The sequence below is a fragment of the Chenopodium quinoa genome, unplaced genomic scaffold, assembly GCF_001683475.1.
Source record: "Chenopodium quinoa cultivar QQ74 unplaced genomic scaffold, ASM168347v1, whole genome shotgun sequence".
In the NCBI taxonomy this organism is placed as follows: domain Eukaryota; kingdom Viridiplantae; phylum Streptophyta; class Magnoliopsida; order Caryophyllales; family Amaranthaceae; genus Chenopodium; species Chenopodium quinoa.
In genome coordinates, this window is record NW_018745410.1 from 7,574,520 (window position 1) to 7,646,608 (window position 72,089).

At 36.4% G+C, this 72,089-nt stretch overlaps 1 protein-coding gene across 3 annotated transcripts; it reads left to right on the top strand.

The window, feature by feature from the left end:
- The first annotated feature begins 18,733 nt into the window (after positions 1-18,733).
- LOC110713220 (origin of replication complex subunit 3-like) lies at positions 18,734-46,373 on the top strand. Of its 3 annotated transcripts, none has more exons than XM_021891678.1 (18): positions 18,734-18,884; positions 19,016-19,261; positions 19,707-19,881; positions 20,353-20,522; positions 20,609-20,736; positions 24,053-24,326; positions 24,413-24,490; positions 27,735-27,808; positions 27,929-27,995; positions 28,298-28,488; positions 34,182-34,251; positions 37,929-38,011; positions 43,151-43,228; positions 43,485-43,560; positions 44,436-44,563; positions 45,266-45,433; positions 45,734-45,907; positions 46,116-46,373. In XM_021891678.1, exons 2-17 carry the CDS (start codon positions 19,025-19,027, stop codon positions 45,837-45,839), a joined length of 2,103 nt encoding a protein of 700 aa, XP_021747370.1. In that variant the 5' UTR covers positions 18,734-18,884; positions 19,016-19,024; the 3' UTR covers positions 45,840-45,907; positions 46,116-46,373. The 3 variants fall into 3 exon arrangements, with proteins under 3 accessions (XP_021747370.1, XP_021747371.1, XP_021747372.1); XM_021891679.1 differs by having other exon boundaries at positions 45,734-45,903; XM_021891680.1 differs by having other exon boundaries at positions 37,929-37,999.
- The last annotated feature ends 25,716 nt before the right edge of the window (positions 46,374-72,089 follow it).

Here is a 72,089-nt window from a genome sequence, read left to right on the forward strand (position 1 = left end):
GACATGGATTTTTTTTTTTTGCAATATAATGAAATGATCATATATAAGGAAATAAATTCTCATTTTATTAAAAGAAAATATATAAGGATCCTACAAAATAAATCTAAGGAGAATAAAAAGATGCCTATGCTAAACTTATTGAGGAAAGGGTAAATAAAAAAGAAATAGAAAAAAGAGGTCACGAAATCTTGTCGTTGAAGCTCGCCTCTTGTCTTGTGTTGTTTGCTTTATCATCACTCGCTCTTCTTTTTAACTGGAGGCATGGGAAGCTTGTTATTATCAATCAAATTTTGGATAGCCTCCTTTAGCTTCCAACATCTCTTAGTAGTATGAACCCTACCTTGATGGTACTTGCAGTGTTCGTCTGGATTCCAACTAGGCAATCCTTTTCAGGTGCGGGATCTTGAATAGGTCCAATGGGAGTAATGAGTCCTTTGGCATGGAGTCGATCGAAGGCAGTATCGTAGCTCATCCCAAAGGGGGTGAAGTTTTTCCTTAGTTGCTTCTTAGACCCTTGGTTATCCATGGCTAAAACTTCACTGAGATCAAATGTACTAACATTGTTACTAGAGTGGGCGTTTTCGGAAGAAGAAGGATTGTCGATCTTCTTTCCTTTCCAGCCACCGTGGTTACTATTGTTAGTAGCTTTTTGCTTTGCAAGGTCATCTTCGATTTCAATTCCGATGTCATAAACGGCCTTGAAAGTATTCAGATTGTGTTGATATTTTAAATGATTCGAATACTTCTCTTGGAGATTCTTGATAAACATCCTCAAAGACTCCTTTTCGGTGGGGACCTCAATCATCTTAGCGAAAGTTTCTCTCCACTTATTAAAGAAAGAAGTAAAACCTTCATCCTCTTTTTGTCTTAGCATCTCAAGTTGTCTATGATCGATTTTAACTTGAATATTGCACTTGTACCTGTCAATGAAAGCGTTTACTATCGATTCCTAGGTAGAGGTTTTCTCCTTGTCAAGGGAGAATTACCATTGTTGGCAAACGGTTTCAAGAGATAGTGAGAACAGAGAGGGGAAAACCTTCTTATCGATACCCTTAATACTCATTATGGTTTCGAAAGCTCTTAAATGGAAGTAAGGGTTATCTGTTGCCTTGAATTTAGGGATGTTAGTGGCGTTGAACTTATGCGCAAGAAGTTCCTTGTCCAGCGAGGCCCCTTGTGAACTCATGCCCTGAAATTTGTAGTCACTAGATAGCTTGCTTAGACTCTCTTGCATGAGGTCCATCTGTTGTTGCTTCACGGGATCATTGATCTTGAGTGTGAGGAGCTTTAGTGTCTCAGTCACGGTAACCAGTTGGTTCCTAAGCTCATTGACTTCTTCTTGACTTTCCATTATCTTCTTAGCCTTCCTCTTTTAACGAATCGGTTTATCAAAAAGCGAGACCTGAATAAAGAGGTTGTCCTTGATTAATCGCCCTTCTCTCCTCGACCAAGTACTGTAGAAAAGGAAATTGGGGATATTTATTTTTAATTATTTGACTCAAGCTTTATTCAACATGAAATGGATGGAGGAGGTGAAGAAAGATTGGAATAGAATGTGAAGAAGAATGATGTAGATGGGGGGATATGAAGAATTAGGAATATAATGTACCCCCCAACTCAAATGACAAAAAAGACCGACTCATGCATGGACCTAAGACATGGTCATGGTGACATATACTCACAGTGTGTGCTAGGACTAGTGAGTGTAGGTGACATGTTAAGACTCGTGTCATGATTATGCGGCTAGACTATGTGACTAGACTCAATTAATGACTTAGTTAAGACTTCACGTACATGCATTAAACTGGACAGACCATGGTATTTTAGTCATAACTTTTTATCTATGACAATGATTTGGATGAAACCAACGCCAAATTAAAGATAAAACTCGGGGCTACAGATCCATATGCTGTAAGACTCGTAGTTCTTCCTAGAACTCCGGCTATGACCAAAACAAGTTGACGTTTGTGCAGTATACGGGAATAAAAAACCGGGTTGACTTAAAGGAACTATGACTCGATTTTATGTTTATTTATTAGCTCAAATTAATTAATTAATTAATTAAACAAAGTCCTTTAGTCATTAATCAGTTTATTTAGTCTTAACACAAGTCAAACAAACGATTAGGAAAAAATCACATAGAGTATGCACAACAAATAATGCACAATTAGTCAAGTAGGCACAATATGATGCAATAAGTTTGCAACCTAACCATGGCTCTAGTTCTCTAAAGTTCGGGATATGGTTTAGTTAATAGAGGGTCCATGGTTAATTGTCCGAATGCACCGCGCGGAAGCCTAACCGTGAAGGGTTGGCGCGAGTGGATGGGACACCGCGAGTTTTAGAAAAAACTCGCTTCCAATGCTTGGTGAATTCAACAATCTCGGATGTACCCTTTGTTGCACGGAGCGTTCAATTGGGTAGATGGAGAATGAATTCCTAGAGGGTTATGTCCATGTGTAGAACACATATGGGTTTTAGAAAAGTGAGAAAAAATTCAATCAGGAAGTAGGATCGAGCAAACAATACGAAAAACCGGTCGAAATTAGAGCGCATATTTCTGGCTCGGTGTTGGGGGAAATTGGCGCCAGCAATCAGAGACTGGCGCCAGCTTTTAACTGTAGCGCCTGACGCCAATACTGGCGTCTGGCGCCACGACTAAAATGCTAGCGCCAAGCTCTGGCCTCTCGCGCTACTTCCCACATGCCTCAGCAGCTTTCTGTGCTCGATAAAATTTTCCAGTTTCACGCGGTGTTATTTCGGTCCTAGTTGTGAAAGATATTTCTCAAATTTCCTACGTGTAAAATCCTATGTTTTTTACTCATTACGGATGGTCTTTCCAATGAGATCTTTTTTATGCATATGACAATAATGTTAATCAAATTACGCACATGAAATACTTAGAACGTTTTGAGTCTCATCCACTCATTCTAAATCATTGCCGAAACAAATTCAGGAATTAAAATAGAAATCCTCCCAGTGGAGTCGCCAAAAACTGTAGGGAATAAATTTCAAGCGTTAAACCCCTAGCTTGAACCCCACTGTGATCATACACTAAAGTACGGTGGCGTCCAAAAGGGAAGAAGATAGAGCAAAAGAGTCGCCAACAAGTTTTAGGAACTTGTAAACTGTTCACAGGGTGAAGGTTACACCCCTTAACGATCCAAGAGATTGTCAACTCCATAAGGTCTAGAACCAAATAAGGGTTCGGGGATGACGGTACAAATCCAACCTAAAAGAGATTGAATCTGCCCTAATAATAGGCCTCTACTTTATTCTGATCATATTCATGTGCGCTTTCTGATTAACATACAATCAATAGGATTAACCCTAAACCTGTTTATCTATGTTGGTTGAATATTAATGCACAAATAAACTATTATTGGCGATCACTTGAATTATAATCATATTAACCCTAACAAGATTATTAATTATCTTAATAAGCGTGATTACAAGTAGCAAATTCCCTTTAAACATGCATAAAAGGTGATCAAGCAATAACAAATAAATATATAATCAAGCAACATAATAATAATCAATAACCAATCATTATAATAGTCATAATAATAATCATAAATAAAATAATCATCATCAAAATAATAATAATAATAATATTCATAATCATCATAAATTATAACAATTATAATCATAATCATGTTCATGTTAATATTAAAGCATAATAACAACAAGATCCTAGGCATGATATTAACAAGATTAATAACAAATCCTAGCATGTCACTAAGCAATAAAAATCAAATCTTTAACCCTAACATGATACTAACAATCATAAATATTAGGAAGAACATAGGAAGCATCTCAACAATCATATTAAGCATATTTGATATTATAACCTTTTCCCTAAACATGATACTAGGAATATCATAATAACAATATAAACAAGATTTCTACATCATAATATCAATTAAAACCTTTAAAGTACTTACTTTGATGCCTCGTACCTCTTTCTAATAACAAAATACACACGTTAGTAACTTCAAGGAAAATAATAAAACAACAATTAAATTAAATAATTGAAAGAGAGATTTGGGACCAAACCCTCAGAAATTAAACCTTTCACGTCTAGGGCGAAGGCAACTTCGAATATGGCTAGGTGTTTCTAGATCTTCCTAATGCGGAATTTTGTATATAAAAACTAGTTTAGAAAAGAGAAAGAAAGAAAGATTGTGAATGATTAAAGAAGACAATAAGAGAATTAATTGAATGAAAACTGATTGTAGGTGAATATTAATTAAAACTGATTTTTGATGAGAATTGGTGAATGAAAACGGAGTTTTACGACGTTATTTATAGAGAAAATCAGCCAAAAAGACAAAATTAACAAAACAGAGTATGGGCGCACAAAAAACAGAGCTGGCGCCAACCCTGGCTAACTGGCGCCAGGCCTAAATCCAGGCACCAATGCCTGGAGTCAGGCGCCAAGCTTGTTTTTGACGCGCTTTTCTCAAATCAAATAAGTTTCGCCGTACAGGAGGATAAAATCGTATATTTCCCGCAAAAATGCTATTTGATTTTAATTAAAACTCTGAAAAGTCAACAAAAGTCAATTTATCAATGCTAATTGAATTAGGAATGAAAAGAACCTTCTAGAAGAAACTAGAAGAATAAAACCATTCCTAATTGCATTAGGAATGATAAATCATATTAGGCTCTCCCCTAGATCATTGGGCCGCATATAAGGCTCAAACCGGGCCGAGTTTAGTAAATTGGCCATAACTTCCTCAATATTCATTGGAATTGGGCTTATAATATATCGTTGGAAAGCTCTTGTCAAGCCCCATCCAACTACACTACTATTGGAACCATATCATGTACCAACCAAAGTGGATTGGCTGTTTTCTTAAAATAAGTTTTCAAAAACAGAGAGAAGAGCAAAGAAATTAAAATTATCCGCAACACTAGACTTTCCACACTTTCACTTCATTCGATTATGATTCGACGTGAAAGGTACTCATCACTGGGTTTTGTTTTGGGGAGACACAAATGGGTGTCTACAACTACACAACACGCATATAAAGACCAAGATATTATAAAGTTTACTAGGGGCAAAGATCCACTTTGAACAATTAACAAGTTAATGAGAATCCAATTGATAATAAAATCATGCAAAGAAAGAATTAAAATGGGAATTAATTACACTCAAGAGCAATCTCTCAAATTCCTAGCCTAGATCCCTCATTGACTAGGTGCATAGAAGAAATTTACCCAAAATGCAATCAAATATATAAATTCTAGTTCACGATCCCTTGTCAAACTAGAACTAATATGCAATAAAGTTTGCTATCATGGGAGATCAAACCAATCTAAAACAAATAACATGCCATCATCAATTCAATCAATTTAATCACACAATTATCCCCAAATTTTATCTCAAATAACTCTATTAACCACTACAAAGTTTCACTCAACACCTAGTAGAAGGAAATCTATTCAAACATGATTAAAAAAGCAATTAAATAAAGCATAAAGAGAAAAGAGAGTAAGAATGTTCATTGATATAAGATGAAGATCTTCAAATCATCAAATTCCTTCTTTAATTATCCAAAATCCATGAAAACCATTGTGTTTCTCACTTTCTCTCTCCAAAATTTGAGAGTTTCTCTCTCTACAAACCTAAAACTAACCTAAAAACTACTAAAATATGAAATCCCCCCTCTAAAATGAGCAAAAAGTCTAGTTATAGCCCTTACTAAATTGCCTAGGAAGCTCCGCAACAAGTCGAGCAGCGCGTAGAGGAGCGCGCTCCAATTTTGTGCACGGGCGCTCCTAGCTGCAGCAAAATATGGTAGAATCGTTCCAAAAAGTTTGGAGCGGGCGCTCCTCACAGGTGTGCGCCCGCTCCTCTCGGACTGGGCAAACTACTCAGCTTCAAATGAGCATATCTCCCACGTTTTACATCGAAATTAGCCATATGACTTGTCATTGGAAACTCTCGATATAAGCTTTTGTCTCCAATTGGAATCACCCCAAAATGTTTTGTAGATCAAAAGATATAGGCGTTTGACGTATGATCTTTGCAAATCAAGTGCACATTTCTTCGTTACTTGTTCTTTTATGTTTTATATTTCTTCAATCTTGAGCAATGAACTTACCCAAGTGTTCCTAAACAAAAGAGTAAACCAATAAAGTTTAATCTAATGTCATAAGCCACCAAAATATGCAAGAAAAGCCAAAATTGAGCAATAATGACATTTCACACACAAACATGACAAATGTAGTAAAACGTTATTAAAACCAAGTAAAAAGATAGAAAAACTATGAAAAACTAACTAGAAAACTCCTAAAAATACCGACATAAATGACACTTATCAAATTCCCCCAAGCATAACTTTTGCTCGCCCTCGAGCAAAACAAAAGAAACACAAGGGAATGTGATGCATTTTATACAAACAAAGAAAACTAGAAGGGAAAGAATATACATGACAGGGTAAAGTCGTATCCCCTAATCAAAAATAATTACCTAAATCACTAACTAAGGTAGATAGGGAAGTAGGGTCGATCTCCGCAGGGAAACAAGTCTTTTTACTTCTAATTAATTATTATAATCTAAATTATTTAAGTGACCAATATTTATAATTAAGTATGAAACTAAACTACAAAGAATAAGAGTAGGGAGAGAACGATATATAAAGGGATCTAGGGCGTAGGTTCACCAATAAATAATACTCCAGGGTAAAACATAGTAATCAATCATTAACATTGCATAAATAACATGATTAACAGGCTCTCGTAATTTATTAATCAACATAGATCTAACAGGCTCTCGCAATTTACTAGATCTAAGTCCTTATTGAAAATAGCCTTTAATATCAAATTAACATCTGCTCGATTCATCAATTTAATATTGCTATACTTTTACAAGCCGCAATTGTAAAACATTATAACAATCCAATAAGAAATTATCATGCAATACCAATAATCAATAATAGTCAATCATCAATACATCAATTAACCAGATTGTAAAGGGCTCTCGCTACTTATTACAATCACACAATTAATTTACCGGTATTAAATCTCATCTCTCGAATCTTGACTTAACCATTTATAAATTAACTTGCCTATTGAAACTAGACCTAAACATTAATTCTCATCTCTCGATTCTTGAATCAATATTGTCAAACTCATGCATAAAAGATAGGCCTAATCTAGTCACAGAGCATTAATCCAATCAATAGGAAATTAATCTAGCATTGATAATCAACAACAATAAATTACCCCTTCATATTATTTATTATATCCCCATAAACCCTAGAAATTAAACTACTCACACATATTAAAAATTAAACTAATCAAAGTAATAAAATAAATCATGATGAAAAGAATAAAATAAATAACTAAGATTAAGGGAAGAGAAATCGTTACCAAAATAAATCTGGAATTAATGAAAGAATTAAGAACAAAATTTTAGAGAGAGATTAAGAGAGAGAGAACTAAGTAGAGAGAGAAAGTCTAAGAAAGAAGAGATACTAAAATCGTATTACGTAGGAGTATTTATACTCCTTACAAAAATCCTAACCTAAAACAAATTAAAACGACGCTAATCGTCTCCTAAAAATACACGCGCCCGATCGGGCGAGGCACCGCCCGATCGGGCGCGCCTTTTTTACTCTAACACTAATCTCGCGCCCGGCCGGGCGCGTCACTGGGCGCCAGACCAAGCTTCTCCCGCCCGGCCGGGCGCGCCTCCGGGCGCCAGCCTTTTTGGCCGGGCGGCTCATTTGGGCCAATATTTGGACTTCGATTGGGCTCCAATTCTTCGGGCCAATCTGGGTTTCCTCTTTGGGTCTTGAATACTCGGTCCAAATGCCCCGGTATCACCTATACCGAGCCCTTAATCACCGGTTCGATGGCTCTAACCGGCCTTGGGCTATAAAATCTGGTCGTGTTTCTCCAATGCTCGTGATTGCTGCAAAATATCTCGGGAAAATACTCCAAAAGCATAAATCCCTGTAAAAGTCAACCAAATCTACGAAAACACTGGAAAACACCAATTAGTAATAAAAGTGGCTCTAAAGAGCCAAAAACACTACTAATTATGACCGAGGGACGGGGGTAAAATACTATATAAAATAGACACATCAAACTCCCCCAATCCAAACCTTCGCTTGTCCCTAAGCAAAGATCTCATCAATGAATCAATAAATATGCTTCACCCCAAAAGTACAAATCAAGCACAAACGATCCAGGGAAAATCAAATAAACATGCTTCAAAGTCAACCAATCAAATCCATCCAATTACCTTTCTTCCCTAACAATTGTCAAATATAGCAAACCACGAGAGCATATAGAATTCAAGACTAGTGCTCACACACTCGACTCTCATTTTTGTGGCGAGTAAAAGATGTACTCGATCGCTCTCCATCCAACCCCTTTAATGTGAACAATGTCCTCCCAACTCACACTCTCGTGTGTCTAAAACAATGAACTCTCAATCCTACTAGTCGACTCGAAATATGTCAAATCATAACTTGCATTGATAAACAACAATTTCACAATCATACAATTCTATGCACAAAGGTCGGAAGGTCTTTAAAGCTTGTAATGTAAAGCTAGCGTAAAGGTAGGATAAATTTGGGATTAAGTGAGAGAAAAGCTATGCTTAAAGGAGCCATATCCTAATAACTCCCATGATCAAAAATAAATAATGATCATACATCTCCTACATAACCAACTCTAACATCAACCAAATATACTCCAAACAATATAAACAATCCCAACACTTACAATTTCACTCATAAGATATAACAATGAAGAAGTAGAGTGAATAAACAAATTTTATTTTTCAACTTGAATTTTTCATTGAGGCTCAAAATTATTTTTCTTTTGATCACCCTCCAACTAGAACATTTGAACATTTTTTTTCTTTCGAAGTTCACTTATTTTTTCACATTTTTTTTTCTTTGAACTTCTCTATTTTTTTTTTCATAGTATCATGCTTTATTTTTTTCAAGAAAATATAGCTCTCAAACTCATAAAAAATAAACATGAATAACAACGAAACAACTTCTCAGAAACCCACCCAAACTGTGCAAATAAATAGCACACTGCAAACTCCCTCACCTCACTCACTAATAGCTCCCCCAAGCCAAGCTTGGGACTAGTAACCAATGGGGCAAAATAGGCTTGTAATGTGGCTAATAAACAATAAAAAGTCAAGGCAACAACATGGGTAGCAAGAAGGGAACAAATGTATCTACATTATCTGGAGGCTACCTAAAAGAACAAATGCCTTCGTCCTCCACAATGTGCATAATAATGAATTATATAAACATTACTAATAGTTGCAAACCAATACTCAAATTCATCGACATACCAGGAACTATGGAACTATCACACATTCCTTACCAAATCAACTAGTCAAGCACTATATTCACAAATAATTGGACAAAATTGACGCATGTTAAGGTTTCAAGACAATCAAACATCAAATCATGATCAACTAATCCACAATGCTTATCATCAAATACCAGGAATCAAAACAATTTTCTCAAGTAAGGGGCACATGGAAGCATAATTTATAATTCATTGGAACGTATTTTTGAATTTTTTTATTTTTAAATATAAAGAAAGCAATAAAACTAACCTAGAAAGTGAAAAATCTAACCTAAGAAAACACACCAAAAATAAAAGAAAAGAGAAAAAGAAAAATACCAAACCAAAATCTCCCTCAAGCCAGAATCAGACAATGTCCTCATTGGCTCGGAAACTAGCCCAGCATAGCTAGTCCTCATCATCCTCGTCCATCGAGCCGAAGCCCGCACCTCCACTGCCACCTGCACCACCTGCACCAGAAGAGCTACCACCAAAATAGTCAGCGTGAAAACTCCCCCCCGCCGATCCCCCGAAAGGAATGTCCTGCCCGTACCCGAAAAAGGAAGAATAGTCAGTGTAAATACCACGGGCAGTGGGATCCCTATCGTATCCCTGGGGTGGAGGCTGAAACCAGTCAGGGTGGATAGCGTCGTCGGGAATGTTGCCCCGACGAGCATAATCATCGTACATAGGGTAGAGAGCTCTACCCTGGTTCCTCTCTAGGTACCCTAACCTCTAGTCAATAGAGCCTACCATCCTCCTAAGGCCAGTCTGTGAATGCTCAATACGTCCTAGGGCCTGACCTATGCTCTGAAAATCCCAAACTGGGTCAGAGTCAACGTGGGGGACGGAATGGGACATACGAGGTGGCGAGAAAGCCACCTCGGGCTGAGGCTGGGGTGGTGGAACTGGTGGTGGTGGTGCCTGCCCCCTAGAGTTGGCATCTAAAGAATCATAGGTGTAAGAAAGTTGCCCTGGGGGAAAGGCGGTCAAGTCTGGACTGGGAAGGGGGAAAATGGGCAAAGGTTGCTCGTTCCCAGTCCGAATACACCAAAAGGGTGTCTGCTCGCTATCCGGCCTAACCCACCCCACATCCTCAAAATACCTAGCAGTCATGTAGGTATCTGGTCCGCAGTTGGTCAGCTGGTGGGGTCCGTCTACTACAAAACCGACCTTTTCCACCGCTATTCGAGTGACAAGGCCACCTAAACGGATAGGGGACTTGGAAGTGGTGCTGGTTGTGGCATGCCGACTCAGGTGGTGAACTATAAACCTGCCTATGTTCAATTTCCTGAACCCGTATACATAGTGTCCTATGATGGCTAGTTCGTTGGTTTGAGCGTTATGAGGCTCGGCCCTACCCAAAAAACACAATCCCGCAAATCTTTGCCAGATTTTCGGGACAGGGTGGTGAATGGGTTTGGTACTAGCATGTTGGGGGTCGGGGGCAGGTAAACCAGTCAAAGCATAATATAAATCACCCATTTTATAATCTGCATGCCACTGATGAGATAATTCAGAATTTAATTTAAAAATTTTACAAAATTCAACAAAAGTTAAACTAATATTTCTATTATTTAACCTGAAAAATAAATTAGGCCCATTCCTACTACTTACAACATGAAAAGTGGACAAGAATTCACAGGTGAGTTCTCGGTATGTAGGATAATGCATGTCAACAAATTTTCTCATGCCAATATCATTCAAAAATCGTTTAACATAATCAAACAAACCATATGATTCTAGGGTAGGGCGGTGTAACCACCGAGAAGGGATTACCTCACGACCAACCAAATGCTCCAATCGTTCTTTCTGTTCCCGGCTCACGATCCGGATCGTCGGCCAATACGGGAGCTGCAAGTATGGGTCGTACTCCTCCCTCGAGCTGGAGCTCCTACCAAAAATGGATCTTGCCCTCTTTGTAGCCATGTGGAAGAAATGGGTCGAAAATTTATTGGATTAAAACTGAAAATTTTTTGTATGAGAGTGAAGAGGATGAAGAGAGGATCACAAATATATAAAAAGTTTTGAATTTGGATTGGTAATGGAGGAGAAATCTTAGAGAGAAGTTAGAGAAAATTTGAGTTTTAGAGAGAGAAAGTAATGGAGGAAAGAAGAAATGAATAAAGAAAGAAGAAAGAAAGAAGAAGAAAAGGGACGTTTGTCACTCGCGCCCGGTCAGGCGATGGGTCACCCGATTGGGCGATCTGAAGAAATATGAGGTTGGTTCTCGCGCCTGGTCGGGCGATCTGAATGTACAAATGTCCGTAACCTCTCGCGCCCGGTCGGGCGCCATTCGCCCGGTCGGGCGATCTGACTACCTGATTTCGTCTTGCTCTCGCGCCCAGTCAGGCGCCATTCGCCCGATCGGGCGAATTTTAGGCCAAAATTCTTCCCTTCTCGCGCCCAGTTGGGCGAGGCTTGCCCGATCAGGAGGACAATTAAGTCCGTAAACGTCAAGTTTTGCGCCCGGTCGGGCGCCTCTCGCCCGGTCGGGCGATATTTCTTTATTTTTGAACCATGCTCTCGCGCCCGGTCAGGCGAGATTCGCCCGATCGGGATCGAGACTAAATTGTCCAATCGATATTTTCTTCTTTTCTCCAAAATTTGGCTAACTCTTTTCCTTCAAATTTGTACAAATACTCATAAAACTTATTAAATTCCCTCATCTCTCCTCTCATAAGAAAAAGAAAAAAAGAAAAACTAGACTAAAAAGCAATAAAAATACGGGTTGCCTCCCGCAAAGCGCTGGTTTATCTAGGTCCCGCACGACCTTCTTACCAAGTACAATTTCTAGGATCCTTGGCCTAACGCTTGATCGGGTGGTTTCTCACCCGGTCTAGCGATGTTTAGGCTGCGATGCGGCTTCCTGACATTACCTGTGGGACGCCAAGTCGCCTTATCTGGTGGATCCTCCTTGACTTGGATTGGGGGTTCTTCAATGCTCCGCACTAAAAACCCTTTTTCGATCGAATGTTGCTTCAAATTGTCATTGCGTTCAACACTTGCAACTCGATCTGGCAGAACACTTACTGTAGGCTCGATTCGCACAACTTGCTCGATCGGTTCCACTTGTTCATCCTCGAAACCAAGACCAACATTGTAGAGTGCTCTTTCTATTGCATCGACTTCCTTTTTCCATCTTTCTATCTCATCTGAAAAGGATGCAACACAAGATACCGCCTCCAAGGGATCTTTTTCAAGAGCTTGGGGCTTGTTAGAATAATTTACAACCACATTAACATTGAAACATTTCTCCTCAGTCATGGAGCTTTTGGGGGCATTATTCAGATTAAAAACAACTTTATCGTCCCCTACTGATAGTGTTAACTTATTACTTTTAACATCTATGACTGCTCCTGCAGTGTTAAGGAATGGTCTACCCAAAATAATTGGGGTTTGCATATCCTCAGCCATATCAAGAACAACAAAATCCACAGGTATATAAAATTTAGCTACTCTGACGGGAACATCCTCTAAAACACCTAGGGGGTATTTGAAAGAACGGTCGGCCATTTGCAGAGTTATATTGGTAGTTGTTAATTTACCCATATTCAACTTAGAACACACAGATAATGGCATGACGCTAACACTAGCACCTAAATCACATAATGCATTATCAATCAAGAGATTTCCAATATGACAAGGGATAGAGAAACTACCCGGATCTTTTAATTTAGGTTGAGACTTATTTTGAAGTACGGCACTACACTCTGCAGTGAAAGCTACTGTCTCTACCTCACTAATAGACCTTTTTCTCGTCAAAATTTCTTTCATAAATTTTTCATATGAGGGGATTTGTGTGATCAATTCAGTAAAGGGGACTGTTAACTTTAAATCTTTTACCACCTCCAGGAACTTACCAAACTGCTTATCCAAGTTTGTCTTCAATTGACGATTGGGGAAAGGAAGTTTGATGATTGGCTTTTGAGCATTCTTATTCTTGTCTGGATTAGCCACCTTCTCTGGAGTTGTACCCAGCAATGTAGAATTAGATATGTTAGTATTATCCTCTAGCCTTGCAGGGCTATCAACTACATTGTTTGGTTTAATGGAATCAAGATTAGCATTATTTAATAAAATAAGTTCATCAACTCTGGGCATAGAGGGCCCTTCATAGTTTGAACCACTCCTTAGAGTAATTGCAAATGCTTGATCCGTAGGCCTAGTCGGCTGTGCCGGCAGGGCTCCCTGTTGGCGTGCTTGTAGAGTAGCGGAGAGTTGCGCAATTTGATTATCTACAATTTTATTATGCGCTAGAATTTGATCAATTGTCGCATCCCTGCTCTCCATGTGCTTTTGCATATTGACCAACATTGCTCTAATTTCCCCCAAAGAAGGGTCAGAAGATGAGGGGGGTTGTTGTGGTTGATTCTTCTGGCTAGCATTGGGATGATAATATTTATGTTGTTGTTGCTGTGGCACCTGTGGTTCTTGTGGTGGTGGATTTTGAACATTAGTGCTCCGGTAGGAAAGGTATGGATGATTCCGATACCCAAGATTGTAAGTGTTGGAGTATGGGTTATTCTGCCTATAAGATTGGAAGGCATTAACTTGCTCCACAGAACTCCTGCAATCCTGCTCCCAATGACCTACAATACCACAATTTTCACAGAAAGCCTCATTAGAATTATTAATCGCAGAAACATTGGCTACATTAGTAGTGCTCAGATTATCTAATTTTTGGCAAATAGAGGTCAGTTGAGCTTGCAAAAAGGATACAGAGTCGACATTATGTTTCCCCTTATTAGCATATCCTTTGGGATTCCCATATTGGGAATTGTGTATCGCCATATCTTCAATAACCTGACTTGCATCATCAACATTGAGATTCATGAATCTCCCACTAGCTGCAGAGTCTAAAATTATTCTAGAGGAATTTCCAATGCCGTTATAAAAGGCTTGGATTAACTGCCATTGTGCTAAATTATGGTGGGGGCATTCTCTTTGTAGGTCCTTGAACCTCTCCCAAGCCTCATATAAAGACTCATCGGCTTCTTAGGCAAAGTTCTGAACCGCACTCCGTAGTACTGCTGTTCTCTCTGCAGGATAATACTTGTTATAGAAATTCAAAACAAGAGTTTCCCAGTCAGTTATACCAAGTGTAGTTCTATTTAAGCCATTAAACCACAATTTAGCTTTTCCAGTTAAAGAGAAGGGAAAGAGAATCTCCCTGATTTGGTCTTGAGTGACCCCGGCTTGCCTGATGGTGTTACAATATTGACAATAGTCGGCAATGTGAAGATTTGGGTCTTCACCCTTGGCTCCACTGAATTGCTTCCTCTCTATCATCGTTATAAATTGAGGTTTAATTTCAAATTGAACCCCATCAAGAGCCGGAGTAGGGGTGAGATGTGGAAAATTCGTAAGCTTTGGTTGTGAATAATCACTAAGCTTCTTTGGAGCCGCCATCTCTGATTCTGTGTCTGATGATGTCTCTGAATTGCTAGAATCAGTTGGAGGATCGCGGTGATTATTGTTATTATCACCAGAATCCGCCAGGATTTGCTTGTAGAAGTTTTTCTGTCTATGGAAGGAACGTTCGATCTCAGGATCGAATGGGATGTAACCTGATCTTGAACACCTGGGCATAAACAAAAAACTAAAAGCAAATATGAGATTTGTCTCAGAGAACTAACGCTCTCTGAGACAAAAGAGAAATAATCTAGACTACAAAAAAAAAAAACAATCAAAAATAAAAATAAAACCGTGTCCCCGGCAACGACGCCAAAATTTTGACAGGGTAAAGTCGTATCCCCTAATCAAAAATAATTACCTAAATCACTAACTAAGGTAGATAGTAGGGTCGATCTCCATAGGGAAACAAGTCTTTTTACTTCTAATTAATTATTATAATCTAAATTATTTAAGTGACCAATATTTATAATTAAGTATGAAACTAAACTACAAAGAATAAGAGTAGGGAGAGAACGATATATAAAGGGATCTAGGGCGTAGGTTCACCAATAAATAATACTCCAGGGTAAAACATAGTAATCAATCATTGACATTGCATAAATAACATGATTAACAGGCTCTCGCAATTTATTAATCAACATAGATCTAACAGGCTCTCGCAATTTACTAGATCTAAGTCCTTATTGAAAATAGCCTTTAATATCAAATTAACATCTGCTCGATTCATCAATTTAATATTGCTATACTTTTACAAGCCGCAATTGTAAAACATTATAACAATCCAATAAGAAATTATCATGCAATACCAATAATCAATAATAGTCAATCATCAATGCATCAATTAACCAGATTGTAAAGGGCTCTCGCTACTTATTACAATCACACAATTAATTTACCGGTATTAAATCTCATCTCTCGAATCTTGACTTAACCATTTATAAATTAACTTGCCTATTGAAACTAGACCTAAACATTAATTCTCATCTCTCGATTCTTGAATAAATATTGTCAAACTCATGCATAAAAGATAGGCCTAATCTAGTCACAGAGCATTAATCCAATCAATAGGAAATTAATCTAGCATTGATAATCAACGACAATAAATTACCCCCTTCGTATTATTTATTAGATCCCCATAAACCCTAGAAATTAAACTACTCACACATATTAAAAATTAAACTAATCAAAGTAATAATATAAATCATGACGAAAGGAATAAAATAAATAACTAAGATTAAGGGAAGAGAAATCGTTACCAAAATAAATCTGGAATTAATGAAAGAATTAAGAACAAAAGTTTAGAGAGAGATTAAGAGAGAGAGAACTAAGTAGAGAGAGAAAGTCTAAGAAAGAAGAGATACTAAAATCGTATTACGTAGGAGTATTTATACTCCGTACAAAAATCCTAAACTAAAACAAATTAAAACGACGCTAATTGTCTCCTAAAAATACACGCGCCCGATCGGGCGAGGCACCGCCCGATCGGGCGCGCCTTTTTTACTCTAACACTAATCTCGTGCCCGGCCGGGCGCGTCATCGGGCGCCAGACCAAGCTTCTCCCGCCCGGCCGGGCGCGCCTCCGGGCGCCAGCCTTTTTGGCCGGGCGGCTCATTTGGGCCAATATTTGGACTTCGATTGGGCTCCAATTCTTCGGGCCAATCTGGGTTTCCTCTTTGGGTCTTGAATACTCGGTCCAAATGCCCCGGTATCACCTATACCGAGCCCTTAATCACCGGTTCGATGGCTCTAACCGGCCTTGGGCTATAAAATCTGGTCGTGTTTCTCCAATGCTCGTGATTGCTCCAAAATATCTCGGGAAAATACTCCAAAAGCATAAATCCCTGCAAAAGTCAACCAAATCTACGAATACACTGGAAAACACCAATTAGTAATAAAAGTGGATCTAAAGAGCCAAAAACACTACTAATTATGACCGAGGGACGGGGGTAAAATACTATATAAAATAGACACATCAATACACTAACTCACTTTCGCAGGAATCACGAATACATTTAGCGTATGTATTAAGCACTTTAAACCCCTTAGATTGCTCTAGAGGACGAGTAAGCTCTCGTAAGGGTGTCCTAAGAGTTTAACCCATAACTCTTGACAAAAATCAAGGCAAGGCAATAAATAAATAAAATAAAATAAATTGAAGTAAGAGAAAAGTTACAAGTGTTCTAGAGTGGACTTTTATGATGGAACAAACACTAATGAATGTCAATCTTTCTAAAATAATAAAGGTATGCACGTTCTAAGATGTCCAAGGTTGATTGAAACATAACATAAGCTAAGCATAGAGAACTTAAGGAAACACATTTCACCTTTTGTTCCAACCAATCAAACCACGTTCGCTCTACTAGTTTCAAATCCACTTTCAAGTTATCTTTTCATGATTCACGAAGGAACCGGAAAATAAATAAGAAATTAAAAACATTGAGAAGGTTACCCGACATCTTGGCTATGCAAACTCGCTCTATAGGCTTGATTCCTATTTCCCTCCATCATTGAATGACTTAACCCTCTAGGATCAAAAGGACTTTCAAGGTTGTAGCATATAGGCTAGGAGAGTAAAGGTGTGGAGAACTTTTGAAATTGGTGGTAAACCTATGTAAAGCCCGGGTGGAACTTCTTCCACAAGATCCAAACGATTCCAAAACAAAAGTACCAAGTATGCTTATTAAATAACTTTCCCCCAAGCTTATTTAACACAAGATAACAATAATAGGGAAAACAACAATAACAAAACCTTTTTTTTTGTGCTTTACATTCTTCTTTACTTTTTTTTTCGATATATTCTTTTTCCAAGCTTTTGCTTTTTTTTTTTTAATTATTTTTTTTTATTTTTTATGTCCTTGCCTCTTTTAACTTTGGACGACTTTTTCTCAAAATGCATTTGGTTTTATGCACAAAATTATATACAACACATACTTGCTTTGCAAATGAACTCATAATTCTAAACTTGCACCATAAACAATAAAACAAGCTCCAAAACAAAATTGCTTCACAAACTAAAGGTAGAAGTTAAAGTGAAACCAAGGCTGGAAGACTTGTATTATGGTTAGAGAAAAGAATATATATGGCTCAAATGGGCTAGTTATAGGAGCAAATGCAAACCAAATCCAAAAATTGAAAATTAATACTATAAAAAGAGAAATGTCTTTGTCATCCCCTAAAGTGGCTTAGTTGCGATCTTGGGAGCTAATAGTCAAGTTCTAGATATGAGAATGCAATAGCCAAGGATCCAAATATGCCGCTCAACAAAGTATGATGAAGACTTAAACAATTATACCTCACTAGGGATAGCAATAACTAACTCTTGATTTCATATCCACTATAGAGAGCAACTCCATCTTACCACAAGCAAGTGAACTAGAGCTTTATGGTCCCAAAGTTCTTAGCCAACTACCTTAGCATACCATATCTTAGAGTCAATCTAACACATTCTCAACCCGTGCACACCTCTTAAATTTAGGAAGAAAGCCATTAAAGAATACAAGTCCAAAAGTATTATGTCCAAAGCAATTTTTTTTTTCCTTTTCTCACATTGGATTTTTTTTTCAACTTTTGAACACATTTTCAATTGTTTTACCAATCATAATGAATTACGTATTTTGCTTTTTAATTTTTTTTTAAATAAAAAATTAAAATACTCAACCAATCATGTAGTGCCACGTGTCCCCGTAACTTGATATAACAGGTTGGGTGACCTGTTGGGACCATTCAAAGCGAACTACCCCTAAAGTTCGGATTATTTAAAAATAATCAAAAGTTGGGATTATTTTGAGCGAATCGGTAAAATTTGAATTATTTTTATCAATTTTTCCTAAATTTAAACTAATACTCCATATTCCGTACTTTTTAAAAAGGTTTACTTTAAACCCTTAAAAAGGTCTACGCTATCTCATAATTGGACGATCATATATAAAGACTCAACCCATTTATTTATTATTATTAGACGGATCTATCCCTTTAATAACTGTGACGGCCCTGACAGGTCATAAGGGATTCATAGATTGCTCTCTCTCAGACTAGTGAGATATCCATTGAAGCGCACTCAACGTTCTCCATTGAAGCGCAGTTGGCGTTCTCCGTTGAATCTAGTTTTTGTATCCCCCATTGAAGCAACTTCTGAGGTAAGTTGTTTGTATTTGTTATCATCACATCAAGTATCTCTGAAATTATGAGATCGATAATTGAATCAAATATTCCTATAATTATGAATCAAATTTGGTTGCTAATGTATTGCATAACACTTTAATGTTAGGATTTAACTATGAAATCAGAGCTCTTTTCCATGAGCCCAGGGCTGCCGCCCCTCCTGCCCTGCCTCAGGGACGGGCCTGCTTTCTTTGTTCTTCACAGGGGTTCTTCTTCTTCTTCTTTGTCGCGGCCGAAATCCAAGAGGAAATTAAATGAAGAAGCTGTGAATGAGTTTGATGATCGTTATCTATATAATTTGAGAATTAGTGCTTTTCATTATGTGTGGTCCAACATTGACACCACCATCAAGGTAATTATCACACCCCTTTTACTGAATGTGTATGTATAATATATAGTTATTGTTTTAGAGAATTTGCTGGACATCTTACACTTTCCTAAGGTATTTGTTTGGATTAGAACTAGGATAGGAGATATACTATGAATGTACTTGAATCTTAATGGAAATAAAATGGGGGAATGGTATGGTGTTAGTAAATAATGTGTCAAAGTTAATTATGGATAGTTTAAATATCCTAATGTTACGATTAGGAAAGAACAGAGGAAGTATGCCTTTCATTTAAGTCGCACTATAAGAGTAAGCAGGTTGAAATTTTGAAATTTGGATTTCCTTGATTGAAATTTTATGTATAAATATTTTGAAATAATTTATGCAACCTTTCTTCATGCTAAATTGGTATTCTTCCTTAACCATTGATTTTTTTTTTTAATTTTTAATTTTTTTTTATTTTTTACAGGGTGTCCTCAAGGAAATCAACTTAAGCATATTTAATGAAGTGAGTTCTTGGGTTCATCAATCATTTAAAGCAGTGAGATCATGTGGGGAACCGGGCTATGCTGAAACCACTCATCCATATCCTATAGCCCTTGATGCCTTGTCGAAACAAATCTACACTGGGCTCGTATATACCAGTAATAATTCTACCCAAATCTTTATTTGTGCTAACACGGTGTTACATCTGTACAAGTTTCTGTAGTTCATACAGGATACTACTTTTCTTAAATTATTAAGTAGCAAGTGGCCTGGAGAGAGAACATGTAGAGAGAATAAATTGGATGCATGAGTGTAGGGGATTAATTTTGTATAAATATTAGAGAGGAATAACCTGCTTAAAGTAGATTGTATACTTTAAAATGGGAGGTCTATTATTGTTAGATGTATACTTGAATATTTGATTGTTTTCTCAAAAAGATAGAGGTGTGGAGCTTTTGAGATTTCCAAACTCTCTCTATGAATTTTAATAAGATTATCATATATAGTGATGCCTTTTTAATTATATACTACTATCAGTATGACTATCAAGTAACTGACAAGTGACTACAACATAATAATTTAAATAATTCAAAAGTTAACAACAACGAAATTTTATATGTTGTCTGCAGAAAATATGGAGTTTGTTGATGATCAACTTACCTTTGAAGAACTTGGCAATCACTTGAAGTCTGGTGGCTGCCATGTAGCTAATATGTCATCACTGGACTTCTCAGCTAAGAATGGGATTGGTGGTTGTTTGAGTTGTTTATTGAGAAAGTTTCTGAAGGTTGCACTGGATGTAAGTACCTTGTATTATATGCATGCTGCAAAAGATTCTCTAGCCTTAATCTACCTTTAAGAGTTACTTTTATATTTTCTGTGCAGGATGCTGATATGTCCATTCTGGCATCATGGTACTGTGGACAAAGGGAGTCTACACCAGTAGTCATAATCATTGAGGACATGGAGAGATGCTGTGCTTCCGTTTTGTCCAATTTCATTTTGATGTTAAGGTATTTAAGCTGTTGCCCATCCTTTGTTGGAAAGATAGAAGGAGATATAATTTCATTCACTTTTAACAAATCTGAGGAAATTTCATTTTTCACAGTTTCAAAAGCCAATCAATGCATAGCAGTTGCATTCTGAAGCAATGTCTGCAGTCTATTATCTTAGCTAGCTTTATACCAAAACATTTTTACTTTTAATCCATGATGTCCTCCAAATTTGTTTCTTAATAGTTATTGGCCAGTGGCAAATACCGGTTAAGTCCAGATATTAATTTTTTGTTAATCAAACAAAGCAATCAAGCTGATATATTTGTTGCTTCATGTTGGTGAGTTGCAAATGAACTGAGTCAGCCCAGTCAGGCTCATTTTTAGTTTGTTGGAGCTAAGGTTCATAAGAATTATTCCTTTGTTTTTTCGTAATAGTTCCATTTCTAAATGGTACGACTTTTAAGAAATGTCTTGTAGGTGTTGTAACTTGTAAATTACAAAAGAGCCATGGAACTAAAACAAATAGTTAGAGAGTCCATGTGGGGTTTAATTGAGGAGTTCACCAGTAGTTATTGCTGCCACCCTTGCTTAGACCGCCATGCACACCCACCACCTTTATAAAATCACTACTAAAGTTCACTTGACCCACAAAACAACTGTTGTTACTGCTTGAATTCATCTAAAACCACATCCACCATCCACCATCCACCTAAACTTAATCATCACAAAACAAAAACCACCACCATCACAAATTGAGCCTACCCAAATTGACCATCATCACAAACCAAAACTCATAACCCTAACAAATTGAGCTTAACCAAGCCTACAACACGAATCTACTACTCCCTTCGTGATTTATTACTTGCTCCATTTCTCCATCCGTGGAGTTTTTGGAGGAATAGTGGAAAGTAATAAAGTATGATGGAAGTGGGGTTGGCTGAATAATAAAAAAAAAAAATCTAAAAAAGAAAAAGTGAGTATAAGTGGGGAGGAGAAAGAATATTAAAAATATTAAAATATGATATAAGGGGACCACTCGTGGGGAGGAAAATAGTAAAGTAATGTTTTATGTTTCCAAAAAAGGAAATAGAGCAAGTAGTAAATACGACCACAAAATGGAAGTGGAGCATGTAATAAAATACAGAGAGAGTATATAGTTTGTGCAACACTTAAATGTCCAAACCCACCATCTACACGAATTAAACTTGTTTGTATTATTATTTTATCAAAAGGCCATGAGAGAGATGAGACTATTCAAGCCCACAAAGCCACCATTTATTGGAGTGGAGGAGATTGAAACGTTGGACGAGAAAGGTGAGTGAATGGGTTGCAGGAGATAGAGTAAGTGACATCTCATTAAGTTGTTGGAGTTGGACACTAGGGGTAATTTTGTTGTTGGTGGTGGGTTGGTGCTCTCATGGTGGGCTTGTAAGGATGGGGATGGATGGAGTGAAGGAGATTGAAACGTTGGACGAGAAAGGTGAATGGGTCACATTTGGAGGAGATAGAGTAAGTGACATCTCATTAAGTCGTTGGAGCTGGACACTAGTGGTAATTTTGTTGTTGGTGGTGGGTTGGTGCTTTCATGGTGGGCTTGTAAGGATGGGGATGGATGAAAGGGGACTATAAGGTAGAGAAAGTTAGGAAGGAGAGAGAGAGAGTATGGTCGTATGAGGGACTGAGGGTGATAAGTAAGGATAATATTGACTTTTGTTAAAGCTTAAAAGTAAATGTAACAATTATTTTTGGATGGTAGAAAATGGAAAGTGGTGTAATTATAAAATTTAATGAAAGAAGTATTAGTGTTTGAGCTAGCTTGTGCTTGAATAGGCTTCTATAATAATTATTATTATTATTATTATTATTATTATTATTATTATTATATCTCAAAAACATACAAAATTATACTACCTATAGAAAATTAGTGGGAAGCCGAGAATCAATCTGGGCCCCCAAAAATGGCTTCGCCCAGGGCTTCTATAATTCTTATTGTAATATTATTATTATTATTTTTTATTATTATTATTTTTTATTTTTATAATAATAATATTAATATTATTATTATTATAAATATCAGAAAACCTACAAAGTCAATCAATTTACAAGAAATTGGTGGGAAGCCGAGATACAATCTGCCAATCTGGCCCCCCACCCCTCTAGTTATAGCAAACCCGATTCTGCTGAAAATGTGCAGCTGCACGAGCACTAATATCCTGAGCGAACGCCTGTGCAATCCTTCTCTAATTCTCCCAACGAAGAAAAAGAGAAAGGAAGAAAACCATAGCCAATAGCCCTGTAACGCGCCCTATACTTGTCGCGCTTCCGCTGAGCTGCCGCCGACACAACACGACGAGGAACGAAGTCAGATAACCCCGATTGTGTCGAAGGTGAAGACCGTCAAGTCAACACATACATCAAGGCCTTTATCCCAGGAATAAAGAGACAAAGACATCTGCTCCGTCGTTCCCTCCAAACAACCCAACGTTAACCTTCTTTCGAGCAGAAATCCCTGACCGAAAACAAATATCAACAAGGGTGTCACGAACAACGTTATGCCGATGTTTAATACCCACCATCCCAGAACAAGACATTGCATGATCCCCATAATTATCCCCATAAAAAACCCTCGAGAAACACGGTGTTGAAACGGAGAACAAAGAAACACCTAGCTGGTAGCAAAGAACACTACGGTAAGTCTTACCATTCATAGTCCGACCCAAACCCAATATTGGGACCGTTCGCAACCAGGCCGAAGAGTGATCCCCCGTTGGGACTTCCATAAGGCAACCTGACGCGGAGATAAGGAGAAAGTGGATTCCGCGGATGCAATGACCTTCGTGAATTATTATTATTGTTATTGTTATTATTATTTAATGTTTTTTTTTTCTTTCTTATATTCAAAATATTTAAGTATGTAAAAATAATTAATATTTCATGTACTTTTTTTGATTTTGATTAACCTTTGAATAAGTTATAATTAGACATGAACATAGTCACATAAGAACTAAACGAGCTTTTCATGAACATTAATGAGTCGAAAAGAAGTTTTTCAAGCTTGACTCATTTACTTAACAAGCATAAGAGTTTTATTCAAGTTTGTTTATTACCTTAACAATTGAGTTATAATCGAGTTTTGATTGAGATTGTTCGCGAGTAGTTCGTGAACGTATCAACTCATTTTCCCTCTATGCTGGTCTTTTTTCTTTCTAGAAATTAATTATTTTTGGTCTTATGTAAATGATGAATAGATGCTTCTTTCACTTTGGTATTCAATTACTTAATTTTTTGCTTCCATTGGACCTAAGTTTCTAAGTCTTGCTCATTTTTTTTCCAGCAAATGGGTGGTTAAAATACCAGTCATCGTAGTAATGGGGGTCACAACGACGCTTTATTCGCCAGAAAATTTGCTATCTTCAAATGCATTATTGTGTCTACGCACTTGTAAATTTGTCTTGGGATCTCCAGCTCAAAGAATGGATGCTATTGCTGAAGCTGTTCTCTTAAGGCCTTGTTCAAGGTTTAATGTTGGCCACAAGGTGGCTGTTTTTATGAAAGATTATTTTTCGAAACATGATGGTACCTTGACTTCTTTTATCAGATCTTTAAAGGTACAACACCTAATTCCAATGCAGCTTATTAAGTTGAAGTTTTACATTGTGTGTTTTAATGATTGCCCTTTTTCTCTCCTTCCTAGATATCTTGTATGCTACTTTTCTCGTCCGAGCCTTTAAGCTTCTTGCTAAAAGACTTAGATGCTGAAGATGATTTTCAGGTTTGGTTTATACCCACTCCAATAATCTAAATTTTTTTTCACCTCATATTACTGCATGTATGATAATCTGCTCTTTTTTCTGATGATATTGATAACTGTCTTGTTTATTTTCTTCTGGACTGTTTTGGTCCACAAATGATCATATTATTGAAGAAATTCATGCAAAAGATCGTCTTGCAAAGCAACAAAATGTCATGTTTTTTGCTGCTGCTTTAATCACATAATATACAATTTTTTCTTTGCCACTATTATTCAACTGGCTTATCTTGTGAAATTATATTTCTTTCATTTCAGAATACTGTAATACATTCGATAACCACACTTAATTTAAAAGTGCGGCTTAGACACCCCCTAGGTGCAAGGTGCGAGAGCTGAGCTCTTCCAGGCGCAAAGATCTACGAAAGGCGGTGCCTACGTGCTTTTACTAGGTTCTTCCCCCCCTCTCCCCTTTTGTGCCTTATGTTGTCAGTGTCATTATTGATGTAGATAAAAAAAGAAAAACACCACGCGACTGACACTTGTCAAAAATAAATTCCTAACAAAACCAACTAACAATGTAGTAGGGTAAGTAGGGTCGAATCAACATAGAAATGGCTATTCAATCTAGCTTTCAAGGTATGAAGAAACTAAACTATGTCACGAAATTGGGATAAAAATATAGTCTAAAATAAAAGTGGGATAAAATAAATAATAAATAGACCTAGGGTGGGTTCACCATGTTTATAGTTCTAAATCTATCAAATATCAATAACAATTTAATCAATCAATTATCTAGAGCAATTGCTAAGCCTACGGTCGGGTCTTAACGCTCTCAATTCAACATATGTAGTTCGGTCGCTAACATAATCAGATTTGCTAATTGTAGGTAAGCCTTTAAAAGTAAGATCTTTCGATTCAAACTCTTATTAACAAGAATTAATCAAACAATTGATCAGGTTGCAAGATTAATAAGGAAACACTATCAATTAGAGAAATCAATAATCAAAATATTAAAAATACCAATCACGATTCATAGTATAAACATGGATTCCCAAACCCTAGAAATAAAACTACTCAAACATGAAAGAAATAATTACATCTAGATCTAATAAAGAAAACATAATTAAAGTAGAGAAATAAAATTACCTCTGAAATTAAAGCAACAAATTCAAGTTCCATGGATTTGTCCATGAAAAACTAGGGGTAGAGAGAAAACTAAAAAGAACGTAAAAATAATAAAAGATATAAAAGGCATAAGGGAAAATAATAATCCCTTGAGTATTTATAAACTTCCTAAGTTCTAATCTAAAAATAAATAAAGAAAAGAAATAAGAAAATAAAGATTACATAAGTTGAATTATTATTAGATGATAGAAGATGATGTGACCCGAAGACTTGTGACGATGTGGAATGAAAAAGCTACTCGAGGCTTCAAGGCTGCTTGACCAGACGTGCGGGCGTAGGCCGGTGGCCGCGGGCTGGCAGCTGCGGCTGGTGTCGAGTGGTCGCGGGACAGGGGCGCAACAACATCCCGCGGGTGGCTGTCTGCATCGCTTGGATTCAAACGCCTGTAACTTCTGTTTTAGGAAGCTTCTTGAGGCGTGCGACCTGTCATTGGAAAGCTCTTCAAGTCTAGTTTTCAATGCAACTTGAATTGCTTCAATCCGATCCGTAGAACTCAAGATATGATCAAAATAGTGAGCAAAGGTCATTTTTGATTCTTTGCAAACCTTCGTTTTTCTTCATTTCTAACTCAAATTCATTTCCGTAAAGTGCATAACGACCCTTGTGAATGCTATATTCATGTCTCATGCATATATTAATTAAAATCAACATCCACAAACATGGGATCTCCAATTAAGAAACTCAATTCATTGGCTTCCATCTAAATATCATCCGAATAAACTCCAAACACTTCGAAAGCGTCCAAATGACTATCAAATCACCTTAAACATTAAGAAAAACACAAACGAAGCGTTATAGAGCACAAAACAAACAACTTATGCATTTGCGACCTAAAAAGCAACAAAAAGACCTAAAAGACTACTATAAACTTAGCATAAACGTGCCTATAAATCCTATATAAATGTGATTCATCAGCGACTTTTCAACATTTAGATTTATTAAGGAGAGAGAAAACCGATCTGTAGAACTCAAGATATGATCAAAACAGTGAGCAAAGGTCATTTTTTATTTTTTGCAAATCTTCGTCTTTCTTCGTTTCTAACTCAAATTCATTTCCGTAAAGTGCATAACGACCCTTGTGAATGCTATACTCATGTCTCATGCATATATTAATCAAAATCAACATCCACAACATGGGATCTCCAATTAAGAAACTCAATTCATTGGCTTCTATATAAATATCATCCGAATCAACTTCAAACACTTCGAAAGCGTCCAAATGACTATCAAATCACTTGAAACATTAAGAAAAACACAAACGAAGCGTTATCAAACAACTTATGCATTTGCGACCTAAAAAGCAACAAAAAGACCTAAAAAACTACTATAAACCTAGCATAAACGTGCCTATAAATCCTATATAAATGTGATTCATCAGCGACTTTTCAACATTCAGATTTACTAAGGAGAGAGAAAACCCATATCCCCCAATTCCATTTGTAAATTCCTAGGTATCAATCACATGGCTCTTTCACCTTCGCTCATAATTCTTTTTAATATTATTGTATGAATAAAGTGGAGGCGTGCCTCTTTGCCTTGTGCCTAGGCTCCAAGGATTTTTGCGTGTGCATCTTGTGCACTTTAAAACTTAGTTCCCACATTATAAACTTGTAAACGTTGGTCAATGATTTGCTGAAGTTTATTTTGTAAGCCTACCTTGTTTATTATTTATTTATTTATTTTGCTGAGATGTTTTGAAAAGAAGGAACTAGAAAGTATATATGTAAGACCACCTTGGTTTTTATTAAATAAACTTTTGATCAAGAATAATAGGCATCGCATAGTATTAGCATGATCCTTGCTATTTATTTAATATGCATCATCATCTGATTGACTTGTTTATCTTGTAAAAGCAAAAATTGCATGTATTGCATGATACTCTATTTGTCGATCATGGTTGATCAAGGCTACAAGCATCCTTGACATCTTGTCTTGTCTATTGTAGAGGCCTATTATGTGGATAAAACATTCTAGACTGTATTTAGCCTTAGTGTTGCTTGGAGTTGCCTTTCAGTAATGCTATGTTAGGAATTTCGAAACCCTTAACGTTGCATTTTCTGTTGAGTTCTCTCACGTGTAGGAAATATGGGAAGAGAAACATGCGTTTATTCAGGATATCATGTTGAAACATTCTTCACAACTTTCTTGCAGAGGGTATGGTACTATGTAGAGATGCCATTATTTTAATTTTTTTTTTCCCTAGATTTTCTATTTGCTCTTGATACTAAGAATTCATCCATCTTATTAATGTTATGATGTTGGTGAACTAACCAGTGAAAACTTGATCCATGCTATTGGCGAGCTAAAGAGACTCCACCAACGCTGGATCACAGTAGTCAAGGTGAGTTGTCAAGCTTCTCCTTCTGTTTTCTTTCATTAGTTTTGTATATATTGTTTAAATCGAAAACGTAGTCTTGTTTTCAATTGTGGCTGTTGACTAAAATTTTACGTGAGTATACATTTGCTCTAGATTTTGTGGGTCCTCAATTCGTTATAAATATTAATTAACTATACTTTCTGCATTAATAGTAGGATTTACTCATACTAACCTTCTATTAAGCTTCACGCATTTAGATTTTGATGTTACTGATCTGATTGGGGAATATGAAACCAAAGATTTTGATGTTACTGATCTAATTGCAGTGCTTACATGAAGCTGGAAAGCACCAAAATGTGCAGCTGTTAGATTTGTATTGTGATGCCCTTGATCCAGATGTTCATAAATCTGGGACTTTTTATAAGCATGGGAGATCTTTAAGGAATGGGTGTTTATCTAGTCAATATGATGACTCTCCCCAAAGACCTTACATATTTAAAGCAGTGAATAAGGTAAGGTAGGTATCATATTTTTCTGAAAATTAATTTAAGTGGTAATCGATTTGCAAGATTTATGTGTCATCAGCTTGTGCATTATTTAGTCATCAGAAATGAACCTAGAGAATGTAGAACTCATAGGTGAGTTTATATGAGTTCATGGGGGCTATCTTTCATCAATCCTGAATTGTACCTTAGCTTAACAGAAGTGTTGTACTAAGAACCCTACACAGTAGACTACACTGCAAAACTCACCTAATGAACTGGTGTTATTCATTTTTTTTTTCTAACATCATCCTCTAACATGTATCTATACTTACAATTTGTGTTGAGAGTGGAGTGAGAAGGTGGGGGGGGGGGATAAGAAGTAAATTAAATCCTACATATGATATAGGAAAGTAATGTTCAGTGTCACGTATGTGTTGTTGTGAATGTGGTTTCAATGAATTAAATTCTTTTCGACGCATTGAATGCTGATTGAGGGCAGGATGCTTATTGTTATAGTTTTTTGTGGCCTAGGTGTTATGCTGACCTGTGTCCTCTCCATCTGATGTGTGGGCTTTTTGTATTGTCCCTTTGGTTTTATTTCTTTGTGATTTAATATATAATGATTAGCCTTCCTTTTAATTCTTAGTTGGAAATGAGTAAGGTGGCAAACTGCAATAATCTATACCCAACTCTGCTATTAGTGAGATACATGCTGCTGTAGTAGCATTCGGTCTTGTCAGTATTGACTTTAGTACATCTTATCTTTCCAAACATTTCATCACTGCTTATGGCAAGATCTATATTGTGTAATCATTGGTGGTAATTAGCTAGCAACTATTGGAACTCAAATAAAACTCCTTTGTCTTAATGATTCATGACTCTTGAGCTTGACAAATTGAATACTTGCCTGAACTTTAGGTGGACTTGGGTTTTATGACTTTATTTTAAAATCAAGCTGTGTTAAACTGGTAATACGTATTTGCTTCAACATTGGCATTCCCTTAGCTAGGGTTCAAGCTATAGCGAAGTTACTGCACTAGTCTGTCCTTACAGTGATACATGTGAGCCAGAAAAGTTGTTATACCTAGCAGTTTAAAGCTGATCTTTTTTTGATACTACTGATTCACAGTTGATCAAGAAGATTTCTCTTTCTGCAGATCCTACAAGTTAATGCACTTGTCAGGTTATTAAATAACTTCAAATCATATATTTTCATTTATGGTTAATTTGCAAGGAGTCTGAAAAAATAGTACTTCCTCCGTCTCATATCACAAATCGTGTATTCCTTTTTGGGTAAACCAAAATTAAAAGCCTATTTCTATTTATAGGTTGTACTTTTTGACAATAGTACCCTCTTTTTGATGAGTTGTCATCTTTTTTTTTTTTAATTTTTTTTGGGTACTAATGATGTCTTTTGACATCAATCCCAACACTTTCTCTCTCCATCTCTTCAATAATTTTCAAACTCTTTCTCTCTCTCTCTCTCTCTAACCCCACATGCACATATGTAATCCCAATCAATAGATTTAAGGAATCAACATCCTCCTAAATTTCCGTGAAATAACCCAAATAGGCTTTGTAATATGAGACGGAGGGACTGTTGATTTGGTTAATGATCATACTCTCTCCGTTTATTTCAGTATTACACTTGGAATGACACATAGTTGTCGGCAAATTATTTGAATTGAATATAAAAGATGTAGGTGGTAATTTGGAAATTAATATAAGAAAAGATAGTGGAGTTATATTTTATTGAAAAAGTGAGTTATGCGAGAGGGAAATAAATAATAAAGAAGTAAAAGTGGTTTGAGTGGGGACCGTGAGAGGAGAGAAAACTAATATTTAAATTGAGTAGGTGCCAAAAAAAAAAGAAGTGTAACACTTAAAAAATCGGTCGCAAAAGGAAAGTGTAACTCTTAAAGAAAATACGGAGGGAGTATATTGAAGTCGGAGTAAATATTTTAGGCATTTGCCTTTATAATTTTTCTTATTATTTTTTTTATGAAAATTTGCCAAGAATAACACGATCTTTGAGCGGTCTTCCAATAATAGAACAACCTTTGGATTATTTTAAAATGGAACGACCTTTGATACACATCTTTCAAAAGTGGAACAAAAAACGTGTCACATGCGTGATAAGTTAAAATAATTTAATTTTTTTTAACATTTTTTTTAATAATAATAATTTAAAAAAACTTAAATTAAAAAACTTAAATTTTTTTTAAACAAAAGAAAGAACTGAAATTAAAAAAAAAAAAAAAAAACCCTTCCCCCGACAGCCACCCCATAATTGCCGGTGGCCACCGAGACACCGACACAAGAAATGTATTGAGAGATTAACAATTCTCTCCCAACAAGCTCCTCCTTCCACCATAGCTCACACAAGCTAGAAGTGTCGGGTTACAACTGTAATCAGATTCGAAAAGGATCAGGAAACAAATCGCAGAAGAGAAGGCATTTTGGGGATGTTTTGTACAAATTAGGGCATGTAAGCATAGATTTGAAGATTGTGAAGATGGGTTTTTTTGTTGGGGGAGTCGTTTGACTTGGGTCGTTGAATTTTGAGAGGATCTTCTAGGTTTTTTCAACGGCGGAGAAGGTAGAGTTCTCGGGTTTTGATGGGATTTTGAATCCTAAAACCACCACTTGATTTGGGAGTTTTAGAGTTTTCGGGTGGTGGTTTAAGGAGGGAAGGGGGTGGAGATGATCTTTTAAGGCGCGAAATGGGTTCAGTGGATGTGGGTTGGGCGCCGACCGGTGGGAAGAGGAGGGTTTTCGAGGGGAGGGAGGAGGGTTGTAGGGTGGGAGGAAGGTGGTTAAGAGGAAGGAGCTGTGTGGTTGGTTGTGGATCTGGTCAAGAGGGGTGCCGTCGAGCAAGGGAGGGTTTATTTTAAAAAAATTTTAAGCAGTGTTACCCGGAACGCAGGACGGTATAGCGTTCCCCGTACTGAAACGTCCATACCGAAACGCGGATTTGACGCGTTCCAGTTCGCGGTGGTTTGCGATCAGGTTCGTCGGTCGATGACGGAGAACCCAATTTTAGTAAGATCTAAGTCGCAGTCTTGAGTTACAATTGGGTTAATATTTGTTTATAATTTCGGGTATAATTGAAAGCTTTTTAAAAGTTTTATCAGTGGAGGAGGGTGATGAAGAAACATGTAAATAAACAAGTCTTGAGCAATAAATAAAGATTGTGGACCCCCATATCCCCTTTTCTTTCTATTTTTTTTTGAAAATTGCCTACACAGTAATCAGTAACTTATTTTATACTATGTATAACTATATAGCATGGGAAATCGGGTAATACATTAATTACAATTTCCAGAATTCTAGCTTTATCTTTTTTTTTTTTTAAAAAAAAAAAAAAACGAATATGTAATTAATTTACGGTAAATATCAATCTATAAAATTAAAAATTTAAAAAACCCTATTAAAATAAAGACCATACATTCCGCGAACTCTAAAAGCTATGTTCCACGTTCTCGTACCAAGTTCTGAACGTCCCGCTTTCCATGTAACGTTGATTTTAAGTATTTTTTTACAAAAATTGTTAAAAAAATCTGACCAATGACATTAGATTGATATTTTGACATTAGTAACCATGTAACGTTGATTTTAAGTATTATATAGGTTACTAACCGGTTACATTTCACAAAGATCATTCCATTTTGAAATAATTTGAAGGTCATTTCATATATGGAAGACCAGTGAAACCGTGAAAGGTGGTGTTATTCTTGGTAAATTTTCCCTTTTTTTTATTTTATTTTTTTTATTTATTGTAAGCTTGTATAAGGTTGGTGGTAGCATGTAACATGACTACTATACAATAATTTCAGCAAGGTTGGATAACTTCAATGTGCTAGAATTTTGTAGTTAATCTCTTCTTACGATTGGTGATACAATATCGTTAAGATAATTTGCTTTTTATTTGGACCTCATCACACGTAAAAGCTACTACTTATGTGTATCAAAATAATGTTCTCGGAGGATTTTTGGGTAATTGCAAAAACTTGGTTTACAAATGGTGGTTCTTGAATGTCCAATTACCCAATCTCATTAAAGTCACCCTTTCCCTTAAAGCTATCTATATCCTAATGTTCAAGTACACAATACATTCTCATGTAGGAATTTCTATGCAAATAATTATTTATTCAGTCGTGCTCATAGCCCATACTACTGTGTTGTGTATAATGTTGCCCGAATCCATAAGCCCAATTATCCACGTCTCAAGGTTTCTAGAGATTCTAGTATATATTGGCGGAAAATTGTGGAAGATACTAGCATTTGTGAATTCTAATGAAACTTCTAGATTTATGTGGAAATATATAGGGGTGAGCAGAAAAAGTGGGTACCCTTTCCCGGACCCGGAACTGCTTTGAACCCACCGGGTCCGGACCCGGATCTGGATCCAATTCCATATTCTTGGAATTGGTTCCAATCGGGTCCGGTTCCAGTTCATGATTTTTTGGATTGGTACCGGGTGGGTTTCTAGTTCTAAAGTTTAAGGACATGCATAGTAAATCTGGTGGACTTTTAGTTTTGCGTTAATGCGCATATTGTAATAGCCAGCCCACTTAAACTCTAAAAGCTATACCCACTTGAAAATTCAGCCAACTCACATGCTCAAACCCTAGATCTAAACTCTTCTTCATTCTCTATGCTCTCATCTTCATCCTTTTAAACACATCAGCCATTCTTTCTACATCACTGGTTTTCTTTAATTTGCTCTTTCATTTATTCTCCACATTATTATATGGCCTTGATTTAATTTAAGCTAGCAGCTTTATCATTATTTTTACCATTCTTTGAGCATATTTCGCAAAAATCGGTTGTTGATGATGAATTTTATGATGATGGAACAACAACAAAGATGGAGCAAATTGAGGAGTTTATACTTTGCAAATCGTTGATATGCTATGTAATTTATCGATAGCTAATAAATATATTTATTATTATTATTGGCAGTTTAAAGGGGATTTTAAACAATTTTTAAAGTACCGGGTACCTAGTATTGGAATTGGTTCCGGAACCGGTTCCGATAATGTTTGACCTGGTACTAACCAGTTCTGGGACCGGTTTTGATGTTTTCATCCGGGTACCCAATTTTGCTCACCCCTAGAAATACAAGGAGCATGCATGTGTAGATGTTTCTTCCCCTACAGACTTCTTCCACCGCCATACGTCAATTAAAAATTATGGTATGCTAGGCATCATTTGGGAGCATCCAATCCATCTGCATACTCTAATGTTCCTCCAGGGCTCCAATCCTCTAATACACTCTATGAGTGTTCCCCAAAATTTTGGCTTGTAGAGATTATTTATAGTCAATTGGCTCTCTAGGAATTAGAAAGACTGGAGATACTCTTATACACACTATCTCCTTATCTACCATCCCCTTCAGTCTGTGAGTCATAGTGTGAGTTATTATTATTATTGTATTACTCACCGTTAGGGTTTTTTTGGCCTTTTTGGAGGATTTTTAACATGTTAAATATTGTTTCCCTCTTTATTATTCATCTTGCCTTTATTATCTTTTTCACATCTCTACTTCCGCTACACATTCACAACCATGACATACTTTACTGGTTCTAAACCTTTTTTCTTTTCTTTTTGAGTTATTACTTTTATTTAATATATAATAATCTTTTGTTCTGATTATGCTATAGAGATACTTTTAAACTTCATTTGGTTTCCTTACTGGATAAATAAACATGTGTCTGACCAGGGATCTTTCACCAGCAGCATTATCTGAATTGCTTAATAACTGGGAGAGACATGCTGATGGCGTATGCGAGGTATGATTATGACTTATTATTGGCTGTTGCTGATTGAATATATAATGGGAAATTATAACTGTGTCATGCACAAATGTGTTGGTTAACTTAGACTGTATATGCTGTTTGTCATCTTTTGACCTTGTTGTATGCCTAGTTTTTGGATGTTTCCCTCCACACCTCTCAGAAAAGAAAGGGTGGGGTTTTTCTGCTGATTGTCATCACGCTCTTTTAATAAATAAACCAATGAGAAATGTATAAAGGTAGAGAGTTTGCTAAAAATTAGTGTTTGATATTTTTCCAGTGGGAAGACTTGGTGTAATGTCATATTTTATAGTCATAATTTTACAATATAATCAGCATCATTAGCAATTTAAAATTTTCCGTTATGTTGCTATTGGACGTTCTTAAAATTTTTACAAAGCTTCTGTTACTACATACTATTCTTAAGTTGGAAGATCTGAAAATATACTGAGGTCTTTTATCTCTAATTCTCTATCAGACTTGTCAGAGATCTGAATTTTTGCTTGAGATATCTTGAATTATTATTTTAGCAGTTAAGCTTTAAGATATCAAATATGCGAAGCTCTGATCTTTTGCTTGGAAGTTTGTTTAAGAGATTGGAGCTTAGGCAGTGAAAGTGTCATTTAGGTCTCCTAAATTTCCTCCATTCTCGTCTTTTTAATTCTCCTTTTGGCTTTAGGTATCAATCTAATATATTGGAGTTACAATGTGATAAGATTATGTACTCGAGTAAAATCTTTCTCCCTTTTGTCTTGATGTGGTGTTGCTCCATTCTACATATATTCTTATTTTGGTTTTGTAAAGTTTAGAATGGATGATCTATGTGATCTTAAATAATTGTTTGCTGAAAATATCCCGAGTATAGTTTATCAAAGGAATAAAATTCATTAACAAAAACTTGTTGAAAAACAGGAGAAAGACAGCCTCTGTATCCATGTTGATGGAAAGTGTAAGATAATGTAACGAACTGCTACTACTTTCACTCAATATTTCACAACTAAATGGAAGAACAAATAAAAAAAGAAAAAACAATAAGAAAAGTAAGGGAAAATGGGCTGCTTTTTGATTGATAAAGATAGAAACTTTCTTGCAAACGGTGGCTTGAGGTCACCACTCTCCAAGGTGACTTCAGGTCACAACTGTCCAGGATTCAATTACCATAAAAAATAGCTGACTAAGCCAATCCCTACTCCCCCTTTTTATATATGTACACAGCTAATTTTAATCAGCAAAAAGGCCAGCTAGGCTTGCACAAAAAGCAAGGTCTGCACAGGTACACCTAGCCCCTGCAGCAGTCATTTGTTGCTAAGTGACTGCCCACTGAAATTGATGTGCTGCTGCTGCTCCACTCCTCTTGCCCCAACAGTCTGCCTTCCCTTTTTTGTGCCTCTTTTCATAAGTGATGATACCTTAAGGCTGCACCTCATAGTTCGTTGCATATAATGTCACCAAGTTGTGAACCAAAGTTGGATCCCGTCTTCTTTTCTAAAGCTATTCACACTCATCAAAGCATCCAGTTTGCTAAAAAAAATTGGTTCTCTGGGCTTTAATTGACTGCAATGGGTGGTTCACTTGTTAGGTTAACCAACTGTCTTTGTGCAGATTTATTAGTTGTCAGTTTGTGTATTTTCCTTCCTTCTCCTTACTTTTTTTGAATAGCAAAAATATTTCATTAATTAAAAGTCATACGACATCTACAAATATACAATAGAGATTTGACGTTAGCAAATACATAAAATATTGAATCAAATAAAATTTTCATTCATTAAAACCAAGATCGTCGAGTAGATCTTGCAATGTGGAACATCTCTCGCTTATATCGCTTGAAAATAAAGCCTTGTTGGAGAGACAATCTAACAATGCTTTGTAGCTGTGAGGATGTTTTCTTTCTGATTCATCTGTGTGTATTTGAAAACTTGATAACTTTTTCAGCTACGAAATAATTTCATGACAATCCATTAGATCTAATATCATGGATTCAAAAGTAAGAAATTTCTCCCCCGAAAAGAGGAGATAAACCTTGTCTTTCAAAGAATGTCGAAAAACCCTTGTCATCAACCCTTTCTTTCGGGGAAGAAAAGTTCCTCCCAAAAGGATTAAAGGAGGCAGCATTATTATAAACCTAAAAAAACTTTAAAAAAACAAGGATTGGGGCTTTCTACCGGTTAAAACCAATGGAAGCCGCTTCAAAGTTCAACAATGGAGGCTAGGGTTTTGGATAGAGGAAGGAGGAGAGAGGAGAGAAATTTTATTTTTTGACAAGCTTTTGATTCCTTCTCCTTACTAGATGTGTCTTTGACTTTGTAAAATACTCTTCACTTGGGACGGTCCAACTTTAGGCACTTTGCTGGGTGAAAATAGACTGAACTAACAAGGAAGAAAGGTTTCTCATTTTCCATAAAAGTATCAATCTTTTCTTGTAATGAAGTATAACTTCAAACATCCATTCTAATCAAGCTGCCTGACAAGCATGACGTGTTTTTCTTCCACTGCTTTAGTCAATTTTGTAAATATAATTAGTAGGTGCGCCACAAAATATAGGCACTGTACGTAGCATTCCAAATTGTCATTTTTTCTAACCTTATGGCTTGAGATATGCTCATATTCCAGCCATGGTATAAAAACTCGGCCTTTACGTCGCGAATCACCCGAGACGTAATGGATTTTGAAGTTGCCGTTCCGATATTGCGGTACAGCACGCTGCTTTACAATACTCCGCGATTTCGGCCGGTACGGCTGTTTTAAAATAAAATTCGGCCGCATCAAACGTTACCAGCGAATATCCAAAGTTAAAACACCGAGTTTTAAGCTCTTTTGACATTTTTTCCGGCGAGAGATCTGAATTCTCCATAAAAGTCTAGTTCTTTTTAAATAAAATGGGGTACAACTGATTAACAAACATCACTTTTTATCCTCTTTTCAAATGGACCTGACCCCACTGCTTCTCTTTCCTTCTGCTTTTTTCTTATTTCACATCCCACGTGACCCCCACCCCTTCTCTTCCCTTTTTTTTCAATGTACTAGGGCCCTACGCTAAAAAATAGATTTTAATTTTAAAATGTAAAGAGGGGTATAAGAATACATAGTAGTAAAAAGGGAAATATGGTGGTATACTCTGTAAAAAATATAAGATTTTCAAAATTTAAGAGAAAAACCATTGTAAAAATACAGAGTTTAAAACTTAAATATAATTTTTAATTCATACGCGACAACCCCGATACGATCCGCGATCAACGCATCAATTCTATTACCGAAACACGCGACCGTTTCCGCGATTGCATCCAAAACTGCATTTTCGTACTATGATTCCAGGTATATATTGGATAGCCTCATTTTATCATGGAATTTTTGTTTATTTATTTGTAAGTTTGCGGTCTGCCCAACTGATATTTGATGAATCATCCTCTGTTTTTTAAATGTCTTTCTGTATAATGTTTTGACATGTGTATGACAATTCTTTGATGGATGCTTTATACTACCTCCGTTCCAAATTACTCTCAACTTTGGAATATTTTATATCTCACAAATAATACCCCAAAGTTGCGAGTAATTTGGACTGGAGGTAGTATATGCTTTCTTACTTATAAAATATACTAAATGTTCACTTGCTATAATTTCGATCTTTAAAATTGTACCTGATTCAGCCATCTCCATGAATCTTTTTAATATCATAGATTGGCGATAAAGTCAAGGAGCTGCAAGTTATGATGACTGCAGAAAGCAAGAGCTCAGGAAGCGATTTGATGTATGATTCCTCGTAAGATTCTGTCTTTAGTCTATGCTGTTGTTAACTGAGCTTCTCCGTTCCTCCTATTTTTCTGATAATGTTTAACAGGTTTATTAGGTGGCTCAAACCTCTGATAGGTAGACTTTGCCAGTTGCTCAGCTGTACTGTTGTCAATGTGGCCTGACCAGTTGTGGAAACCGAATCTGGGACCTATAAGGGAGAAAATAATTCATCCAAGAGATAATTATCAAACTGAATTGAAAAAAATATTCAACACTACACGTCTACTAGATCTAGAGTTTACATTTCAAAACCTTAGATTTCAAAAGCAAGGCAATGGACTGGATGAAACTTTAAAGGGTATTAACTTGCCCGAAGGGGGCAACCTTCCTCGTAATTCCATTGTTGTTTGTGCGTGGTTGGTCATGATTGCGAGAGAGAGAGAGAAAGAGGTCATTTGTGGATAAGTAGGAGGTTTGACATGGTAGGAGAGTATGCTTTAAACTTGTTAGGTGGGACCTTTTTTTTTTCCTTCTTTTATTAAGTACCTTTCAAATTACCATCTGTATTAGAAAACAATATTTTTTATTTTATTTTTTATATTTACTGTCTCTTAATTTCTTAAATACCATGCTTTGGCTTTTACTACCATGTAAAATGTTTTTTTTTTTAACCATCTTAAGTTTATCAAGTTATTTGATTTCACTTCCTTAACTCGAATTCCTTCCAGATATGGGACTTACTAACTGATTTTTTTTTTTTTTTTTTTTTTTTTTTTTTTTTCCCTTCAATTTTACTAACTCTTTTTGAGTTGTTACATTCTCCCTCTTTATTTATCATGTTCATCCTCTTTAGTTGTCATTATCCCATTTTTGGTTGTCCTTAGATGGTTTGATGAGGCAATTCAACATATTAAGGCATCAATTTAGCCTACATTAGTTCAATATGAAGCAAGTGAACTTAATTTTGAAAATAACTCTCTTTCAAAATATTCTAATTTGCATATGAACCTTAAGTTTACATATTGAATATGATGAAAAATTAGTCATTTTAACCTAATAATAATATACATTGTGAAAATGAGTGCAATATGAAGTTATTTACTAAAATATGGACTTAATTTATAAAATAATTAAATTAAATTGATAAATTCCCCAATTTTCCCTAACTAAATAAGTATAATTTAGAAGCTTGATTCTCTTCCGATGAACACCAGTATAATTGAAGCCACCTTTCAAAAAAACTTTCCCGAATACATCACCATAAATTGTTTAAAATCCGAGTTAAGATACTGAATTAAAGAGTTGATAAACTTAAGGTGGTACTTGAAGATAAAACGAAGTAAAATATATTAATAACCAAAATTTGTTTTTAAAAAAATCTCATTCCTTTTGTATTGTTTTTTATTACTAATTCACTATAGATACTTAGTTTAAGAAAGGTTTTGAAAAAGTTAGTGGTGTAAGATACTGGTGGATAAAGTAAGAGAGATGGAATACAAAGGTGGGTGAGTCGAATAAAAAAGATAGATAAAGTAAGAGAGGGTGGAAATGTGTAATTATTGTCGGGTAGGATCTATAAGATGAAGGGGGTTTGCCAAAATGGAATAAAGTGGAACTGATTTGAAAAAAGTTTTTGATTGAAAATTGAGTAAAACAAAAATATAAGCAGTAGGTAGTAAGTACTCCATCTGTCCCCATAAGTGTCCCCTTTTCTTTTTTGTTTGTTTGGCCCTTGACAAAATGAAATGAAATGGATTCGATTTGGAATTAGGACTAATTGGAAAGCGATTTGAACAAAAATAAAAAGGAGGTAGTATATACTCCATTCATTGCATAATAGTGTCCCCTTTCTGTTTTTATTTGTTTGGCCCTTTCAATTTCTATAAAAGGCAATGACCCATGACTTTTTATTAGTTATCTCCCCTGCTACCCTGCTAGTCTCTACCAAAGGTTAGGGTTTCACTTTCTCTTTCATTTAATGTAAATACTACTCCCTCTATCCCAAAAAAGTTGTGCTTGTTTTGAGTTTTTCAGGGAAATTAAGGAATAGGGAGATTCCAAGATTTTAGTGCATTCTCATGTCCTTTTTGGCCCTGTAAATTTTTTATTTATTTTTGTGATACAAAAAATAAAATCAGCATTGATGAACAAGGAAAAATATGTGATCTTTTTATTTTTCCCAGTGTGAAAAGAGCGAAAAGCCAAAAATAACTCATCTCCTCTAATAGTTATGACACGGATTTTTGTGAAGAAAAATGGGGCATGCATGATATTATAATGTGCTGATGAGTGCATAATTGTCCAAAATCATATGACAAAATATGAATGATTTACAAATGAGCACAACTTTCTGGGACGCTCGAAAAGTTGTCTGGGTACATCTATGTAGAGGGAGTACTCTGGGATATATATTCCTTTCTTTTTGAGAAACAAGTACTTCATAAGACTGTTTTTAGTACAACGCATTGTTTTAATTTATTAATTAAATTATTGATTGACATCCTCCATCATTCTTGTATTTCTTTCTCCTACTCACTCTTCTTCATCATATCTTCACTTCCTCTTCTTTCTGCTCTATATCTCCTCATCTTCCCTTGCTTCACAATATGTACTTGCTTAATCTATAAAATAATAGTGTAGCTCAGAACCCATGAATTGAAGCAATACGATAAGGTGAAGATGGGATTTTATTACAAAATAAATTATTTGTGTTGCTAAAAGTTGTACAAGCAACATCAATAATATGCTCCTACTTTGCTTATTTACGGAAATTTGGAATCTAAGCAAAAAAATAAAATAAATAAATAAAAGGGCTACAGTTGGAATCTTTCGTCAAAAGAAATTACTGCGCGCTTAGCTGTAATGAATTGGAGTAGCAAACAGCACTTTCTAGGCATTCAATGGTAAAGTTACAGGATACTAAGGAGAGGTTGGGAGAGAACAATGCAGCCAGTACACTGAAGTAGTGATGCAGTACCTTGAGGAAAGCAGTGTCCTACTTCTATTTATGAAAATTCAAATGAAGTAGAAAACAACTTGGAACATGAAACTTTCATTATAAGGGGCAAAGGAGTGAGGAGGTCTGTAATCATCCTCACTAAATGCCCAACTTTTTCACTGAGATAGCACCTTTTATCTGACCTCTGTATTCGAGTCCCTGTGTATTTGAGTCTGAGTGTCATAGACTCGAGAATAGGACAATCATCTTTGATACATAATATTTTAGCATGAACTTGAATAAATCTGATGTAGTTATGAGTCTGAGCACCTTTTATTTTAGTCCCCTGTACACAAGATAAGAATAAGCATCTTTAATATAAATCATATTGGCATAACCTAGGTGAATCTGAGCTAAGGTTTATGAACAATTTTCTGATGTCGCTAGTGTGTGTATGGAATTGGTTTTAGTTACCCACCGATGACAAACAGTTTGTGGAGAGAAGATTGTAGCAGTTGTATCCATGTGGATTTGCATGTTAATTAAGGCCATAACCCCTTGTGTCTCTTCAGAAGTTATTTCTTCTCCACTAAGTCACTACCCTTACGTATAAGAAGGGAAATAGGCAAGAGAGAGAGTAGATCAACGACTCCAATATGACATTTGAATTATTGTTATTTATATAATTCATCCTGAATAACATGTCTTATTTATACATCATCCTATCTTTGAAGTATTGATAGGAGCTTGTTTTCCAGTTGGTGAAAACAAATATCTGCATCATAATAGTGTGAAAATCGGTCACTGAAAAGGAAAATGTGAGAGAGTAGATCAACGACTCCAATATGACATTTGAATCATTGATATTTATATAATTCATCCTGAATAACATGTCTTATTTATACATCATCCTATCTTTGAAGTATTGATAAGAGCTTGTTTTCCAGTTGGTGAAAACAAATATCTGCATCATAATAGTGTAAAAATCGGTCACTAAAAAGGAAAATGTGAGAGAGTAGATCAACGACTCCAATATGACATTTGAATCATTGTTATTTATATAATTCATCCTGAATAACATGTCTTATTTATACATCATTTTATCTTTGAAGTATTGATAGGAGCTTGTTTTCCAGTTGGTGAAAACAAATATCTGCATCATAATAGTGTGAAAATCGGTCGCTAAAAAGGAAAATGTGAGAGAGTAGATCACCGACTCCAAAATGACATTTGAATCATTGTTATTTATATAATTCATCCTGAATAACATGTCTTATTTATACATCATCCTATCTTTGAAGTATTGATAGGAGCTTGTTTTCCAGTTGGTGAAAACAAATTTCTGCATCATGATAGTGTGAAAATCAGTCACTAAAAAGGAAAATGTGAACATGCTTAGTGAGGCATGTTGTCAGGTGCTTATTGTTTTAATCTTAATGTAATTATTTCATTATTATTGATGTGATAGAGTTGTGGTAGTCACAAATCTACCACAATCCTCTATATGAGCTTGGAACCGGCAATGCTTATATTGAATTTGATTCCTAAGATGAGGGATAGATGTAAAATCGTATATATTCAGGGAAAGTTAGATTTACGAATATCGAGGATAAGATGAAGGAGAACCAATAACTTTGGTTTTGGGCACGTGACATGTCGACATAATTGATGGAAGGATGGGATGATAAATATTTCAAAAGAAGCCAAAGGAGACCAATGATTTGAAGAAAATGGATATGCAAGAGAATCAGTCTGGTTTGGGCTTCTGACATGCTGAAATGAGGATGCACTGGCAAATCTGTGGGTGGGAGGTTGGGATAATATAGATTTCAAAAGAAGCCAAAGGAGACCAAAGATGATTAATGAAGGAAGTTAAAAATGCTTTGAAGAAAATGGATATGCAAGAGTATGTAACAATAGATAGAAGTAATGAAGAGTATTTATGGATGACTACATGAGATATATTCTTGGTTCATGCAGCCGATCCCATCTTTTTGGGAATAAGGCTTTGGTCGTTATATTTTAACTGTTCTTACTTTTTTGTGCAGTTGCTCATAGTTTATTACATTGTTTGTTTAGGTGGCCGTTTGCATCTAATCATTTTCATATTAGGATATTGGAGGCATTAGGCACTAGCATATTAAAGTATATTAATCTGGAACAGTAAAGCTGTTCCATTATCCTTTTCATTGTCAAGAGCCATAATTTTCTGTATAATCTGTTTCTCAGGTCCCAAAAATCAGATGCACCTAAAGATCCAAAATTATGGAACAGTAAAGCTGTTGTATTGATTGAATGGATGCTTCGGTAATGATCATCATCCCTTTGCTAGACAAACTTTTATTTTTTCTAGGGTTTATTTCCTATCTTATATGTTTGCTTCTGTATTAGTTGGTGAAGTTTAATCTGAAAACCTTAGCTTTTTATAAGTGCTATTTGTTTGATAATCTTTAATTTACTCTTCTTCTCGCTGTCTTAATTGGTAATTGATTGACAAATATATCTTTGATAGGTTTTTGTGTAACTAAACTAACATTCCTAGAAAAAATGTTTGTTTGCACAGAGATCAGATGAAGCCCATTGAGAGTTTTCCGTTTCATGAAATCTTGTGCTTTAAGATAGTTGACAAGCTTCAAACAGTAAGTATTTTATTTTTATTATTTATGCTTGCCAAAAGGATTCTATGTTTGCAGGTTCCCTGTAGGGAAATGTTGATTTTGTAAATGTATGATGCAAATATAGAAATTGGGGCTATTTCTGGTTAATGAAGTCTTGTCATCCTAAGGGCTTCTAAGTCTTATCTATTCCATCAAAGCTCATAACTTCACATCCTTAATACCCTTGAACATTTGCGCTTAACTATGCTTTTAATTTTTTAGCTCATATATATGATGGAGATTAATCTCATGGAGGAAGTCATCAGGCACATGTTATGTTTTATTGTCTTCTTTGGACCTTTGATATATGTCACTCCGTCTCTCTTTCCATAACTTTCTCATGCCCATCTCTTCCATGAATTCTCTTTAGTTGTGCAGAAGGTGACCCCTTGGGTTCTTTTGTGGAGAAATATGATTGTTCAATTGATGGTTTTTTGCTGTTAAGTAATGTTGTGATCGATGCCTGGTAGCAAATCTGTGGGCAGCTCTGGGCAATTAGCAATAGGAGAGCAACAGATATTCTAGAAAAGAATATTGAAAAAAGAAATAATTTCTAAAATATACTTTTTTCTACTGTGACGTTATTGTTGCTGTGATTTAAGAAGCAATACCCAACACGCCCAAGTCAAGAGATTGGATAATGGATCTGGCTTGGGCATCTTTTCGTTCATAGTGGGATATAGCCCGTCCCCTTGAGTGTACAGGACTTAAATTTTTGTTATGGGCAGCAATTTGATCTTTTTCTAGACTGATCAAGGGATAAATTAATGGCTGTTGACAATCGATAGGTAATTCTTTGTGTACAACTATTTGTTATTATCGTAGTTGCCTAAGCATTATATTTTCAACTGTGCTAGGCCTTGCTGGGAGATCCTAGAAGAAGAATTCAAGCTGATCTGCTGGAGCTCCAAAAATATTTGCACTGCAACTGTTGCAGCACTAGGGGAAGCAGATTGCTGCCATCACTTCATGACACTTCAATAACGTAAGTAGTTCTGACAATATTCAATACTGACATTAAGTTACTGTTTTTGTCTCGTTTTTATACTGGCGTGCTAATGTTATATTTTCTCTTATTTCTTTCCTCTTTAATTTCTGCTTAGTAATCCAATTATGAGTGCTGCTCTTGATCTACTGCTTTTATTGAGCGTATTTCCTTGTCTATGCTATATCCCTTTTGCTTTTCTTTTTCTTTTTCATAATTATTATTAGAAACAACCTTGTGTATGTCTGAGGTAAGGCATTGATGAATCTGTACAACATGGAATCTGTTTAAGGCTTTGCTAAGCTGGTTAAATTAGGTGAAGTTACAGTCTTTTGTGTTACCTCTTGCTGTCTCAAATTTTCAATGGGTGAAGTACATCATTTTAGAGTGTGAATTTGGTCTTGATGACGTAACGGTTGTTTGTGTCATTTCTAAGAGAATGAAAGTTTCTTTATTTACGAGGTTAATCTCTGGGATAAAAAAAATTTGTTTATCACATGGCATTTTGGTAAATAAATCAACAACTTTATCCAGTCATCATCACTGTAGCCTGTAGGACCCACTTTTATGGAAAAAGTTGTTGATTTATTTACAAAATTGCCATGTGATAAACAAATTTTGTGAATCTCAGAGATTAACTTGTATTTACCCTTTATTTTACTAATAAAACATTAAATGAAATAATTTTTTTCTCTTGTGAAGATATGTTCTGGCTCAAGAGCATGGTGATGTCATTAATGTTCACGATTGGTTCCAATCTTTCAAGGCAATTCTTGTAACTCCACCTACAAAAGCTAGGAGTAAGTCAAAGCATTCTTCAACTCCTAAGAAAAAGAAGGATATTAATAACCTCGGTGAAGCAGCAATTCAGTATCCTTTGATTTCTTTATTTGTAATTTAATTATCAATATTATTACTTATGTTGATGGTGCTTTAAGATGGAATACTCGAGTCTTTTATCCTTTGGGTGCTTTGGTGAACTATAATTGTGATATTGCTCATAGTGTAGTTTCAATTCTTTCAAATTTCTTCTTCTAGCCTGGTATTGATTTCCATTTTATTTAAATTAATCTCAGTGTCATGTGCTTACTGCCTCTAAGAAGTCCCACTGAATTATCCCAGTAAATTGAAATGATTCTGACTTGAAATCCTTAACCTTGTTTTCAAAAGAGCACGTTTCTGCAAGGCAGTTTCAGAACTCCAGGTCACTGGACTACTACGAATGCCTACAAAGAGGCGTCCAGATTTTGTGCAGAGAGTTGCCTTTGTACTGTAACAAGAATCATGAAGGCTTTACTATATGTGCATCATCTTGCATCTTTGGCATGAATTCCAATCTTGTAGGTATTTTACCGTCTCTATTTCCTCCATAGTGACAAATTGTGGTAGCCTATATACTGGCCACTTTTCTTTATAATGTGGTTCCTTATGACAATCCATGTTAGCCGATCCCAAATCATTTTGGGACTAAGGCTTTGTTGTTGTCGTCTCTATTCTCTATGCTTTGTTTATCCTCCCCGTTTTGTAATTTTATATCAATCAAAATCTGCAGGCTCACTGATGCTTTTGTTTGTACTTCACTTATAATTAAGAGAAAGAGGTGCTAAGAAGACCTTCCTGCCACAGCTAAATTATCAAGTGAAGCCGATCTTTGTTAGGGGGTTGAACCTTGCTGGTTCATCTATTATTGCTTGTAAGAAAGTTAACTTTTCACAATGCTATTGATATGTATGTATTTTTTTTTTATTTACTAATGGACAAGTTAACATCTTTTCGAAGCCAATAGAGCTTTATGCATTGTTCTCTTCAATTTTTATTTGTTATTATTTATTATTTTTTTTATTACTTATTACTTAACAACAATGACTTTCAAAATGAAACACTTCTTTAAAAGAACAATTAAGCTTTGGGGCTAGCCTGGATTCAGGGTAGCTAGTAGGGGGTAGATTTTATCAGAGGAAATAGACAGGAGCCTAATTCATGAGGGCAATATTTCAGGACTAAATTTATATATGTTTCGCATGACAATAACAGATTTCCCTGCTATTTCCGTTGCTCAAAAATATTGAAGAAATTGTTAGCCTTTTCGATTCGGAACTAGTTTTAGGGCTCGGACGATGTCTCGGATTGGATTATTACATAGAACTGCTATAGTATACGTTGTAATTTATGATTCAATTTTCTTGCAATAAAATTTGCTGTTTATATTGTTATTCGGTACATATTAATATTTTGTATTCAAAAGATTACTTAAAAAATCACGTAGCTTGGTGGTGAGACACTTAGTTCTAGAAGAAGTTGTGTATTCTAATCTTGAGGAGAGTTTTTTTAGTTATTTTTAGGAAATTTTAGAAAATAACACCTGAAAAAAGACAAAATTTTGTTTTTAACACCACAAATTCTCAAAGTTTTATTATAACACCACTTAAAATAAATTAAATTTTGGTTTTACCACCGGATAATAGAATCTGTAACGAAAATTAGATGTGGGTCCCACAAGTTAGTTTACCCTCCAAATACGATTCTCTCTCCTACAATTGAATGCTCAACTACTCCTCCTTCATTGAATTCGAATCCTTAATTCTTCAACAAACAAAATTCAGGAGACAATTCAAACCCTAAGTTGGAATGTGTGGTTGAGAAATTGAATTGCGAAGGGAGGTGTCAATATTGGGGCGAAACAACTCAGCGTGAAGTCGTCAGCCATTTTCAACCAAAAAAAGCTTGGATCTTTCGCGGATTCTGACAGCAACAACAGCAAGATTCCAAAACAGGTACTTTTCGAACCCTATAAAGTAGTTTTCAACAAGTTTTGAAGTTAATTATGCCATTTTCATGAGGAATGTAGGGTATTTTGGGGAAAAAAATAGGAACCCTAAAAAATGAAAAAATTGGGTATGAATTACTTTGTGTACTGTGCGAACATATAATTAAAGTTGTGTGTGAGTATTTTATGGTTGAACTAGTGTAATTGGTTAGCTTTTTTGTTTAATTATTTAGTTGATTATTGTGACATGTTGACTGGTTTGTACATATGTTGTGTTAAATATGCTGTCTTTTCTTGATTAAAGCATTTGTTTGACTGTGTAATTGTGTTGAGAAATGTTGTCTTGTGTTGACTTGCATTGTACCTGTTTATTGCATAGATAAATGGCCAACAACCAAGCAAGATTAATTGATATAGTATTCAGAGTGGGGGGTGCTTTTGTTCCCAAAAGAGTGTCCAAAACAAAACATTTGCTTTGCTAGTGTGGTGGATTATGTAACTAGAGGAGGGATGTGGTAGTGGACAAGATAGATGTGCCTTATTTGAGGGAAGCTGCTGTGCATGGGTTTATAATTATAATGTTCATGTCCCACCAAATTACAGATTGTGGTATAAACAAAGAGGGAGGACCATTAACACAGGTAGGAGGGAGTTAGTTAATGAAGAGGAGGTTAAGGGGCTATTAGAAACAGTGGGTGTGGAAGGGTATGTTGAGGTGTTTGTGACTGCTGATGAAACTTTAAGGCCCATTTATGAGGCCCAATCCACTCCAAAAAAGGATGAGAGAAAGGGGAAGAGTACAGGAAAGCCTGTACAAGTCAGGAAGAGCCCAAGACTTAACAAAATTGATCCTAAGCTCAGTGAAAGAAATGAATCTCCTCCTAAACCTAGATCTAGGCAGGATAAGGGTAAGGGGATAGAAAACAGTGAAGGGGTAGCTGGTAGTGGTAAGGTCTTAGATAAGGGGAAGGGGACAGTAAAGAGTGAAGGGGTAGGTGGTAGTAGGAAGGTGTTGGATAAGGGGAAGGGGAAAAAGAAATCTGTAGCCAAGGGTTTGGTTTTTGAGGATGTTAGTGAGGGCAGTGAATCTGGGAGTGAGGAGGGGTATTCTTCAACTGAAAGGAGTGACATTGATATAACTTGGGAGCCTGGTGATGAGGAGTATGATAGTGGGGATGAGAGGTGGTTTATACAAAATTCTGAAGAGATTTTGGACAAGGTAAATAGGAGTCTTGGGAAGCAACTGGATGTACATGACCAGGGGATTACAAAGGATCCTAGGTCAAGGCTGAATGAGAACTTGGATGTGAGTGAGGTTCAGCTGCAGGCAGAACTTGAGGGAGAGTCAGATGAGCTTAGGAGCCTAGATGGTTCATCAGATGAAGAGAACAACAATCCTTGGTTTAATGAGAAAACTGACTTCACAAGGCCTGTAGTTCTTGTAAACAGACTTAATTTTAGCAGTGCTTCAGTGTTGAGGAAAGCCCTTAGAGTGCATGCAATTGAGAATAGGTATGAATACTACTTCTTACACAATGATAGTAGTAGGATTACTATTCAATGTAAGAACAGATGTGGATGTAAGTATCAGACAAAGACAAGTAGGATGCCTGCCTGTATTTGCAAGGGTGGAGTGAGATGCAACTTCAAGATACATGCTAGAAAGTTAGTTAGGAAGGAGACTTGGCAAATTAAGAGCATGAGATTAAAGCACAAATGTGTGAGAAGCAGGGAGAACAAGAAGGTGACTGCAAAATTCATTGCAGAGAAGTACCTTGAGGAGTTCAGAAGTAACCCTACATGGAAGATTAAGCAGATCAGAGATAGGGTTCTTCAAGATTTGGGAGTTCAAGTGACCTACTTTAGGTGTTGGATGGCTAGATGTAGGGCTAAGCTGATTATTTTTGGTTCTGCAAGGGAGCAATATGCAAGGGTCTGGGATTATGGATAGGCTGTAATGAAATACAACCCAAGGTTTGGTTGTAATGTAGTTATAGATGGAATTGACCAGCCTGAGCCACCCTTGTTTTTGAGAATGTTTGTGTGTTTGAGGGCTTTGAAGGATGGATTCTTGAATAGTTGTAGGCCAATTATTGGGGTGGATGGCTGTCACTTGAAAGGAGCTTACCCAGGAAGATTTTAGTAGCAGTCTCTAAAGATGGGAACAACAACATTTACCCTATAGCTTGGGCAACTTGTGAGGCAGAAAACAAGGAGACATGGGTGTGGTTCTTGGATTCATTGATGAATACACTTGGAAGTTCAGATGGTGCAGGTTTCACCTTCATGTCAGACAGGCAGAAGGTAAAAATGTTTGTATCTCTCTTGTATTTATTGTGTTCTGCATTTAATTAAATTTGAATAATGATTGGTGTATTTGGATGCTGCAAAACAGGGATTGGTGGAAGCTTTTGCTCAAGTAGTGCCTAATGCAGAAACTAGGTTCTGTGTTAGGCATATTTGGGCAAATTTCAAGCTGAAGTTCACTGGATCAGTGTTCAAGGAACTTTTTTGGAGTGCTGCAAGGGCAACAACACAGGTAATTGATCACACTCTTGCTTTTTTCATTTATCTATTCATATTCTGCAACAGTTGAATACACTGTTATTGTTATGTCCATAGCTTGAATATGAAACAGCAATGAATGAAATTAAGGAGCTTGATGGGGATGCTTATGATTACTTGTCCAAGATCCCCACTAAACACTGGTGCAGACATGCATTCAGTGACAACTGCAGGTCCAACATGTTACTAAACAACATGTGTGAGACCTTTAATGCAGTTATTAAAGATGCAAGAGACAAACCAATCCTCACCCAAATGGAATGGATGAGGAGGTACATGATGAGGAGAAACAATGAGAAATGGGAGGACTCTAAGGAAATCAGAAGCAACTTGACTCCCTATGTTCATAAGTTGTTTCCAAGGATGAGCTATGTGGCTAGGAATTGCATTATTCAAGCTGCCAGGGATGACACTTATGAAGTGCAGCTCAAGGATGACCAAGTTCTTGTTGACTTAAGAAACTTCACCTGTTCTTGAAATCACTGGCAGTTGACAGGCCTGCCTTGTGTTCATGCCTTTGCCTGCATAATGGATCTAAGAAGTGATGCTGAGCAATATGTGAGCCCCTATTACAGTATGGCAACCTACAGAGCAGCATATGAGCCTGTGATTCAACCAATGCCAGGCCTTAAAGCATTGGGACAGGGTTAAAATGAGAGAGCCTCAACCACCAGCCTTTAAGGTGCAACCTGGAAGGCCCAAAATCCAAGAAAAGGAAGCTGGAGCCTGGAGAGGGAAGTTCTGCAACAGGGGGGAAAAAAGAAGGAAAGAAAAGGAAGAATCAATGCAAAAATTGTGGTGGATTCGGCCACTATGCCAAGACTTGCAAGCAGCCTAGTGTTCCTGAACCAAGTGAGCAAAAATCTGCAGGGAGACCACTTTAAATTCACCATGGGTAGTTCAGCAGAGGAAAAAGAGTGAGATCAGAGTTGCTCAAAAGGTAGCCTTTTAAAATTGTTTTACAACAACATTTTGTTTTTTTTTTAAAATAGTTGTAGCATCTTCACCTTTTCCCTTTTCTGTTATGCTGAACACATAGTGCAATAGGGGCTGGTCCAGGCAGCATTGCAAACATAACTTTCCCCCAAGAACAACCAGGCTGTGAACCACTGAGCAAGAGGAAAGGTTCTAGTAGTCAACCAACCAAGCAAATGTCCAGCCAACATACCACCCCTTCTTCAAGTCAACCTGAACCCAGAGGAAAAGAAACAGTGAGGCAAACTGGGGTTCAGACAAGAAGATCCAAGCTGCAGACTGTCAAGGATGTAAATTTGACTCAATGAACTAAGTGTTGTAACTAGTTTCCCACCTAGACTCTTTTGTGTTTGTTGTTTTGAACATTATGATGCAGTAGACAATATTTAACAATTTTAGGTTCTACTTTGAACTGGTACTGTTGGTGTAAGCTTTGAAAGCTTATTTTGATCAATTTCAACTTTGGTTTTAGTTTTGAAAAACCTCATTTTGTTAAGCAATGCAAGTAATTTGCTCATTTTGTTTCAATACTTGACAAATTATGGAACATAGTTGCATATATTACATTTAAATTGAGTACATTAGATAAGAAATGCAAGTAAGCTTATTTTGAGCAATGAAAGTAAGCTTATTTTGAGCAATGCAAGTAGTTGAATACTTGACAAATTATGGAACATAGTTGACAAAAGTAATTGAGTACATTAATGTGGTTCAATGCTACTACTAAACCATTACAAATAGAGTGCTAAAACTCTTCAAGCCTTAGGATAAATTACATTTTAATCATTATTAACCCACCAATAATTAGCATCACCATCATCACAAAACTAATCCCAACAACAACACAAAGAACAGAGTGCTCTGATCTTCCATTCCTTCCATTCATCTCTCTGTTCATCTTCTTCCTGTCTGAGTTTAATACCTTACATTTCATCTTCAGGCTGTCCACTTCATTGAGCAGACACCTCATTTGTCCACCAAGATCATCAACTTCCCTCTTGTAGTCAGTAATTTCTCCCTTCAACAGCTTCTTGTCCAACAATAAGTTGTTGATGACCTCTGTTTGCCAGGCTGTCCCATCGGGTTCATCAACCCATTCAAAAGCTTTGCAGCCTCTGCTCTCAGTTACAGGATCATAAAACTTGCATGTTCTAAACTTCCTTCCTGGGTTCTCCCTTGTCCAACTCGTGAGCCTCGCAAAGGGTACTCCACACTTGCACTTCTTCTCTCTTGAAGGAGAGGAACTTATGACAGACATCTGCATCATTATGCAATCCACATTAACAAAAACCCATTCAAAGTATGAAGAAACAAACAACTGCACCAAGAAAATCTAACAATTAATCCTAAAAACCAAAACCCCCAATTCGATTTTTCGATGAACCCTAAATTCATTTTTCCCCAAATATGAAAACAATTAACACACTATTATGATGAAATAAGTACGAATTACATGATTACTTACACAACATAACTGAATTATGCAATTAATTTAACAACATGGACTGGTTTTCATACCAATTACCAATTCTTCAGCAAATTAGGGTTTTCTGTAGTCATATTGATGCAATTACCTTAGGTCAATTCTTGCTTCCGTGAAGAATGATGCTTATAGCAGACAAAATTACCAATTTGATTGTTGATTAGAAAAATTTGAGCTCTAATTTTGTCTACACGTATCATCAATTGAATGCGTTTGTAGGATATTGCAACTATATAGAAATATTTGAAAAAAATACCGTTACAGTGGGGCCCACTAACAGTCTCTCTAACGTCTTAACCATTTAGGTGGTAAAACCAAAATTTAATTTTTTTAAGTGGTGTTATAATAAAACTTTGACAATTTGTGGTGTTAAAAACAAAATTTTGTCTTTTTTCAGGTGTTATTTTCTAAATTTCCTTATTTTTATTTTTTTATTTATTTCTTTTTTTTTGAAGTGCATGACATGAAATGAAAAACAAATGGTAAGACACTTAGTTCTACTTAGTTCTAGAAGTTGTGTTCTAGGAGATTTTTTTTATTTTTTATTTTTTTTGTGCATGACATGCAATGAAAAACAAATGGAAAGGAGAGCCACATGGCGTATTGAGGGGGTTTATGTGGAGGCATTTTAAAGGGAGGAAAATTATGTACTTATTGGTACATAACAGGGGCATAATGGTAACTTAGTACAACAAAAAGGTGATGAGACCATATATTATCACTTTAATTTTTAGGTTTAATTGGACCACTATAGTCATTTTAATACCGTTACAACTACTATTATACCATTACACTCCAATGTCATAATTTCACAACCTAGTGGTGCATATATTAGCTTCAAATGTATACCATTGTAACAATCTTTAGTGTAATTTAAACTATTTTCAGTAATACTGTAATAACAATGATACATTTCACATCTCAGCGGTACTAATGTTAATTTTTAAATATTTAAGAATGGTCATATTATGTACCATCAAATACATCATTTCTCCATTTCTACTTTCTTGTTTATGTGACACGTAAATGTTCTTAGCAGGGGCGGGGCAAAGAATTTCGGAGCCCTGTGCAAGATCTTAAAATTGGTCCTAGAAAAAATCTCAATTACGAAATACTAATATTATAAGTAATAATAATCGACCACTGCAAATACAAATTTTTATTAATAGTCACTTAATTGTTGTTATTTGATACGCAACTTTATATAAAAAACTCTGTGAAACCTTGAATGTGAGAATGAGAAAGAAAGTAGATCTTAGAAATAAAAGAGTAATATGAAAAAAAATTCTCCAAAATACTGATCATTGAAAAGTAAAACATACAAAAATAAAAAAAATAAAAAAAATGTTATGAATTATATATAGAGAGAGAGCTAAAGAAGTATTTTACTATCTGTTATATTATCGCACTACATATGAAAATGAGAATGGGTGAATTTGCAAGTGCATTTCACCATGTATTTATAGTAGAAACATGCTACTACTAGATATACATTAGTCATACATATAGGTTACTAGGTTTGGAAAATATTGGTAATGCATTTAATGGTGATGACCAATTCAAGAAGACCAAATAATTGTGTGGCACTCACACAAGTTACTTCATAACACTCCCTGCCCACACAAAACTGAGTAAATGTTGTCTTATTAAGATCTTGCTAAGAAAAAAAAAATTCTATTATATGTTGTAGTGTACTGCCTCATTAAAAACCTTGTCAAGAAAAACCCATTGGGATAAAAACCTGCTCGAAGGGAAAAAGAGTACAGTGTATATAATGCTCCCCCTGATTTTAACATAGTTTATGAAGACGACGCATCCCAATCTTGTGGACCAACCGCTCAACACTCTTCAAAGGTAGGGACTTTGTAAACAAGTCTGCAAGATTATCAGATGATTGTATCTGTTGGACATTTATCTTCCCCTCCTGCAAATCGTGTGTAAAGAACAGTTTTGGGGATATATGTTTAGTCCTATCACCTTTAATATATCCTTTAGTTACTTGTGCGATACATGTAGTATTGTCTTCGTAAATGATGGCTGTATTTTCAGTTACTTTTTTCATCCCACATTCTTCTTAGATATTGTCGATCATTGACCTTAGCCATACACACTCACGTCCTACTTCATAAAGGGCAATCAAGTCAGCATGATTTGATGATGTCGCAGTTAAGGTTTGCTTTGTTGATTTCCAAGAAATTGTAGTTCCACCATAGGTGAACATATATCCATTTTGTGACTTGGCGTTTTGTGGGTCTGATAGATATCCAACATCTGCATATCCGATGAGGGTGGCATCTTGCCTTGATTGATAAAACAAACCAAGATCTTTCGTTCCTCGTAGATATCGTAGTAAGTGTCTTACTCCTTTCCAGTGTCTCTTCGTTGGTGCGTTACTAAACCTGGCTAACAAATTCACAGAAAAAGCTATGTCTGGTCTAGTATTGTTAGCTAGATACATTAGAGCCCCAATTGCACTTAGATATGGTACTTCAGGACCAAGGACATCCTCGTTTTCTTCTCGGGGTCTAAATAGATCATATTTCATATTCGAAGACCGGACAATCATCGGGGTGTTTGTTGGGGTCGCTTTGTCCATGAAAAAACATTTTAACACTCTTTCAGTGTAGTTAGACTGATGGACAAGAATACCATTATTTAAGTGCTCAATTTGCAGTCCAAGACAAAATTTAGTTCATCCAAGGTCTTTCATTTCAAATTCTTTCATCAAGTATTTTGCAGTTCTTTCAAGTTCATTTGGAGTCCAATGATAATCAAGTCATCAACATAAACTGCAAAAATTGCAAACCCTGATTGTGATCTCTTAATGAAAACACAAGGACTGATTTGATTATTCTTGAACCCTTTTTTCATAAGGTATTCACTAAGACGATTATACCACATCCTTCCAAACTGTTTCAATCCATAAAGTGACCTTTTTAATTTTATGGAAAGCAAATGTCTAGGCTTGTGGTTTTCTGGTAATTTTAGTCCACCCGGGACTTTCATATAAATGTCTGTATCCAGTGACCCATATAAATATGCGGTCACTACATCCATCAATCGCATCTTTAGTCCCTCTGAGACTGTCAAGCTTACCAGAAATCTTAACGTAGTTGCATCAACTATGGGAGAATATGTCTCCTCATAATCAATCCATGGAATTTGAGAAAACCCTTGGGCTACAAGTCTTGCCTTGTACCTAACAACCTCATTTTTCTCATTTCATTTTCTCACAAATACCCATTTGTATCCAACTGGCTTTACACCTTCTGGTGTAAGGGTTATTTTTCCAAATACTTCTCGTTTTTCGAGTGACTTTAACTCTGTCTGCATTACCTCTTTCCATTTTGGCCAATCATGCCTGCAACGAAATTCTTCCACTGTTCTTGGCTCACTATCATTTTCGTCAGATTCCATTTCAATTGCTATGGAATATGCAAATATTACATTTACGATAACATCATTTCTATTCCAATAATTCCTGGTAGAAACAAAATTTATTGAAGTTTCATTGTTATCGATGTCATGGTCATCTTGTTCATCCCCTTTCGGATTATCATCTTTTTCTTTATTCTCATCTATATTTTCTTGATCTTCCGTAAGGGGAATGTTGTTGATCTCATCGGGTCTTTTTAGTTTTCTTGGTTTAGATCTTTTGAATCAAGTGGTCTTCCACGCTTTCGGCGTGCTAGAGATTCATTTTCAGTGGTTTTATCACCAGATGGAATTTCGATTCGTGCAGGTGCATTTTCAGCTGGTATATGTGATTTCGTCACTTTCTTTGCATCTATAAATGCATCAGGCAGCTGATTTGCAATGCTTTGTAAATGAACAATTTTCTTAACTTCTTGTTCGCACATATTTGTTCGTGGATCAAACATTGACAATTGTGTTGCATTCCAAATGATTTCTATTTCTTTCTTTCGCGGGTCCACTTTCTCTCCCCCTAAGGCTGGGAATACTGTCTCATTGAAATGACAGTCGACAAATCTAGCCGTAAATAAATCACCGGTCATTGGTTCAAGATATTTAATTATGGAGGGTGATTCAAACCCAACATAAATTCCCAGCCTTCTTTGTGGACCCATCTTTGTTCGTTGGGGTTGAGCAATAGGAACATATACCGCACAACCAAAATTTTTTAGATGTGAGACATTAGGTTCTCGACCAAAAACTAATTGTATTGGTGAGAACTTATGATAAGCAGTTGGTCTCAATCTAATTAGAGTTGCCGCATGTATTATGGCATGACCCCAAGTAGATGAAGGCAATTTTGATCTCATCAATAATGGCCTTGCAATCAATTGTAGTCTCTTAATTAATGACTCAGCAAGTCCATTTTGTGTATGAACATGAGCTATTGGATGTTCTACAACAATTCCAATCGACATACAATAATCATTAAATGTTTGGGATGTAAATTCCCCAGCATTGTCAAGCCTTATTCTTTTTATTGTATGGTCTGGAAATTGTGCTCTTAATTTAATAATTTGAGCAAGAAGTTTTTCAAAAGCAACATTTCTACTGGATAAGAGACTTACATGTGACCATCGAGTTGAGGCATCAATTAATACCATAAAATATCGAAATGGTCCACATGCAGGATTAATTGGTCCACAAATGTCTCCTTGAATCATCTCAAAAATGTTGGAGATTCAGTAGCAATTTTGTTCATAGATGGCCTTATTATTAATTTGCCAAGTGAACATGAAGAGCATGTTAATTCATCTGATTGAGGGATTTTGACATTCCTAATTGAATGTCCTACTGAATTTGCTATAATCCTGTGCATCATTCCTGTACCAGGATGACCCAAACGATCATGCCATGAAGTTAGCAGATTCTTATTATCTAACTTCTGGTTATCATTCATATTAATTAATTAAGTAATTAAGCAAAGTCCTATATAGTCATTAATTAGTTTATTTAAACTTTCAAACAAGTCAAACAAACGGTTAGTGTAAATATGCACAAGCAAAGATGCACAAGTAGTGAAGTAAGCACAATATGATGCAATGAGTTTGCATCCTAACCACGGCTCTAGTTCTCTAAAGTTTAAGGATAAGGGTTAGGCAAAGAGGGTCCATGGTTATGAGTCCGGATGCATTGATGTCTCATGCATCGAGCCCTTAATCACCGGTTCGATGACTCTAATCGGCCTTGGGCTACAAAAAGTGGTCATGCTCCTCCAATGCTCGTGGTTGCTTCATAAAAAACTCCAGGATAAAGCTCCAAATGTGCAATTTCCTACAAAACTCAACCAAAACTACGAAAACACTAGAAAACACCAATTAGTAATAAAAGCGGCTCTAAAGAGCCAAAAACACTACCAATTATAACCAAAGGACGGGGGTAAAATACTATATAAAATAGACATATCAAACTCCCCCAAGCCAAACCTTTGCAAAGAGCTCATCAATGTATACATAAAACATGCCTCACCTTAAATAATCAAAATCAAAAGCAACCATTTCAAGGAAAATCTAACAAGCATGCATCAACATCAACCAATCTCATCCATCCAATCACTCATTCTCCCTAAAAATTGTCAAATAGAGCAAACAACAAGAACATATAGAATTCAAGACTAGTTCTCACACACTCAACTCTCATTTATGTGGCGAGTAAAAGATGTACTCGATCACTCTTCATCCCAATCCCTTTATGTGAACAATGCCCTCCCAACTCACGCTTTTGTTTGTTTAAGAAAACATGCACTCAACCTAATAGTCGACTCGGAATATGTCAAATCATTATTTGCATTGATAAATAACAAATTTCAAATTCACACAACTCTATGCACAAAGGTCGGAAGGTCTTTAATGCTTGTAATGTAAGGTTAGGGTAAAAGATAGGATAAATATTGGAAAATATGAGAATAAAGCCATGCTTAAGGGAGCCAAATCCTAATAAAACCCAAGGTCAAAAACAAGTAATGACCAACCAACTCAAAAATACTCAACTCCAGCTAAAATTCACCGAATACAACTCTATTCATAACAATACTTCCCAACACTTACAATTAATCACTCATAAAAATAAAACAATGTAAAACTTGAGTGAATAACAAACTTTATTTTTTATTGAAACTCAACTTCCAATTTTTTTATTTCTATTGATCAACCTCACTTAGAACATTTGAACATATAACGTTTTTTTATTTATTTATTTCTTTTTTTAATAAAAATTTTCTCCTTTTTTTTTTCTTTTGAAGTACACTTTTTTTTCTCTATTTTTTTTCTTTGAACTTCTTTTTCTTCATATCATTAAATTTTATTTTTTTCAAGATAGTTTAACTTTCAAGATCATCAAAAATAAAACACAATCAAGAACAAAACAACTCCTCATATCCACCCCAATTGTGCAAATAAAAACCACACCAAAACTCCCTCACATCACTAACTAATATCTCCCCCAAGCCAAGCTTGAGGCTAGTAACCAATTGGGAAAATCAGCTTGTAATCGGTTTAATAAACAACAAAAAGTCAAGGCAAAACATATGTAGCAAGAAGGAAACAAATGTATCTAAAATTATTTGAAGTTCACCTAAACGAACAAACGCCTTCGTCCTCCTCAATGTGCATAATAGTGAGTCATACAAACATTACTCAAAGTTCCAAACCAATAATCAAATTCATTGACATACTAGGAACTAACACACAATTTCTAACCAAATCAACTAGTCAAGCACTATATTCACAAGTAGTTGGACAAAATTGACGCATGTTAAGGCATCAAAACAATCAAATATCAAATCATGGCTTTCCTATTGACAAAGATCATCATCATATACCAAAAATCAAAACAATTTTCAAGTATGGGGCACAGGGAAGCATGATTTAAAATTCATTGGAACATATTTTTGTATTTTTTTTATTTTTCAATTTTTTTTTTTTGTATTTTTTCATTTCTTCCAAAGTCATAAAACTACACTAGAAAGGAATAAATCTATACTAAAACACACCAAAAATAAGAGAAAGAGAAGAAGAAAGATACCAAAATCCAAAAATCTCCCCCAAGCAAATATCAGACAATGTCCTAATTAGCTCGGGAACTAGCCCAGCATGGCTAATCATCCGCCTCATCATCCATGAAGCCAAATCCGCCGCCGCTACCACCTGCACCACAAGAAGAACTATCAACAAAATAATTAGGGTTATAAGTTCCCCCTGGGGCCCCCAAAAGGAATGTCTTGGCCATATCCATGAAAGGTCGATTAGTCTGTGTAAATACCATGGGAGGTGGGATCGGCGTATCCCTGGGGTGGTGCCAGAAACTAGTCAGGGTAAAGAGCACCGTCGGGAATGGCACCCCGACGAGCATAATCATCAAACATAGGGTATAAAGCCCTACCCTGGTTCCTCACAATGTAGCTCAAACGTTGTTAAAGGAATGGTGTCCTTCGAACAAGTGTATTATTGATAGAGGGTTCGGAATTATTAGAAAGCTAATTATTTTGTGAGGCCAAGTGATCGGAATGGCTGAGTGGAGGCCGCTTCCGATCAGTAATATTAATGAATAATTAATATTGTAGCTTAATCTTAACTGAACCCTTCGGGTCATACCCAAGCAACTAGAGAACCAAAGCGATAAATTAACTCTGAAGGAATTAATGAGTCGCCAGAGTAATTAATATTTTATACGTCAGAAATTTGAGCTTGGAGCGTCGAAACCGAGCGTCGAAAGTCGAGTTGAAAATAATAAAAAGACGAGATGAAAAAACTAATAAATCAAAAAATTTCCAAAATACCCCTAGCATCGGAATGCCCTGAGCAAACCGAGTGCTAAAGGCATGGTGGCTAGCATGCGCACCGAGCCGAGCCGGTGGCTGGCCGCTGCATGCTAGAGCACCTGTGCTAGCATGGCTACCGCATCCATGTGCACGCATGGGGCTAGTAGCAGCCTGCACACATAGTGCAAGGCTTTCTGGTCGATAGCTCTAGCAGCAGCCCACGGCTGCATCAGCCTGCACACGCGTGCTGGGCCTACTAGCCGTGGGTAGCCGCAAGCATGGCAGTCCACTTGGGGTGCCTTGGTGCCCTATTGGGGCTACCATATGGCGCAAAAGCAAGAAGGGGTGATGGAGTGAGGTAATTGGTTTTTCCAAGGAGAGTGGGGAGCAAGTTTAGCCCACTCCTCCAAATGGTCCTCACCTAACCCCTCATGTGATCTTGACACTTATTGATTTATTGGTAACTTGCTTATTTATTTTATTTTAGATTTGAAATAAAATGAAAAAAAATCAAAATCTCCCACATTGAATGATGATGGGAATTTTGGGAGCCTTTGCCTATATATACCAACCTAGGGAGTTGGGAATTCTTCACTTGAGTAGTGTTGAAAAAGGCATCACAATGTGAAAACCTTTGAACACTCCAAGGCATTAGACCGAATTCGTTCCTCGTGTTGCGGGTGGACTTCAAAGGAGGTTGTCGTGTGAGCGGGACTTGAAGGCTTTCAAGTAAGATCTCGTTTTGGTGAGCGAAGCACGCTACAAAGGTAATAATAACTTACTTAATCTTGTGTTTATTTTAATTATGTTTATGGTTATAATTATTGTGAGTTTGGTTTTGGGGTTAGGTTTCTTTCCGCGGTGTGTCGGACTCACTGAAACCCAACACGTTGGTTTATAGAACCAACCATTTGTCTAATCTCCCCATAATTCCCCTAAATGAGGCCTAAGGCTTTCCCTATGCTCTGTAGATTCCATACGGTCTCTATGTCTTGCCTAAGGGGAGGTGGAGGCATATGAGGTGGAGAAGGTGCTACCATAGGCTTAGTATGGGGTGGAGGTGGTGGAGGTGCTTTCCCCTTTGCATGGGAAACTAAAGCAGCATATGTATAAGACTCTTGCCCAGAGGTAAAGGTGGTCAAATCAGGGTTAGGGAGGGGAAAGATAGGCAATGGTTGCTTCGTTCCTACCCTAACACACCAATAGGGGATTTTTTAGCTATCCTATTGTACCGAACCAAAGTCCTCTAGATGCCTAGTGGTCTTGTAGGTATCCCCCCCCAATTAGTGAGACCTTAGGCCCTAGTCTCACTAGAAAGCGGTCTTCTTAACCGCTATCCTAGTAATTAGGCCTCCTAATCGGATAGGGGCTAGCTGTGGTACTAGCCGTGGCATGTCTACTCAAATGGTGGATGATGTACCTACCCATGTTCAATTTACCATAACCAAACACATAATTTCAAATAACAACTAGCTCATTAGTTTGTGCATTGTGTGTCACATTCCTACCTAGAAAACAAACATCCGAAAATCTTTGCCAAATTTTAGGAACAGGGTGATGAATAGGTCGGGCACTAGCATGTTGAGCGTTCAAGGCTAGTAAACCGGTTAAAACATGATATCTATCTTCCATTTTATAGTGATCATGCCAATGGTGGGGGAGTTCGGATCCCAAATCAAATAATTTACGAAATTCGATATAAGTTAAACTAATATTTTTATTGTTCTTGGCCCATTTTTTCTATTTACAACATAAAAGAGGAAAGAAGTTCAGCAGTCAATTCACGAAATCAATTCACAATACTTAGGATAATGCATATCAAAAAATTTCCTCATTCCTATATCATTCATAAATCTCTTGACATAATCAAATAATCCGAAGGACTCAGGAGTAGGGCGGTGTAACCACCAAGAGGGAATTATCTCACGCTCATATAGTTTTATGAGCCGATCTCGTTGATTTTCCGTCGCGATTCGAATGGTAGGCCATTATGGAAGTTGCAAGTCCGGGTCATACGCTTTGCTCGAACTAGAACTCGGCCCAATTAGTGTTCTTGCCATCTTTGATACCATTTGAAAATATGGGCTTGTAAAAAGTTGTTTGGAATTGAGAAATTTTGGTATGGTAATGTAGAAGATGAAGAGAGGAGAAGAAATATGTAAATTTTTTTGAATTTGGGTAAGAATTGGAGAGGAGATCTTAGAGAGAAGGTAGAGAGTTTAAGGTTTTGTAGAGAGAAAGAATGGTGGAAATAAGAATAAGGAGGAAAGAAAGAAGGAGAAAGAAGAAAGAAGAAGAAAAGAAGAAAAGAGGTTTCAGTTGAGGGGGTGTTCACACGCATTTGGTCGCCTGATCGGGCGATTTGTTGATTACAAAATCCTCTTCTCGCGCCCGATAGGGCAAACTCTCTTCTTTTTTTTGTCTTCGCTCTCGCACCTGGTTGGGCGCCCTCTCGTCTGATCCGGCGAAAAAAATTTCCGTACTCGTCAACTCTCGAGCCTGATTTGGCATGACTTTGCCTGGTCGGGAAAATATTGTTGATTTTTCTCCTTAGCTCTCGCGCCCGGTCAGGCGAATTTCCTCTTTTTTAGACTCTCTTCTCGCGCCCAGTCGGGCGCGCTACAACACTTAAGTCCGTTTTTTATTCTTTTCTTGTCTCCAAATTTGACTAACTTTTTTCCATCAAACCTGTACAAAACCTCATACAAATCATTAAATTCCCTCTTCTCTCCTTACACTAAGAAAAAGAAAGAAAGAATACTAAAATAAAAAGCAAGAAAATACGGGTTGCCTCCCGTAAAGCGCTGGTTTATCTAGGTCCCACACGACGCTATTACCACACGTTACTCAAGACGAATTGGAATCCATTAGGTGAAGTAGTTCAAATGCACCAATCTTAGCCCCTTCATGGTATTGCTTAAGTCTTTGACCATTTACCTTGAACTCGTTACCATGCTCATTGATAAATTCCACATAACTAATTTTATTTGCCCTTTTAACAGTATCTCCTTTTAGGCACATGCACTATCATAGGCCGTCAACATAAACTCATCTAGTTGATTAAGTTGAAGAAGCCTCTTTTCTCCCGCTTGCTTAGCATCCAAATTGAGCTCCTTAATAGCCCAATATGCCTTGTATTCTAATTTCACTAGGAGGTGACATGCTTTACCATACACAAGCCTATAGTGAGTAGTACCAATCGGGGTCTTAAATGCAGTTATGTACGCCCAAAGGGTGTCATCCAACTTATAACTCCAATCTTTCCTTGATTTTTCTATCACCTTCTCTAGAATGGCCTTAATCTCACGGCTAGAAACTTCATCTTGGCCACTCGTTTGGGGATGATATGATAAACTTGTCCTATAGTATACACCATACTTTTTGAGGAGGGTGTCCAACTTTTGCTCATGAAAGTGAAATCCTTCAACATTTATTATAGCTCTAGGCACTCTAAATCATGGAAAGATGGTTTTATTGAAAAGCCTATGGACCACTTTGACATCATTGGTAGGAGTGGCAATGACCACAACCCACTTAGATACATAATCAACGGTGACAAGTATATAACAATTTCCTCTTGAAGAGGGAAAAGGTCCCATGTAATCAACACCCCAAACACCAAATATTTCAACTTCTAATATTCCAATTTGAGGCATCTCATGTAGCCGCAAAATATTGCCAGTCCTCTTGCAAGAGTCACAAGCATGCACAAAAGTGTTAGCATCCTTAAACATAGTAGGAAAATAAAAACCCGACTTATTAATCTTGGCCACCGTTTTGGTGGGACCATGATGTCCTCCATACGGTGAGTTGTGACAACTAGTAAGAACATTGTGAATTTCCCATTTGGGAACACACCTGCGAAATAATCCATCTGCACACTCACAAAACAAAAAAGGATCATCCTAAAAATAATGTTTAACATCATAAAGGAACTTCTTTTTCTATTGGTAGGACAAGTCAGGGGGTAGAGTACTACCCACTAAATAATTTGCATAATCTGCATACCAAGGGTGTGTCTCTACAACTGCATACAAGTGGTCATTAGGGAAAGAATCGTCTATAGAAAGAGAATCCTTACCCTCATCATACCTGATACGTGACCAGTGGTCTGCCACGATGTTCTTTTCACCTTTCTTATCCTTAATCTCCACATCAAAATCTTAGAACAAGAGAACCCAACGGAGGAGCCTAGGCTTTGATTCTCCCTTGACTATTAAATACATCAAAGTTGCATAGTCAGTAAAAACAATAACTTTAGAACCAACTAGATATGATCTAAATTTTTCTAAAGCATAAATAACAGCAAGAAACTCCTTCTCTGTAGTGGCATAGTTGACTTGGGCTTCATCCAAAGTTTTACTTGCATAATAAATAGCATGTAAAATTTTTTTCTTTCTTTGTCCCATCACGACATCTAATGCGAAATCACTTGCATCACACATGATCTCGAAAGGAAGATTCCAATTGGGTGAACATATGATGGGTGCCGATAACAATGCATACTTTAACTTGTGAAAAGCCTCAATACACTTGTCAGTAAAATAAAATGGGGTATCCTTGAGTGAAAGCTGATTTAGTGGTTAGCAATTTTAGAAAAATCTTTGATAAATCGACGATAAAACCCCGCATGACCTAAGAAACTTCTTACCCAACTTTAACATTGGCTAGAGGAGGAAATTGCTCAATCACATAAATCTTAGCCTTATCTACCTTTATACTCTTATAAGATAAAATATAACCAACGAATACTCCCTGTGTCACTATAAAGTTACACTTCTCCTAATTTAAGACTAAGTTTCATTCTTCACATCTTTTCAAAATTTTAGCGAGATTTACAAGGCATGCATCAAATGAAGACCCATACACACTAAAATTATCCATAAATAATTCCATGATATACTCTATGAAATTAGAAAATATACTGATCACGCAACGTTGAAAGGCAGCTGGGGCATTGCATAAACCAAAAGGCATTCTACGGTATGTAAAAGTACCATAAGGAAATGTAAATGTAGTCTTTTCTTGATCTTCAGGGTGTATTGGAATTTGGAAAAATCCCGAATACCCATCCAATTAACAAAAGAACTTATGATTATCCAACCTCTCAAGCATTTTGATCAATAAAAGGGAAAGGGAAGTGATACTTTTTAATGGCGATATTTAATCTATAATCAATGCACATACGCCACCCTATAATAGTTCTAGTGGAAATCAATTCATTTTTATCATTTTTAATCATAGTCATCCAACCCTTTTTAGGAACCACCTGAGGACTTATCACTTTGACTTAGAAATATGATAGATAATACCTGAGTAATTTCATCACCTCTTTCTTAACTACTTCTTGAATATTAGGATTCAACCTCCTCTAGGGTTGAATACATGGCTTGTAGTTGTCCTCTAAATGTGTCATGTGCATACAAAAATCTGGGCTAATACCCTTGAGATAATCAATACTGTACCCAATTACCCTTTTGTGGGTTCAAATAACCTCTAGTATTTGGGAAGTTTGTGGGTCATCAAGTGCAATACCAATTACAGGGTATAGTTCCTGCTCATCAAGAAAACATATTTTAAATAAGAAGGGAGAGGTTTTAGCTCATGTTTCTTAACCTTTGCAGGTTTTGATTCCTGAACTAGTTTTACTATCTTCGTGGTCTCTTTAGGATCAAGCTCTTCTATTACAAGAGCTTTTTCAATAGCATCCACCGCAGTAATCTAAATTTTTACATCACCTGCAGATAAATCTCCACAAAGAAATTCCTCTAAGGGATCCCTTGTAATAACCTATGATAATCTTTCTTCACAAATATCATCCAATATATCTATGACATAAATTAAACAACAATTTTCTTTTAGCATAGGTCCTTATAAAACCTTCCCTAAATTAAAAGTGATGTTACCATCTCCAACAGAAAGGGTTAGTTTTCAATTTTTAACATTAATAATAGCTCATGTATTATGGAGAAAAGGCCTAACTAATATAATGGGAATTTGTGTATTCTCTGCCATGTCTAAAACAACAAAGTCTACAGGGATAAAAAATTTACCAAATCTGACAGGAACATCCTCTAAAATACCTAAGGGGTATTTAACAGAACGGTTTACCATCTGTAAAGTAATGTTAGTAACTTTAAAATCACCCATATTACGTTTAGCACACACAAACAATGGCATAACACTAACACTAGCACCTAAATCACATAATGCTTTATCTATGAAGACATTATCAATATGACAGGGGATAGAAAAACTACAAGGATCCTTTAATTTAGGAGGGGATTTATTTTGCAATAAACACTACATTCCTCTGTAAAAGCTACAGTTTTTACCTCATCAAAGGCCTTTTTACCTAGTTAAGATATCTTTCACAAAATTAGCATATGCAGAAACCTAAGTGATTAAATCAATGAAAGGAACTGTTACCTGCAAATTTTTCACAACCTCCAAAAATTTATCAAATTGCTTATCAAACTTACTCATCAAATGTCTATTTGGGAATGGAATTTTGATAAATGGGCTCTTCACATCTCCACCCTTGTCCTGAGATTTACCCTGTAAAGAAACATTTGAAGGGTTAGTTTCCTATTGTAGCCCTGCAGGGTTAGTAAGATTAGCATTTGGTACAAGGGAATCTGGATTAGCAACAGGTTCAACATCCTTGGGCACAGGAGTCCCATCATAGTGTGAACCAATCCTTAGGGTAATTGCATTAGCATGATCCATAGGACGAATTGGTTACGATGGTGGAGCTCCCTGCTGACGGGTTTGTAGGGTAGATGAAATCTTCGCAACTTGATTGTCCATGATTTTATTATGAGCTATAATCGAATCAATTTGTGCATCCCTACTCTCCATGTTCTTTTGCATTCTTGATAGCATTGCTCTAATTTCTAACATAGTAGGGTCAGAAGATGAGGAGGGTTGTGATTGTTTTTTCTGGCCATAATTAGGATGGTAATATTTTTGCTGTGGTGGTGGTTGCTGTTGTGTTTGTTGTGGAGGTGGAGGGTTTTGTACATTGGTACTTCGGTAGGAAAGATATGGGTGGTTCCGGATGCCATGATTATAAGTGCTTTAGTATGGGTTATTTTGCCTATAGGTTTGGAAGGCATTAACTTGCTCCATGGAACTCCTACAATCTTGCTCCAAATGTCCTACAATTCCACAATTTTCTCAAAAAGCTTCATTATTAGTAACAACAAAAACATTAGCTATAGAGTTAGGATTAGCAGTAAGATTATCTAGTTCTAACAAATAGATGTTAACTAAGCCTGCAAAAAGGATACAGAATCAACATTATGTTTTCTTTTGTTAGTAAACCCTCTCAGATTCCCATTTTGAGAATTATGAATTGTCATGTCTTTGATATCTTTACTTGCATTTTAAACATTAAGATTCATGTATGAATCTGCCACTAGCTGCAGAATCTAGAATTGATCTAGATGAGTTTCCAAGTCCATTGTAAAAAGCTTGGATCAACTGCCATTGTGCTGGATTATAGTGGGGGGGGGGGGCATTCTCTTTGAAGATCCTTAAACCTTTCCCAAGCCTCATATAGAGTTTCTTTTGGCTTTTGGGAAAATTTTTGAATAACACTCCTTAGTAAAGTTGTTCTCTCTGCAGGGTAATATTTATTATAAAAATTCAAAGCAAGAGTTTCCCAGTCAGTAATACCAAGTGTAGTTCTATTCAAACTATTAAACCATAATTTAGATTTTCCATATAAAGAAAAGGGAAAAAGAATCTCCCTGATTTGGTCTTACGTGACTCCAGCTTGCCCAATGGTATTGCAATATTGACAGAATTTTGCAATGTGAAGATTAGGTTCTTCACCCTTTGCTCCATTGAATTGCTTCCTCTCTATCATCGTGATAAATTGGGGCTTGATTTCAAATTTCACTCCATCAAGGGCCGAATTAGGAGTAAGGTGTGGAAAATATGTCAGCGACGACTGGGAATAATCGCTGAGCTTGCGAGGTGGCTGTGGAGGTGGATTCTCCATCTCTGATTTAGGTTTTAAAGAAACTTTCAAATCATTAGAATCGGATGGGGGTTCAGAAGGTGGATTACCTTTAGAAGTGTCTAGTATTGTAGGGAATAGTTTCAAGCCTTTAAAACCCCACTAGCTTGAACCCCACTGTGATCATACACTAAAGTACGGTGGCGTCCAAAAGGGAAGAAGATAGAGCAAAAGCGTCGCCAACAAGTTTTTTAGGAACTTGTAAACTGTTCATAGGATGAAGGTTACACCCCTTAACGATCCAAGAGATCGTCAACTCCATAAGGTCTAAAACCAAATAAGGGTTCGGGGATGAAGGTACAAATCCAACCTAAAAGAGATTGAACCTGCCCTAATAATAGGCCTCTACTTTATTCTGCTCGTATTCATGCGCGCTTTTTGATTAACATACAATCAATAGGATTAAACCTAAACCTGTTTATCTATATTGGTTAAATATTAATGCACAAATAAATCTATTGTTGGCGATCACTTGAAATTATAATCACAATTAACCCTAACAAGATTATTAAATATCTTATTAATCGTAATTACAAGTACAAATTCCCTTTAAACATGCATAAAAGGTGTGATCAAGCAATAACAATAAATAATGTATCAAGCAACATAATAAATGATAAATATCATGAATAAAATAATCATCATCAAAATAATAATAATAATAATAATAATAATAATAATAATAATAATAATAATAATAATAATAATAATAATAATAATAATAATAATAATAATAATAATAATAATATTCATAAATTATAACAATTATAATCATGATCATATTCATGTTAATATTAAAGCATAATAAAAATAGCAAGATCCTAGACATGATACTAACAAGATTAATAACAAACCCTAACATGTCACTAAGAAATAAAAATCAAATCTTTAACCCTGACATGATACTAACAATCATAAATATTAGGAAGAAAATAGGATGCATCATAGCAATCATATTTAATATTAAATTTACCCTAGACATGATACTAGGAATATCATAATAACAATATAAACATGATTTCTACATCACAAATCAATAAAAACCAATTAAAGTACTTACTTTGATGCCTCGTACCTCTTTCTAATAACAAAATACACACGTTAGTAACTTCAAGGAAAATAATAAACAAACAATTAAATTAAATAATCGAAATAAAGATTTGGGACCAAACTCTCAGAAATTAAACCTTTCACGTCTAGGGAGAAGGCAACTTCGAATATGGCTAGGTGTATCTAGATCTTGTGAATGCGGAATTTTGTATGAGAAAAACCAAGTTTAGGAGGAGATGAATGAGAGAGAGATGAATGATTGAGAAAGAATTAAAGAATGCTAATGAATGTAAGATGAATCTTGATGAATGAAAACTGATTGTCGGTGAATGTAGATGTAGATGATGAATGAAAACGGAGTTTTTAACACGATATTTATAGAGAAAATCAGCCAAAAAAGATAAATTAACAAAACAGAGTCTGACGCTCAGGAAACAGAGCTGGCGCCAACCCTAGCTAGCGCTAGGCGCCAATGGCTAGCGCTAGGCCTGGTTCCAGGCGCCAAGGCCTGAGGTTGGACGCCAATCTTGATTTTAACGCGTTTTCAAAAATCCGATAAGTTTATCGTACTGGAGGATAAAATAATATAATTTCTTCGAAAATGCTATTTGATTTTGATTAAAACTCTGAAAAGTCAACAAAAGTCAACTTATCAATGCTAATTGAATTAGGAATGAAAAAGAACCTTCTAGAAGAATCTAGAAGACTAAAACCATTCCTAATTGCATTAGGAATGATAAATCATATTAGGCCCACCCCTAGATCATTGGGCCGCATATAAAGCTCAAACCGGGGCCAGTTTGGTAAATTGGCCATAACTTCCTCAATATTCATCGGAATTGGGCTTATAATATATCGTTGGAAAGGTCTTTGCAAGCCCCATCCAACTACACCACTATCGGACTCATATTATGGACCAACCAAACTGGATTGGCTGTTTTCTTAAAATAAAGTTTTCAAAAACAGAGAGAAGAGAAGAAAATAAAACTTTCCGCAACACTAGACTTTCCACACTTTTGCTTCATTTGATTATGATTCGACGTGAAAGGTACTCATCACCGGGTTTGGTTTTGGGGAGACACAAATGGGTGTCTACAGAAGCCCCCACTTTGACTGAGTTTGGAGAAACACAAGTTTCGAAAACAAAAGTCAAAGTATCGATAGGGACGGAGAATGATTCAGAACGTTCTGCAATTCTAAACCACTCTTGTAACGCCGATACCTGCAAAACTAGTGTTAGTTAAACAGATAAAAGAGTCAAGAAACGCGTATCTTGCACCGTCGAGCACACGTCTCTGAAGTAATCGATTTGCCGCTTTGTTGTATCCTTGCTTTGATGACATTCTGCAAGCTAGAGAATGTCATCCTGCTTGAAAACCGCTACGCCTGTAACTGCTTCCAAATTAGAAGATTGCTTCGCCTGAAACTATCCTCTCCGCAATGATAATATTCCACATCCTAGGGAACATTATCGAAGATTATTTCTCTTGAAACAATCCTCATTTGCATTGACAATATTCCACATCCTAGGGAATACTATCGAAGATTATTTCGCTTGAAATAATCCTTAGTTTCTCGTGACAACTCTCCGCAAGCTAGGGAACGCTGTCGAAGATATCTTCTCTTGAAGTCACCTTCGTTTGATGCGATAATTCTCCAAAGGAAATTAACGAAGATCAATGCCTGTCGATCTCTAAAAGTTCGCCTGAACTTTGCTTCCGCTATGCCTGTACGTCGGTGCTTCCGTTGCTTTGAACCTATATGTCGGTGCTCTTTGCTTTTGAACCTATATGTCGTTTCCTTTTGCTAATGAGCCAATGCTTAGGCGCTTTAATCTAAGTGAGACGATCTCTTATCAGGTCGATCAATTTATGTAATCAAGCCGATTACTAAATCATGTCAAATTTCTTAGAGGGGCTAACTGGCGTACCAAGGAACCCAAAAAATATGTTGCAGAAGGCTAGCACAACCTCATCAGGTGGCTGGATGCTTTGGCATCGCTGAAAAACCATCAGCGCCAGCTTTGTAGGGTTAGCGCTAGGCGCTGATGTTGGCGCCAGGCGCCAAGCCCAACTTGTGAAGCCAATGCATAGGGACTGGCGCCAGCACGGGAATTTCTTTAAATACCCATTTTCTCTTCATTTCGCTGCTCTGTTCGTCGCGAAACTACTCGAGGAAACTGAAAGCTTCAATTGCTCATTGCTTGCTCGTTTTTCAACCAAATTCGCTCAAATTTGTTGCAAATCAAAGCTCTTCTCATCTATTTTCCTGATCTATGTAAGTTTTCTTCAAACTCACATCAGTTTTTATGAATTCTTGGCATGTTCATTAACGAATTTCATGAAAATTCGAAATTTATAATGCTCAATTTGCTTTGTTTGTCAAGTTTTATGCCATGAAATTGCTTGATTATGTTAATATATTTCCTTGGGAGTAATTTGAGACTTGTTTGACTCAATTTGGTGAAGAAATGAGCAATTTGCCATTGTTGGACCTCTTAAGGTCGTGAAGAATAATGTGACTCGTTCTTGATGTTTTTGCTAGCAATTCTTGTTCAATTTGTCACAATAATCACTATAGTGTTGCAAGAAATTATTTGATTACTTGAAAAAATGATGTCATGCTCAATTTGAATTTGTGCTCTGTTTTAGTACTACGTACTCTGTTTTTGTGAACATAGTATCATGCGGCTAGGCGAACCTTAGATACTATAGAACCTTAATTTATGATGATTCTGCACAATGTAAAATGGCTAGACAACGAGGCTCGGGTTCACGGTCCCGAAACACTAGACGGGAGCATGAGGCCGTAGATGACGACGCCACGCCTTCCACTTCACTTGGTCGGCTTCCGAAGTGGGATGAGCGGACCCTGTTCTTCGCCCCTTTCCACCACATTTCCGAGAGGGTGTGACGAGGTACCGAGCCC

Excerpts from the sequence above, each read along its gene's own strand:
- LOC110713220 (XM_021891678.1), top strand. The coding sequence starts at position 19,025 with ATGAAATCAGAGCTCTTTTCCATGAGCCCAGGGCTGCCGCCCCTCCTG. Across the intron at positions 43,229-43,484 it reads TTGATTGAATGGATGCTTCG|AGATCAGATGAAGCCCATTG; the intron begins GTAATGATCATC and ends TTGTTTGCACAG. Across the intron at positions 44,564-45,265 it reads CTTCATGACACTTCAATAAC|ATATGTTCTGGCTCAAGAGC; the intron begins GTAAGTAGTTCT and ends TCTCTTGTGAAG.